Source organism: Phacochoerus africanus, chromosome 6, assembly GCF_016906955.1.
Source record: "Phacochoerus africanus isolate WHEZ1 chromosome 6, ROS_Pafr_v1, whole genome shotgun sequence".
Lineage (NCBI taxonomy): Eukaryota > Metazoa > Chordata > Mammalia > Artiodactyla > Suidae > Phacochoerus > Phacochoerus africanus.
The window spans coordinates 82,988,070-83,060,158 of record NC_062549.1 but is presented as its reverse complement, the minus strand read 5'-3'; the positions used below and the strand labels follow the sequence as shown (position 1 = coordinate 83,060,158).

The 72,089-nt window shown below is 40.4% G+C and overlaps 1 protein-coding gene and 1 long non-coding RNA gene across 3 annotated transcripts; one reads left to right on the top strand and one right to left on the bottom strand.

Annotated features, from left to right (window-relative positions):
• Positions 1 to 25,616: 25,616 nt before the first annotated feature.
• On the bottom strand, positions 25,617 to 31,010 carry LOC125129367 (uncharacterized). The gene is made up of 2 exons (XR_007135465.1): positions 30,798 to 31,010; positions 25,617 to 26,047 (listed from the first exon to the last, which is right to left on the bottom strand). It is a non-coding gene; the product is annotated as an uncharacterized LOC125129367 (long non-coding RNA).
• TIPRL (TOR signaling pathway regulator) lies at positions 30,952 to 66,878 on the top strand. Of its 2 annotated transcripts, XM_047783992.1 has the most exons (7): positions 30,952 to 31,300; positions 40,488 to 40,667; positions 41,347 to 41,446; positions 47,418 to 47,549; positions 60,927 to 61,022; positions 63,428 to 63,490; positions 64,714 to 66,878. In XM_047783992.1, exons 1-7 carry the CDS (start codon positions 31,197 to 31,199, stop codon positions 64,855 to 64,857), a joined length of 819 nt encoding a protein of 272 aa, XP_047639948.1. In that variant the 5' UTR covers positions 30,952 to 31,196; the 3' UTR covers positions 64,858 to 66,878. The 2 variants fall into 2 exon arrangements, with proteins under 2 accessions (XP_047639948.1, XP_047639949.1); XM_047783993.1 differs by lacking the exon at positions 60,927 to 61,022 and having other exon boundaries at positions 31,062 to 31,300.
• The last annotated feature ends 5,211 nt before the right edge of the window (positions 66,879 to 72,089 follow it).

The following is a 72,089-nucleotide window of genomic DNA, read 5'->3' as shown; positions in this document are numbered from 1 at the left end:
CCAACTATCAAGGGAGTCAGGGTGGTGGAGGAGGTAAGGGTCAGCCTCCCAGGCGTACATCCAGACAGTTGCTTGGGAGGTGACAAAGAGATAATAACAAGCACAGGCTGGTATCTCTGATATGTGAAGAGCTGTTAAAAATTTGGAGGCAAAATACCAAAAACTTAATTAAAAATGGGCAAATGATGAATATGGCTCACAGAAAAAGAGAGGGTGAAATGCCCCCCTAAATCTATGAAAAAGTGCTGTTTCACTCCTAATAACTGAAATGCAAATGCAGATTACTCCAGGACCAAGTGTTTACACTCCAAAGATTCGGAGCAACCAATCTTCATATACACTGCTGTTGGCAATGCTGGAAAGACGGTACCAGAATCTGGATTCTTGTTCACAGAGCCGAAGAATGAACTTCCCGAAAACAAAGGCAGCAAGCAAGCAAAGTCTTTACTACAGGAAAGCAAATAGCTTCCAGGACAGCTGGGAGGGGGGAGAAGAGTCTCCCTCTCTATTGTCCTATATGGGTTTTTATCCCTTAAAGATGGAGGATACCAATGTGGGGTCCAGAAAGATGTGGTTTTCTCCCATTGGCCTGGCCCAATTACCTATATCAGTCCTTGTCCAATAGGGGTCTTAGGGGTGGAAATGTCTGTAAGTCTCAAGGTTTCTTTGCCCTTCTCTTCCCATAGACTGAGTCACAGGGTGTTAGAGATTAATGTCCATCTGGGCATAGGTACACTCCCTATAGTAAACAAGGCCTGTGGGGATGTTACTCCCTGGAGCCCTTAAGCCACAAATATTAATCAATAACCACATCAAAGAATTCATCGAAGCCCCTGCTCCTACACTGACTACCTGAGTTAGTAGCCTGCTTCATTGGGAGTGTAAATTGGCACAACCACTTTGCAAAAATGTGAACCATTGTCCACTAAACTTACTTGTGACTTGGCAACGCAGCCCATATATCCAAAACGCAGAATGCTTTGTCCTGTTTTTGTCCTGAACTCCTTTCAGGTTGCATAGCAGGTCAGTGACTGACTACTGTGGCTAATATCTTGATCCTTGGAGAACCGGATTGGGGGCAAAATTCTTTGTTTTATACAACAACACAGGTGAATCTCATGAGCATAATGAAAAGTTTTATTTTTAAAGACCCTAAGAAGCTATATAATTCCATTTATGAAAAGTACAAGAGGTAAAACTAATCTTTGCTTTTATTTATTTACTTTTCTTTTGGGGGCCACACCTGTGGCATATGGAAGTTCCCAGGCTTGGAGTGGAATCGGAGCTACAGCTGCTGGCCTACACCACAGCCGCAGCAACGCAGGATCCGAGCCACGTCTGCAACCTACATGGCAATGCTGGATCCTTAACCCACTGAGCAAGGCCAGGGATCGAACCCACCTCCTCATGGATACTGATCGAGTTCATAACCTGCTGAACCATAAAGAGAACTCCTAACCTCATTATTTATGATTTGGGTTGATGGGTAGGATGCAGTAAGGTATGTAGTGTCTGAAAGCGAGTGTCAAGGGTGGGGTAGCACAGATAACTTTCTGTTTTTTGAACTGGGTGTTTCTTGTAAAGATGTGTTCACTGTGAAAATTTGGTGAGCTGTATACTTGTGGTAAGTGCACTTTCCGTATGTTTATATTTCAACAAATAGTTTTAAAAATGACACCAACACATTGTCACCTATCAGATGGACAAAAATCCAAGAGTTTGGCACCATACTTCATGGGAAGGGAATAGGGAGCTAGGCATTCTCACATGCTGCTGGAGAGAGCGTGGGAGCTCTGCATCCCCCACCCTTACCCTGCCCTATCCACCTCTTCTAGCTGGCTGTTCCTGAGTTGTATCCTTTGTGATAAAGTAGTATCCAATAATAAGAAAGCACTCTCCTGAGTTCTGTGAGTCATTATAGCAAATTATTGAACCTGAGGTGCGGAGGGGTGGGGGTGGGGTGTCATAGGAACCCCTGAATTTTAGTTACTGGACAGAAAAGTGAGTAGCCTGGGCACCTCATTTATAGCTGGCAACTGAAGTGGAGGTAGTCTTGTGGGACCGAGCCCTTAACTGGTGGGATCTGAGCTAACTCCAGGAGTTAGTGTCAGCACTGAGCTGAATTATCGGACACCCAGTCTGGAGTCAGAGAATCAGGGAATTGTTGGTGTTAGAAAAGACACCATGATTATACACATATTTTATGGGAGTTCTCATTGTGGCTCAACAGAAATGAATCTGCTGACTAGTAACCATGAGGTTGCAGGTTCTATCCCTGGCCTCACTTAGTGGGCTAAGGATCCGGTGTTGCCATGAGCCACGGTGTAGATCACAGATGAAGCTCAGATCCTATGTTGCCGTGGCTGTGGCATAGGCTAGCAGCTGTAGCTCCGATTTGATCTCTAGCCTGGGAACCTCCATATACCAAGGGTGCATCCCTACAAAAAAAAAAAGAAAGAAAGAAAAGACACCATGTATTTGGTATTGGGGCAAGGGAACTCTGGATTACATAAACTTTTACTCTTTGATCTGTAATAGTCACACTCAAGGAATCTATCCCAAATATAAAATGTTGCCTTTAGGGAGTTCCCGTAGTGGCTCAGTGGTTAACGAATCTGACTAGGAACCAGGAGGTTGAGGGTTCGATTGCTGGCCTTGCTCAGTGGGTTAAGGATCCAGCATTGCCATGGGCTGTGGTGAAGGTCGCAGATGTGGCTTGGATTCCAAGTTGCTGTGGCTGTGGCGTAGGCCAGCAGCTATAGCTCTGATTGGACCCCTAGCCTGGGAACCTCCATATGCCAAGGGTGTGGCCCTAAAAAGACAAAAGACCAAAAAAATTTTAAAAAATGTTGCCTTTAAAAGGCAGAATTATTTGTTTTTGTTTTTTAATTTTTTGTTATAGTAATTTACATTGTTCTGTCAATTTCAGAGGTAGAGCAGAGTGACCCAGTCTCTCTTACACACACACACACACACACACACACACACACACACACTCTTTTTCTCATATTATCTTCCATCGAGTTCTATTACAAGTGATTGGATATAGTTCCCTGTGCTATACAGCAGGACATCATTGCTTATCCATTCTAAATCTAGTAGTTTGCATCTATTAACCCCAAACTCCTAGCCCATCCCACTCCCTCCCCCTCTCAAAAGGCAGAATTATTTGAAATTAAAGAAAATTGAAAACATCAAAATGTTCCAGATGTCTATTCAAAGGGCATTGATTGGATAAATTATGATTCAGTAGCACAAAAGAATGAAGAAAATCTCTATAAGCCATTATGGCATGGCTGCAAAGATACACTGTGAACCGAAAAAAGCAAGGTGAAGGAGTGTTTATTATTTATTACATGTCATTTTTAGTGTGAGAAACAAAAAGTATGAATATATAGGTATTTGCTTACATTTTTAAATTATTAAAGAATGGAAGAAAGCCCCAAAAGCTAATAAAAAGGTGGTTTCCAATAAAGAAAAGAGATAAACAGGTAAACGAAACAAAGAAAAAAGCAAGATTTCTGAAAATGTGGAGTTCCCGTCATGGCGCAGCAGAAAGGAATCTGACCAGGAACCATGAGGTTGTGGTTCGATCCCTGGCCTTACTCAGCAGGTTAAGGATCCGGCATTGCTGTGAGCTACGTAGGTCAAAGACGTGACTCAGATATGGCCGTTGCTGTGGTTGTGGTGCAGGCCAGCAGTTGTAGCTCTGATTGGATCCCTAGCCTGGGAACCTCCATATGCTTCGGGTGTGGCCCAAAAAAGAAAAAAAAAAAAAAAAGATTTCTGAAAATGCTATGGTTGTGCAATTTTAACTTGAAACTGACTGTATCTTGCAAATGGATAGTTAACTCAGAGAAACTGACCCACAAAAACTGAAGAAAAAATTTCACTTTGGTGGCACAAGATCTTTATTAGTTTTCTATCACTGCATAATAGATTACTGCACATTTAGCAGATAAAAAAATACCTATCTATTATCTCACAGTTTAGGGGGAAGTCCAAGTGAGTTTTAGCTGGGTTCTCTGCTCATGGGCTCATGACATCAAAATCAAGGTGTTGGCTAGGATGGGCTCTTATTAGAGGTTCTGGGAGAGAATCTACTTCCAAGCTCATTCAGATTCGTAGCAGAATTCAGTTCCTTATAGTTTGGGATTGGAGTCCCCATTTCCTTGCTGGCTGTTAACCAAGGGCCACTCTCTGTTCCTAGTCTGCCTGCATCCTTCTCATAGAGTCTCCTCCATCTTGAAGGTCAGTCAAGGCAGGTCAACTTCTCACACACTGAATCTCTCTGGCTTCCCCTTAAGTACCTTTTCAGTCACACATAGCTCATTGCTTTTCGGGGCTCATGGGTTAGGTCACACTGCCAGACTTTTAAAGTGAACTGTGCCATATAGCATAACAATCACAAGCGTGATATCTCATGTTCACAGATTTGGTGATTACTGCAGGACACCTCTTTGAAGCCATCTTCAAATTGTACTGCAATGAAGTAGAGAAAGAGTTTCAAATGAGTTTATATAGTATTTTGGGGAGATGGAGGAGGGAAGGACTGGGAGTTTGGGATTAGCAGAGGCAAATTATTATATATGGTATGGATAAACAACAAGGTCCTACTGTATAGCACAGATAAAACTGCATTCAATATCCTGTGATAAACCATAATGGAGGAGTTCCCATCGTGGCTCAGTGATGAATCATGAGGAACCATGAGGTTGCAGGTTTGATCCCTGGCCTCGCTCAGTGGGTTAAGGATCCAGTGTTGCCGTGAGCTGTGGTGTAGGTCACAGACGCAGCTCGGATCCCACACTGCTGTGGCTCTGGCATAGGCCAGCGGCTACAGCTCTGATTAGACCCCTAGCCTGAGAATGTCCATATGCCGCAGGTGTGGCCCTAGAAAAAGGCAAAAAGAAAACGAAAAACAAAAAACAAAAACATAATGGAAAAGAATATGAAAACAAATATATATATATATTCATTTCATATGTATATTCATATATATATGTCACTGCTGTATAGCAGAGATTCAGAAATTAACATGACATTGTAAATCAACTATATTTCAACAAAATTAAAAAAAAAAAGAGTATAGGAGTTCCCATCATGGCTCAGTGGTTAACGAACCTAACTAGTACCCATGAGGACATGGGTTCAATTCCTGGCCTTGCTCAGTGGGTTAAGGATCCAGCGTTGCCATGAGCTGTGGTGTATGTCACAGATGCGGCTCAGATCTGGGTTTGCTGTGGTTGTGGCATAGGCTGGCAGCTACAGCTCTGATTCGATCCCTAGCCTGAGAGCCTCCATATGCTGCGGGTATGGCCCTAAAAAAGACAAAAGACAAAAAAATTTAAAAAATAAAAATAAATAAAAATAAAAAAGAGTATATATTTTGACTGTACTTCCCTAATTCTAAAGACAAAAAAAACTTATACAAAATTTTAATTTCAGAGTTCCCATTGTGGCGCAGCAGAAAGGAATCTGACTAGGAACCATGAGGTTGCGGGTTCGAAATCCCTGGCCTTGCTCAGTGGGTGAAGGATCTGGAGTTGCCGTGAGCTGTGGTGTAGGTCACACACGTGGCTTTGATCTGGTGTTGCTGTCGCTGTGGCGTAGGCTGGCGGCAACAGCACTGATTAGACCCCTAGTCTGGGAACTTCCATATGCCTCAGGTATGGCCCTCAAAGGACAAAAAGCCAAAAAAAAAAAAATTCATTTCATTCATTCATTTTATGTCAGTGGTAATCTGGTATTGTTGTCTAAGACAATTATACCTATCATGTAGGAAAAAAGCAAATAAGTAATTGTATCTATGTTATGGGACCTGAGATTTTTAGTGATGAAAAAAAGAGATCAAGTAAAAAGTTGAAGAGGTTAAGCAAAAGCCTTCATAGAGTAACTTGAATTGGAAACACAAGTATGAATTCATGATTTTTTCCTCTTAAAAAGACTATTTTCTAACTCTACCCACTCGAAGGCAAAAGAAACAACAACCCCAAAGCAATGAGAACTGTTGCAGCAATGAATACCCCTAGCAACCAGACGTGGTCTTAAAATACCACTTCTCATTAGGAACTAAGGCTCTTTGCAAAAATGGCTTATAATTGTTTTGGACCAGAAATGTATAAAATGTATAACATATTCTTGAAAAGGAAGAAGAAAGAGATTTCAAAGATCAATGAAGTCATTTCAAAAACATACAAGAGTCAATCTAAAGGGAAAATTTGAGCATCAGAAAGAATAATAATTGCAATGGATTAGAACATATCTAATACATAAAATCTTTGAGTTTATTAGTTATTTTAAAAAAATCTATCAGTCACCATAGGTGATTGCTAGGTAACCAATTCATTCCTCTGAAAAATTAATAAATAGAAGGAAAAGGAGTTCCCTTGTGTCACAGCAAGTTGAGAATTCAGTATGTCACTGCAGCTGCTTGGGTTGCTGCTGTGGTGTGGATTTGATCCCTGGCCCGAAGCTTTCACATTCCTCTGGCACAGCCAAAAAAAAAAAAGTTTAATTTTGGAGTTCCCACTGTGGGGCAGTGGGTTAAGAATCTGACTGCTGTTTCTTGGGTCACTGTGAGGTGATGGTTCGATTCATGTTCTGGGCAATGGGTTATAGGATCTGACATTACAGCAACTGTGGCATAGTCATACCTTTGGCTCAGGTTCAATCCCTGGCCCAGGAACTTTCATATGCCATGGGTGCAGCCATAAAAAATAAAATAAAACAAATAAGAAGGACATTCATTCCATCTTTCCTATAAGAATTGCATTTCAATGTAACCCAAGAGTAGATAATGGAAAATTCTTTCTCTTTCTCTCTTTTTCTTTTAAAGGCTGTACCTGTGGCATACGGAAGTTCCTAGGCTCGGGGTTAAACTGGAGCTGCAGCTGCTGGCCTACACCACAGCTCAGGGCAACGCCAGATCCTTAACCCACTGAGCAAGGCCAGGGATCGAACCTGCATGCTCATGGATACTTGTGTTATTAACTCGCCAAGCCACAGCAGGAACTTTGGAAAATTCTTGATAGCAAAATTCCACACTGTAAACCAACTATAATGGAAAAAGCAAAAACCATAAAAAAACCAAACAAACCAGAAAACCCCATACAATAAAAGCAAATAAATGCACAAGAGAAAGAACAGAATTTTATTTTATTTTTTATTTATTAATTTTTTAAAAAGCAATTCTTCCTTTCTCTTTTTTTTTTTTTTTGGTCTTTTCTAGGGCTACTCCTTCAGCATATGGAGGTTCCCAGGCTAGGGGTCTAATTGAAGCTGTAGCCACCGGCCTGTCAGAGCCACAGCAACACAGGATCCAAGCCACGTCTGGGACCTACACCACAGCTCGTGGCAATGCCAGATCCTTAACCTACTGAGTGAGGCCAGGGATCGAACCCTCAACCTCATGGTTCTCAGTCAGATTCGTTAACCACTGAGTCGTGACGGGAACTCCTTCCTTTCCTTTTAGATGCACTCTTGGCATGCAGAACTTCCAGGGCCAGGCATCGAACCCACACCATTACAATTACAATGGCCAGGTCCTTAACCTGCTGAGCTACCAGGGGACTCCCAAGAATAGAATGTTAAAATCACTATTTTTCAACCTTTAATGAAACAATGGTTGTAGGCAACAACCATCAATGGATACTAAATTCATTAGGATAATGGTTGATGGACAACAGATTAATCTTAGTATCACAAAAACTGGAATGCAATAAGAAATGCACAGCACCATCTAGAAAGTATTCTTGCATAAATGTTACAATGGAGGATAGATGCTGAACAGGGAAGAAAAAAGAACAAAAAATTGGCTATGCTAAACTTTAAGCAATAGTTACTGATTTAGCTGACTACCAGCTGAGAAAAAAGACCCAGTGGAACAGGAGACAGTCAGGAATATTAACACTTTTCCACCTACTGTATGATTTCACCCTGAGTAGGCTTCTTGCCAATGTTTATTGTCAGTTTGCTGTGGTGCTAATTTCCAGCTGCCTCTTAGCAATCGGTTTTGGCCAGCAATGGAATGTAAATCCTGAGTACATGGAAAGTATCCTGTGAGATTAAAATGTGAGTCCTGAAAACCAGTACTGCAGGGTGAAGAAAATCACTTTTTTTCCAATGAAAATCTGAACCTGTTGAGAAAGCATAGTTTTTTGTTGTTGTTGTTTTCTTTTTTTTTTCTTGCTTTTTAAGGCTACCCATGTGGCATATGGAAGTTCTCAGGCTAAGGATCAAATAGGAGCTACCGCTGCCAGCCTACACCACAGCCACAGCAATGCTGGATCTGAGCCACATCTGCAACCTACACCACAGCTCACAGCAACACAGGATTCCCCAGCCCACTGAACAAGGCCAGGGATCTAACCTGCATCCTCATGGATACTAGTCAGATTTGTTTCCCCTGTGCCACAATGGGAACTCTGGCATGGACGTATTTTATTCTGCGCACTTAATTTGTTCAGTTTTAGAACTCAAGATTCATAGTGTTGCTAGTATATTAAATGCATACCTTTTGATTCTTATCGTCAATGTCATTCAAGTATATATATATATATATATCAAGTATATCAAGTATATATATATATATATATATATATATCAAGTATATATATATATCTATCTCACCTCATGAATGGCCCTTTGAAGGAGAGATTATGGTGTAAATGGCAGGCCGCAGATTGGGAGTCAAAAGACCTGGGTTCTGATCATGACTCTGACCCCTAGCTTGCTGATAGGCATGACTCCACAGTGAGATGGGGATTAAAAGTTAAGTCGGAAGCTAGCAAGGAAGGAGGCTGAAGAGACCAAGATTTCCAATGCTGATAGTTACAGAGACCTCTAAAGAGGGCTAAAGAAACATCTGCGAGGCTGGTGCTGGAGGACCAGAGATCTTACCTCTGGTCCAGTGGAGGGAGAGGTGGAGATTAAATTTCTCCAGAGGAAAATTTTCCTCAGGAGGAGAGGCAGGAGCTGGGAGAATCCTCCCAAGGTCATGCCAAGAGAGATGATTAAGAGCCAAGCATTGGGAGGCAGTTAAGTTTCCTGCTAACTCTCACATCACAGCCAATTTAATTTTATCTTTGGTTTGTTTCCGCAGATGGGGAAGGAGAGGAATAAAGGCTGTGTCCAATCAGCTGTCTCAATCAAGACAGCTAAGAGTGGGCTTTAGTCAACTGAAACTCACATTTGCTGTTTGGAGCATGTTTTCTTTATTCCATTTTATTTTCCCTTGGTTTGTTTGGGGACAGTTTTTTGAAAATACCCACAAGGATCTGCTGCTGTATAGCACAGGGAACTCTACCCAATGTTCTATGGTAACCTATATGGGAAAAGAATCTGAAAAAAATGAATATATGTATATGTATAACTGAATCACTTTGTTGTACAGCAGAAATGACCACAACATTGTGAATCAATTATACTTCAATAAAACTTTAAAAATGAAAAAAATTGATCAGACAAAAAAGAAAGAAAATAAATAAAAGGGTGGAGTATAAAAATAAGAAAGAATGAAAGAGGAGTTCCCGTCGTGGCTCAGTGGTTAACGAATCCGACTAGGAACCATGAGGTTGTGGGTTCGATCACTGGCCTCACTCAGTGGGTTAAGGATCTGGCGTTTCCATGAGCTGTGGTGTAGGTTGCAGACTCGGCTTGGATCTCACGTTGCTGTGGCTCTGGCGCTGGCCAGCAGCTACAGCTCTGATTTGTCCCCTAGCCTGGGAACCTCCATATGCTGCAGGAGCGGCCCTAAAAGACAAAAAAAAAAAAAAAAAGAAATAAAATACTCTTGAGACTTATTTCTACTAAGAAATTTGTAAAAGAGAAAAGGCGTGTTTCTCTTTCCTCTGGTCGGGGAGCAGAGGACCCCTAGTGGCAAATGTTGGAGCTGCAGTAACCCCCGCCCAAGACCTGGTAGGCCTGGGAGGTGGATCTGGTGAATGCAAATGAGAGAGGGGCCTTAGGAAGGGCTGGGGGAGAGAGAAGCCGGGAGAAAGGGAGAGAAGGACGGAGGGAAGAAAGGAGATTGGAAGAATCGGAGAGGCTGGGAGGGAGAAATTGGGAGTGAGGAAGAGGTTGGAAGGGAGAGATGAAGGGAGGGAGTTATGAGTAGAAAGAGAAGAAAAGAATGAAGAAATGCCAATACGGGCGTGTAAAACGGGATGATAAATTCAATAGTTACTTTTAATAAAAAAATGCTTTTTTTTTTGTCTTTTGTCTTTTTAGGGCTGCACCTGCGGCATATGGAGGTTCCCAGGCTAGAGGTCTAATGGGAGCTGTAACTGCTGGCCTACAGCACAACCACAGCAACGCCAGATCCGAGCCGCTTCTGCGACCTACACCACAGCTCATGGCAACGCCGGATCCTTAACTCACTGAGCGAGGCCAGAGATCGAACCCTCAACCTCATGGTTCCTAGTCGGATTTGTTTCCGCTGCGCCAAGACAGGAACTCCAGTAAATAAATGCTTTTAATAATGTTTTCCACATATGATGGAATAATTTGTTTCTCTACCCAAAAAATAAGAGATTGAAGTATTTTTGATTGATATAAAAGATAGAATTTTAAGAGAAAAATAATAATGCTGAAGAATTGTCCCAATTACTGTTTGAATGATGGCCATATGTCATACATAAGTAATAGACTCCACTTAGCTGAATTAAAATGTTCCATCACAGATGGCAATGTTCTACCATATAATTGTGCTCATGACAAAAATTTATTAGAAGATAAATATTATCAGTGAAAAGGATCCATAATGAGATATACATTTAAGGTTGATTTATTAATATTTTCTTTTTTTTTAGTCCTGTCAGTGTTACTTGTAACTGATTTGATGATAACATGTAAAATTTAAATTTGAGGGAAATCTCCATTCTTTCCTAACCCCTGCTCCTTATTCCTCTCTTGCAGTAAATCCTGCAGTGAGGTGGAGAGACTACTAAATGGACATTTCTGGAGGTGTGGTTGTCCTTAGACTAGCAAGTGAAACTAGGGCCCTGCACTGCCTTACACTGCTAGCGAAAACATACATTTGTATAACAATTTGAAAAGAAATCTGAGAAGTTTCAGTCATGGTTCATTAAGAACCTGACCAGTATCCATGAGGATGCAGCTTCGATCCCTGGCCTCACTCAGTGAGTTAAGGATCTGGCGTTGCCACAGGCAGTGGTACAGAATGGCAGCTGCAGCTCTGATTCAACTTCTAGCCTGGGAATTCCCATATGCTGCAGGTGTGGTCCTAAAAAAAAAAAAAAAAAAAAAGAAAAGAAAAGCAATCTGGCAATATTTATTAAATTACAACAGCTATATGTCCTTTGACCTGGAAATCCTACTCCTGGGAATCTAGCCCATAGAAATAAAAGCAGCAGTGCAGAAGACTACATATATGCAAGAAAGTTTATTACACCATTGTCTGTTATGGTAAAGAGTATAATGCCCATCCATAGAGGAAAGGCTGAATAAGCTGTAACATAGTCCTATTATGGATTGTATTATTAAACAAGGAAGCTTTAAAGTGATATCAACCAATCTGGAAGGACCTTCATAATATATACTGTTTAAAAATAAAGCGATAAATAAAAATGCATATTTGGAGTATAGAAGTGTATAAAACTATTATTGTGAGAAGTATGTAAAATAATCAATGGCCAATCCCCCAATACCTGTACTATTACAATTGTATGACTATGGATAAATGTATGGGAAATACACACCAGGCTGCAATTTTTTTTTTGTCTTTTTCTAGGGCCACACCCGTGGCATATAGAGGTTCCCAGGCTAAGGGTCTAATAGGAGCTACTACAGCTGCCAGCCTACCCCACAGCCACAGTAACACTAGATCCGAGACATGTCTGCGACCTACACCACAGCTCACTGCAATGCCAGATCCTTAACCCACTGAGCATGGCCCGGGATCAAACCCACAACCTCATGGTTCCTAGTCGGATTCACTAACCACTGAGCCATGACGGGAACTCCTGCAATTGTTCTTGTTTGTTGAGAGAGGTAGGCATAGGAAGAGGGCAAGAGTGTTATGGGGGGAAAAATAACAAGATGATAGAAATACATGTTTGTATATATGAAATAAAATATATAAAGTTGATATATATACATATAATGTATAAAGTATATATAAATTTATAGTATATAAAGTATATTGAAGCAATGAGACTGTAGCAATATAATGGCAATTGAAAATGTAGACTATAAAATTCTATTTATGATAATATGGTACCTATGTAAAAATTAAGTATACAAATTCAATGTTCTAGAAGGTGACAAAGATATGAAGTTTAATCTGATTTTTTATAAGACCGAGAGTAAGTTTCTTTTTGGATTTGTTTTTTAATAGAGAGTCTGTAATTATGCAGGTTTTCTTCTTTTTAAAGAGAAAGAAAAAACAACAGCAACAACAACCCTCTGCTCTACACTCTGAAGAGGAAGAATTGCTGCACTTAGACATTCTTGAGTTTTGATTCTATCACTTAGAAGCCCTGTGGTTTCATTTATGATTTTAAGATATTTGACTTCTCTAAGCTCTGGTTTCTTCAGCTATGAAATGGGGATCATAATTGCACCTAATTCATTGTAAAGGGCTTGGCATCATCTCTGCCATGCAGCCAACTTTTTTAAAATGTTAGCTATCTGTGGTAGGTTAATTTATTGAGATAGCAATTTGCATTTTCTTTTTCTTTTTACTGCTATGGAATAGTCCAAAAGAAAACGCTATCTGTGCTGTGCTGTCAGTATTCTTGCTCCCCTGTTCCAAAAGGGCAGCTGAGGTTTTTTGCTCCTAGTTATAAGGGAGATTTGCATTGTTTGGTGGGAGAGGGGTTAGGAGAGGGTAGGTGGGAAACAGGCATAAACCGAGACATTCACTGAGAGTTCTCCAAACTAAGAAGGGTACTGAAAAGTGGGGGAAACTTGAGTAGCAGAGATCCCCTTCTCCACCTCCCTCCTTCCTGTTCACCCCAACCCTCCTGAGGCCTGGGGGGAGAGCATTATCTCAGAAGAATGGAAACAGCCAGGAGGCTGAGCACAGACAGCAGAGCTTCTGGAATTCTGCAGGCTGGGGCTTGGGCATCTCAGGGTGAGCATGGGGGCCAAGACCAGAGAGGCCTCCTCGGGCATTTTCTCGCCTAAGATCTAGATCCTTAGACCTTTTGTGTTATCCTAAGGATGTGGTGGATGGTAAAGGGTGAGGAGTCCCTATTCTCTGTGGAAAGGGTCTGAGTTGGATTTAATTTGATTTAAAGAAAATACACAGTCTATATCAATACTTATTTTTATTCTTATTTTATCTGCTATATTTCTCTATAATACTGGGGATGTGAGTTATTTAACTTATTCTCAGCTTCCTCATCCACAGAATGGGCAATAATACATAACTCATGGAGTCGTCTGCGAGAATGAATGGGAGTGGGTCTCTGACAGTGTCCATAATCACTGACCCTTTTTATTGCCCCTTTTCTCCTTCTCTTGGGGATTCCTAGCTCTTGGCCTCTGGATATGATCCTTCAGTGTTTGGGGTAATTTTTTCTTCCATTGCTATTTGAATCCTGCTTTGTTCTTCAAGTACTAATGCAGGCACTGTCCATTTACACCGTCCCTGACCACTAGGCAGCCTTCCTTTCTTTGAACTTCCCAGGCATTTATCTTGCTCACAACCAGGGACCCATTCTTTACTTGCTTTGTCACCTGAGCTGGCTTCAGAGTTACTCATAGACTTCTAGGAGGACAAAGAGCTAAACTCACTGAGGGATTTCAAGAACTCTATATCTGGGGTCAAGGAATAGTTCCCAGTATCCTTCCACATTTGCTTCACAATCAAGAAAACAGAGCTGTCTGTTTGAACATTTCAACCATTACAATAACTGATATTTGCATAGCAATTAACGGTTTATGAAGGGCCAATCACATTTGTGAGCAAGCTAGGGGAAGTGATGTTATACTATCATCATTATTATTACTATTATGTTACAGGAAAAAAGTTCAAAAACATCTAAAGCTGTTATCAAATAGCTAGGACAAAGCAGATCCAGGAAACTAACAAGTCTATTGATTCTAAATACTGGGTTCTTTATGTAACACGAGTCTTCATGAATGCCAGTCAGGTTCGTTAACTGCTGAGCCACGATGGGAACTCCCTAAACTAAGTTATGTTTATGCAGAAATCAATTAGTTCCAGCTCTGTTAGTAAAAGATAATCATTTCCCTGTTGATGTAATAAGAAAGCCCAGTGGAATCTGAGTGTCTTTACTGGCCCAGCAACTTAAGTCAGCTAATATATTTCTCTGAAACCCTCTGAGTATTTGCAACAGCTAGCTTTTATTTCTCTTTTATGAATGAGTTGGTCTTATTTCCAAGTTATGCCACAGTGAGAGTGGGCAAAGTTTCTTTTTAAAAATAAATTTGGGGGGAGTTCCTGTTGTGGCTCAGCGGAAATGAATCCAACTAGTATCCATGAGGATGTGGGTTCGATCCCTGGCCTTGCTCAGTGAGTTAAGGATCTGAGTGTTGCTGTGAGCTGTGGGGTAGGCTGCAGATGTGGCTCGGATCTGGCATTGCCGTGGCTATTGTGGAGGCCAGCGGCTGCAGCGCTGATGCAACCCCTAGCCTGTGAACTTCCATATGCTGCAGGGGGGGCCCTAAAAAGAAAAAGCCAAAAACAATAATTGAGGAGTTCCTGATGTGGTGCAAGGGGATCAGCAGTGTCTCTGGGAGCACTGGGCTGCAGGTTTTATCCCCAGCCAGGCACTGTGTTAAGGGATCCGGCATTGTCACAGGTGCGGCATAGGTTGAAACTGCGGCTTAGTTCCTGGCCCATGAACTCCATATGCCAAAAGAGAAAAAAAATTAAAAATAATAAATAAATTTGGGAGTTTTCTTGTGGCTCAGTGGGTTGAGGATCCAGCATGGTCACTGCTGTGGTGCAGGTTCGATCCCTGGCCTGGGAACTTCCACATGGAAGGCCGATAGATAGATAGATAGATAAGGATGTAATCATCTCTGCTCTTCTCTCAGCACCTCAGATCCTCTGAGTCGTCTGCATCCTCTCTTGCTCACCCCTTACTCTGCTGAAATATTTATAGTCGCATCACTAGCATGCCCTGCTCTTCCTTTTTAAGTTCCCCAAATTCTGGCATCTCTTGTCCTATTCCTTCTTTGCTGCAGAACCTGGCCTCCCTTATACATCTTATGTGAATATTGTGGGGATGAAGAATTGTGGATAGAGGAACTCAAGCAAATGTTGAAACTAACTTCTTGTTTCCACTGAGCTCTTTGTCAGGAACAGAGGCTCCCCTGAGTTATTTGAGGCTCTGAGGGACTTGATGCAATGCTACATAGGAGACTCAGGAAAGCTCTCTCTCGGCTCAGGGACTAAGTGCTCCCCTCCTTTCTCCACGACAGAGCCTCTATCTTGAGTGATGGAGCCCTCTTTTCTCCCTCTACGCCTGATGCTTTGATGCAGCTCCCTGTTTGGCATAAAACCTTTCTGTGGATGGGGTTCTGCCTTCCTCTCACTGCTGTGGTCCTTAGGTCTGTGGCTGGATCTTCAGCCTGAATTGCCCCTTCCTCTCCTCATGGTGTTTGCCCCCTCTGAACAGTGGAATCTCTACTTATTTACTGTCAGATTTCTCCGCAGGGGGCCTACCTGTCTTCTGCCCATCAACTTTCTCTCCATCCCAATTGCTGTCTTGTTTCTGTAGATCCATCCAATCCCCTCTCTGGCCTTTCTTCCCATTGACCAAATCCTAGATCATCTGTCCATTTCCTTGAGAGTTTTGTTGAATGATAATCCCAGAACAGACTGGCTCTAAGGATATAAACATGAGGAAGACAAAGGTCTCTGCCCCTGAAGAGCTCAAAATTGAGGAGTTTTGACAATAGCTTCTACTTAATGGATAAATTAATGGAGAATTTGGAGTTATTTAGAACTGGGATAAATAAGCCTAGGAAGGCAACAAATGGACCTAGGATATCAAAGTGACATGGGTTTTGTAAAGACAGTCCTGTACAGCTATGGTTTGGTTCAGTATGGTTCTTTTGGAAGGTAGAATCATATCACTAAGATACAAAAGCAGTTATTTTATTACTCATCCTTCTGGTTGTGACACACAGGAAATTAGACAGAGTATTTTCAGCTCTGGGTTATATTATGTATTTATGTAGACTCAGCCCAGTTCTCCCATATGTGAATTACAGGTCTTTATCTGCACATAGGGTTTACCATGGAGATTCTGCAAGAAAGACTGAGTTCTAAACTGGCTTTTCCTGACACTTGGAAAACTCAGGGATCCCATTCCTCCCATCAGAGTTTGCTCAGGGAAAATAAACCCAATTTTAAAAGGCCTTCTGAATTATTTTATTAGAAATATGGTTTCATTGTTGAGATCTTAGAATAATTGGATTGTCAGAAATCTCCCTTTTGGAATTCCCGTCGTGGCTCAGTGGTTAACGAATTCGACTAGGAACCATGAGGTTGCGGGTTCGGTCCCTGCCCTTGTTCAGTGGGTTAACGATCCGGCGTTGCCGTGAGCTGTGGTGTAGGTTGCAGATGTGGCTCCGATCCGCGTTGCTGTGGCTCTGGCATAGGCCAGTGGCTACAGCTCCGATTCAACCCCTAGCCTGGGAACCTCCATATGCCGCGGGAGCGGCCCAAGAAATAGCAAAAAGACAAAAAAAAATTATCTAACCTAGTGAGATTAACTACTTAACTACTTATCTATAGCCAAAACAAACAAACAAAAAGACCTGAATGGTTTTTGAATAAGAATAAGGTATATTGATAACTAATTATTAGAGAGATTCAAATCAAAACTACAATGAGGCATCACCTCACACAAGTCAGAATGGTTATCATCAAAAAGCCTACAAATAATAAATGCTGGAGGAGTTCCTGCTGTGGTGCAGTGGGTTAAGGGTCTGGCATTGACACAGCTGTGGTGCAGGTCACAGCTGTGGCTCAGATTCAGTCCCTGGCCAGGGAATTTCCAATGCCACAGGTGCCACTGAAAAAGAAAAAGAAAAGCAAAAATGATGGAGAAGGTGTGGAGAAAAGGAACTCTCCTACACTGTTAGTGGGAATATAAGTTGACACAGTCACTATGGAGGACAGTATGGAGGTTCCTTAAAAACCTAAAAATAGGAGTACCCTTTGTGGCTCAGCAGTAATGAACCCGACTAGTATCCATGAGGACACAGGTTCGATCCCTTGCCTAGCTCAGTGGGTTAAGGATCCGGTGTTGCCATGAGCTGTGGTGTATGTCGCAGATGTGGCTCGGATACCGCATTGCTATGGCTATGGTATAGGCTGGCAGCTGTAGCTCCGATTAGACCCCTAGCCTGGGAACTTCCGTAAGCCACAGGTGTGGTCCTAAAAAAGCAAAAACAAAACAAAACAACCCAAAAAACAAATAAACAAAAAAACCCCAAAAACTAAAAATAGAATTGCCATGTCCATCCCACTCCTGGGCATATATTTGGAGAAAACTATAATTTGAAAAGATACATGCACCCCAATGTTTATAGCAGCACTATTTAAAATAACCAAGAAATGGAAGGAACCTAAATGTTTATTGACAGATGAATGGATACAGAAGATATGCAATGTGTACACAGACACACACACACACACAAAATGGTATACTACTCAGACATAAAAAAGAATGAGATAATGCCATTTGCAGCAACACAGATGGACCTAGAGATTATCGTACTAAGTGAAGCAAGCCTGAAAGAGAAAGACAATACAATATGCTATCACTTCTATGTGGAATCTAAAGCATGAGAGAAATGAACTTAATTATGAGACAGAAACAGACTCACAGACATAGGAAACAACTTAGGGTTACCAAAGTGGAAAGGGATTAGGGGAGGGATAAATTGGGAGTTTGGGACCAACAAATAGAAACTACTATGTACAAAATAAACAATAAGATCCTACTGTATAGCACAAGGATATATACTATATATCCTGTGATAAATCATTCCTATGAAAAGAATATATATATGTATATATATAACTGAATCACTGTGCTATATACCAGAAACTACTGCAATATTGTACATCAACTATACTTCAATTTTTTAAAAAAGGATAACATGTTGATATGGTCTAGCCTCCCAAACTACCTGTAGTTCACCTAGGACACCCACACTGTTCCTTCTTCTTGTCTTCTTTGTCAGGGAATCATGGCCTTTTTTGGTCTTTAACATGAGAATCCTACACCCATTTCCCCAGGTCAGTAGCTCCTTTCTCTGTATACCCATGGCACATCATATGTGTGTCTACTGGCATTAGAGAACTATTTATGTGTCTGTCTTCTATGTGTAGAAGTAAGTTCCTAAGGGCAAGTACTTTTATTTATCTTTGCTTCCTCAGGACCTAGCACAGCACCTGCGTTGTTGTTGGCTCTCAACAGATGCTTATTAATGAATGAATAAATCCAGTCACAGGCCTAAATTAAAAAAAAAATTCTTGACCCATGCAAAAAAACATTGAAGAGATTTGTTAAAATATAAATTCATAGCAACATGGATGGACCTAGAGATTATCATACTAAGTAAAATAAGTCAGAGAAGACAAATACCATATGACATCACTTATATGTGAATCTAAAATATGATACATGGGAATTCACTTTGTGGCGAAGCAGAAGCAAATCTGACTAGTATCCATGAGGATGTGGGTTTGACCCCTGGCCTTGCTCAGTGGGTTGGGGATCTGGTGTTGCTGTGAACTGTGGTGTAGGTTGCAGACATGGCTCAGATCCCATGTTGCTGTGGCTGTGGCATAGGTTGGTTGGCAGCTGTAGCTCTGATTCCACCCCTAGCCTGGGAACTTTCATATGCTGCGGGTGTGGCCCTAAAAAGCAAAATAAAATAAAAATAAAATAAAATAAGGTAAAATAAAATAAAATGATACACATGAACTTACAAAACAGAAACAGACTCATAGACATGGAAAAGAAAGTTATGGTTACCAAAGGGGAAGAGAGGGAGGAGGGATAAATTAGGAGGTCAGAATTAGCAAGTTACTATATGTAATATAGATAAACAACAAAGTCCTATTGTATAGCACAGGGAACTATATTTGGTATCTTATAATAAACCATAATGGAAAAGAGTATGAAAAAGAGTATATATACAGAATTTTGCTGTATACCAGAAACTAACACAGCATTGTATATTCAATAAATAAATAAATAAATAAAAGGGAATCAAATTATTTATTAGTTTTTTTAAAGTGATTTGAAAAGGCATTTATCTCAAAATTGAAGGTTGCATGCATCTGCTATTTTTAGAGCACCATAAATTATATCTAAAAATATGTAAGTTGGAGTTCCCGTAGTGGCGCAGTGGTTAACGAATCCGACTAGGAACCATGAGGTTGTGGGTTTGGTCCCTGCCCTTGCTCAGTGGGTTAACGATCTGGCGTTGCCGTGAGCTGTGGTGTAGTTTGCAGACGCGGCTCGGATCCCGCGTTGCTGTGGCTCTGGTGTAGGCTGGTGGCTACAGCTCCGATTAGACCCCTAGCCTGGGAACCTCCATATGCCGCGGGAGCGGCCCAAGAAATAGCAAAAAAAAAAAAAAAAATATATATATATATATATATATATATGTTCATAATTAAACTGGAGGGACATGAAAATCACTAGTACCCTTGTTTAAATTCTTTTATGAGGTGGTTTTGCTAGTTACTTAATGAATACTGAGATTACGGGGCGCAGGAAAAGTGAGTTTTAACTGGTGAGGTTAAGAAGAAAGATTTGCAGAGCAGAGCCCAGCAGACTTGAATGAGGTTCTGCAATGATCAGAACTGTATCAAGAAGCCAGGGAAAGTTGTAATGAACTCACTGCTCATAGGGTGTTGATGTAATAGTAAAAATAGAGAAAAAGATGTGATGAGGCCAGAGACAACGTTTGCTTAAAAATATGCTACTAATAGTTCACATTAGCTTCCTTGGTTTATTTATTCAACAAGCATCCATTCAAGGCTTATCCTGTGCCAGACACTGCACTAGAAATTGCGCAGTCATGGCCTCTCCCACATAAGGGCTTATAGCAGTGGTTCGCTCTTTCTTTCTCTCTTTCTCTCTCTTCCTTCCTTCCTTCCCTCCTTTCAGCCACATCCATGGCATGGCAGGGAAGTTCCCCAGCCAGAGATCTAATCTTGGCTGCAGCTGCAACCAAGGCCACAGCTTCAGCAATGCTGGATCCTTAACCCACTGTGCCACAGTGGGAACTCCTAGCAGTGGTTCTTTTTTTTTTTCTTTTTTAACTTTTTAGGGATACACCTGCAGCATATGGAAGTTCCAAGGCTAGGGGTTGACTTGGTGCTGCAGCTGCTATCCTATGCCAAAGCCACAGCAATGCAGGATCCTAGTGAGTCTGTGATCTATACCACAGCTCATTGCAAGCCAGATCCTTAAATCACTGAGCAAGGCCAGGGATTGAACTGATATCCTCATGGATACTAGTTGGGTTCAAAACCCATTCAGCCACAACAGGAACTCCCTAGCAGTGGTTCTTGATGTGTGTTCCTAGACCTGCAACATCATTACCACCTAGGAACTTATTAGAAATACAAATTAAGAAGTTCCCTCGTGGCACAGTGGGTTTAGGATTTGGCCTTGCCAAAGCAGTGGCACAGGCTGCAGCTTCAGCTTGGGTTCAGTCCTTGGCCAGGGAACTTCTGCATGCCTCGGGTGCATGCAAAAAAGAAAAAAGTAAAAGAAATGCAAATTATCAGACCCTATTCCCTGGGCCCAGTGATTCAGAAACTCTGAGAATGAGGTCTCCCAGTCTGTTATAATAAACCCTCCAAGTAATTCTGTTGCACACTAACATTTGAAAACCACAGGCTTATACTGCATTGAGAGAAACAGATAAACAAGCAGTTACCATACAATGAGGTAAGAGCTTTGATGATACTAAATAGAGGGTATGAGAGCACCAGAGAGGCATCTCATTCTGACTGGGGACGTGGGGAGGGAATAGTGAGGGAAGTCTTTCTCAAAGACAGAACATCAGGGCTTGATTCTAAAGGAATGAATGAATGAGCGAGACAGAGTGGGATGAGGGGCATTCTCAGCCCAGGAAGGAGACTGTACAAATGATCAAAGGTGAGAAAGAGAGAGAGAGGATGGGAATGGAGGGGAGGGAGGGGGTAGGAGAGAAGGGAAGGGGTGGGAAAGGTAAAAAGAACGGATCATAACATCATATTGAAGAAACTGAGCTAGCACAATATGGTGGGATTCTAGAGCTAAGGATTGTCTTCTGAGTCTGGAGAGGTAAGTGAAGGTCAGAACATCAATTCTTTGGACCATGTATTTACTTTAAGAGCACTAAAAGGTTATAAGCAAAAACAAAGAACAGCAACAACAAAAACCCCAACATGATCACAGCTGCATTTTAGAAATTCACTCTGGTTGCAAGGTGGAAGAGAGACAGGAGGAAGGCAAGAATGGAGAGAGAAGTTAGGAGCTGCAGTAGTAATCCAGCAGGGAAATAATGATGGCCTGAAGCAATGTTGTGATGGGATGGAGGGAGGGGTCAGACTCCAGAGATATTAAGCAGGTAGAGTCAACAGACCAGCACTGCAGCCTAACCAAGGCTCACCAGGATACTGGCCTGAGTGACTGAAGGGATAGAACTGGTCAACCAGCACTTCTGTAATTTTCTCACAATCTTTATTTTATTTATTTATTTTTGCTTTCTAGGGCTGCACCTGCAGCATATGTAAGTTTCCAGACTAGGGGTCCAATTGGAGGTACAGCTGCAAGCTTATGCCACAGTCACAGCAATGTGGAGATACAAGCTGCATCCGCAACCTATACCATAGCTTACAGCAATGCCGGATCTCAGACCCACTGAGTGAGGCCAGGGATCGAACCCACATCCTCCTCAACACCAGTTGGATTTGTTTCCACCACACCACAATGGGAACTCCTTTTTAAAAAAAAAAAAAAAATTCTCACCATCTTTAAAAAAGACCTTGCATTAAAGTTTTTTTAGGGTACCACCATAGAAAACTGTACGGAGGTACCTTTGAATACTAAATATAAAACTACCATATGGGAGTTTGCATCGTGGCACAATGGAAACAAATCTGACTAGGAACCATGAGGTTTTAGGTCCAATCCCTGGCCTCGCTCAGTGGGTTAAGGATCTGGTGTTGCTGTGGCTCTGGTGTAGGCTGACAGCTACAGCTCTGATTAGATCCCTAGCCTGGGAACCTCCATATGCTGCAGGTGCGGCCCTAAAAAAACCAAAACCAAAACCAAAACCAAAAAAACACTACTATCTGATTCAGCAATCCCATTCCTGGGCACATATCCAGACAAAACTTTCATTGGAAAAGATACAGGCACCCCTATGTTCACTGCAGCACTGTTCACAATAGCCATGGAAGACATGGAAACAATCTAAATGTCCATCGACAGATGAATGGATTAAGAAGATGTCATACATATATACAATAGTATACTACTCAGCCTTAAAAAAGAACAAAATAATGCCATTTGCAGCAACATGGATGGAACTAGAAACTCTCATACAAAAAGACAAATACCATATGATATCACTTATATCTGGAATCTAATATAAGGCACAAATGAAAATTTCCACAGAAAAGAAAATCATGGACTTGGAGAATAGACTTGTGGTTGCTAAGGGGGAGGGAGAGGGGTGGTTGGGGAGCTTTGGGTTAATAGATACAAACTATTGCCTTTGGAATGGATTAGCAATGAGATCCTGCTGTGTAGCACTGGGAACTCTATCAAATCACTTGTGATACAACATGATGGAGAATAATGTGAAAAAAAGACTGTATATATATGTATAACTGGGTTACTTTGCCATACAGCAGAAGTTGATAGAACACTGTAAGTCATCTATAACAAGCCTTTTTTAGGAATTCCCATGGTGGCGCAGCAGAAACGAATCCAACTAGGAACCATGAGATTGCGGATTCAATCCCTGGCCTCTCTCAGTGGCTTGAGGATCTGGCATTGCCATGGGCTGTGGTGTAGGTTGCAGATGCAGCTTGGATCTAGTGTTGCCATGGCTGTGGCATAGGCTGGTGGCTACAGCTCCGATGAGACCCCTAGCCTGGGAACCTCCACATGCCACAGGTGCGGCCCTAAAAAGATAAAAAGACAAATAAATAAAGATTTTTTTTCGAAAAGTCTTTTCCAAAAAAGACTTTTAGAAAAGTCTATATTTGCTGCCCCTTTATTTTCTGGAGTCCCCAAATGAATGCCTACTTATACTAAAACAATACCAATCTCTATAAAATGAACACAGTTAGCAGTAATACCTATAACAATGATATTGTGCCACTGTTTCCCTTTATAAATTGTTCCAAAATAGGACGATTTACCTATGTTCCATCAGCTCTTTTGCCACTGTTGTATGCCATCCACTTACATCTATGCTCACAATGTGTACATGATTATATACACACAGAAAATCACTACAATCTTTATGTAATTAAAACTTTAGTGCCCAAAAAATCACACTGAAGACAACAACAACAAAATCAATACGAACATTGCTACTGATTCCCGAGATGATTTCCACCATAAGTTTGTAGAGTGCTTTGGGAGAACAAACTACAGTGGAGCTAGCGACCACTGTTAGGATGGCCATATGGTGACTCCTGTTGCCCGGTGCCCAGCAGCCCTGCATGCAGGTGAAAAGACACATAAATCCTCATAAATTCAAAGAAATGCCTCAGAAGCCTAAGTAGGAGAGTTCATTCTCATGTCGATTTCTCATAATTCAAATGGGTGTACACTGGGTTCAGTTTCTGATATCAAGGACCTCTCTGCTCTCTGTTCTCAGGGCCCCTCCTGCCATCTCACACTTCTGCTGCCCCTACTCACCTTTCCTTTCTTCTCCTTGGCCTCCTTTAGAATGGAACAGTTGGTTCCAACTGCCACCTCTTCTATTTAGTTTTGATATAAACACAGTTCCCTTAGGAAATTTTTCAGAATTTCAGTTTAGACAATTAGTTAAACAGGGAGCCCAAGAGTGGATTTTTTTGACACAGGAAGTGAACAACATATAAAATGAGAAGGGTAGTCAGAGTTAAAGCATTCCAAGGTCCTTATGTTATTTAAGAGGAAGACAGTAATACGGATGAATAGATTTTGTTAACTATGCATGCTAAAAATTTTAGGGGAATGATTAAAGAGGAACAGAATATATAACTTTAATCCTTGGCTTAGTGCACTGTAAGCCAGAAAACTAGGGAGTTTCTAGAGTGGCCTGTTATAAGTATCTCTGGCTTCTTAAAGCTGCTAGGCTGAAACAGCAGAAGATGAGCATCAGTGACAATCCTGCAGGTGGCTAACTTTTAACATAGGTTCAGTTTGCTGGTATACAGGTTGCCTATGAGACTTTAGGACATTTATTAGACCAGGAGTGGGAAATTTTGAGTTGTGGTAGTAAGATTTGGAAAAACACAAACATCCCCATCCTACAATCCCTAGCCCCTCTTCCTCTCTCTGATGACATGGTCCTATTTTGCTTGGAAACTCTAAGATTGCCTCATGTGAGGCAGCTAATTTGCAAAAGGGTTCCAGTTCTTTCTGTGCCCCACACCTACCACTTAGAGCCTTAACTACATATACTCTCGGCACACCCAGAGGACAAGTTGCAAAGTCAAATCCAGAAATCATAAACAGCAAGAAGACTGCAATATTTTGCTAATTTATATTGGCAAAATCCCAGGAACCAAGTGTGGGAATAAAATCTGAGGATGGTGATCCAGTGAGGGAGGAATGTAGTGCTGGCGTGAACAGCTGGAACTTGTGAAACCTGAATTCAACCATGACCGCTGATGACAGAACTAGAGATACAGATTTTTGTTGGTTTAATGTAGAAGTACAGCAAAGATATAGGGTGATAAGAATGTTGGAGTGAATTTCCCACATGTAACCTGCTCATCCACCTTCTAATTATGCCTGCTAGGAGGACAAAAGGACATGTTCTTTATCAAGAAATAACACTGATGAAAAGGAGACCATCATCCTTGCAAAGTGCTTTGATGGCTGACCTCTGTAGTTCAGGGATGGAGGTGGGAGATGTTCCATTGGAACAGACTCCTTGATTTCTATAGGGATGCAGGGATGTCCAAGATGGCAAAAGCCAAAAAAAGGAGCACATAATTGGTCAGAGGCAACGTGAATATGGTAACAACAAGAGGCAGCAAGGACAAAGTACTCATCAGAATGAACCGACCTACACAGATCTTGGGGAGGGGCAATTGATGACGGGTCCCTAGGTCAGAAATAGATGGACAGATCATTTTGGTTCTACTTGATCATTATTACCAACACAACACTGAATATAGCTTTTAAAACAGCTTGGATTGTGTCACCATGGCAGCCATAGCCCTCCCCTAATTTTCAGACTTGAATTGGTTCACAGATCCTGAACCCCCCAGAAGGAATGGAAGCTGGGTATCCTTGTGGATGGGCAATTTGGCCAAATTATTAGCAGGTCAATCTTTCTGCATGCTATTCTACAGTGCAATAAGAAATCGTTCTAAGAAGAGATACTTTAATCAAATTACAATTGATGTGGTATACACACTTGAACACTATTGATTCTCTTTAATAACCATGATTGTTCACTCAGAAGTGCCCCCAAATCAAACAGGTATTAGCATTCCCTGCCAATGTGCATTGTATGAAATTTTACATGTGGGTGAACAAAGGGAGTTCAAACAGACCTGAAACTTCCTTTTCACTGGCTCTTCAGAAAATCTACTTTTCCTCTCTCTTTTCAATATGGCCATGTGTTTTCTCTTGGTGGCTGCTGTACTTTGTCATCACAAAATACACAGATCAGTTGACCAGTATTTCTGATTACGGCTTTGTAATCTCCAGGCCACAGACTGGATACTTCTCCCCTTTCATTCAGTCAGTCACCTGGTCCTCTCCCATATCTGTCCTCTCTCAACTCTTCTGCTACTGCCTTCAATTAAGCCATTGGTCCACAAAGCTTCTGGATCACCTGCCATTAATACCTGTAAAAAAAACAGAGCATGCATCCTAATATATGTTTATAAATAAAATTGATGTGAATAAATGATTTGTTATGTACAGTATGAAACACATACAGAAATAGACCCCCAAATGATGAGATAATTATAAATATTTTCTTCCTCCACTCCAGTGGATCTAGTGTTTGTATCTTTTTTTTTTTTTTTTGGTCTTTTTGCCATTTTTTGGGCTGCTCCCATGGCACATGGAGGTTCCCAAGCTAGGGGTCTAATCGGAGCTGTAGCTGCAGGCCTATGCCAGAGCCATAGCAACGCGGGATCCAAGCCGTGTCTGTGACCTACACCATAGCTCACAGCAACGCCGGATCCTTAACCCACTGAGCAAGGCCAGGGATCGAACCCGCAACCTCATGGTTCCTAGTCAGATTTGTTAACCACTGCACCACGACGGGAACTCTTTTTTTTTGTTTTGGTCTTTTTGCCTGTATCTTTTTTTGCTGTTTTTTTTTGTTTTTGCTTTTTAGGGCCATACTTGCAGCGTATGGAGGTTCCCAGGCTAGGGGTCAAATCGGAGCTGCAGCTGCTGGCCTACCACAGCCGCAGCAACAATGGATCCTTAACCCGCTGAGCAAGGCCAGGGATCAAACCTGCAACCTCATTGTTCCTAGTTGGATTTGTTTCTGCTGTGCCATGATGGGAACTCCTGTCTGTATCTCGTTTTGAAGATACAAGTGTAGGCCACCAAGATGGCTCATCTAGGCAGTGGCCCCTACTTACCCACTGGAAGAAATCCTAAATTCTTTAGTAGAGCACTGAGTTCTTTCACGATTTGGCCCATGCCTACCTCATCTCCTGTACCCTCCCAGTAAAAGTTTACGTTCCAGGTGTCCTGAAATATTTTTTGCTCCTAATACATTCCATGCTGTTCCATGGTCCCATGCCTATGCACCTGCTGTTCCTTGTCCATGAAGTGGACTTGTCCTCTCCTGGTAAAACCATTTATATTCTCTTTAAAATCTTGCTCTGGCATTGGGTCCTTTATAAATCATTTCTGGCCTACACAGAGAGAATTAATTACTCTTTCCTTCTGTACCATGGCCAGTACACACACCATTTTATTGCTCAGATGTCATATGGTATTGTATTTACTTCTTTTCTTATACTCGAGCACAACTAATCTTATACTTGAAACTATAGAGAATGTCCTGTGTATCTATAGATCCTTTCCCAGTGGCACAGATGAACAAAGTTGCTTGAGGCTGAGGAATGTCATAGCTTATTTATATTTTTCATTGTTATTTCTTTCTCCAAGCACTATGTTTCAGACCTAATAAATATAAATATTCATTGAATAAATAAGCAGAAAGATAAATAGATGGATAGGTAGATATGTAATTAAATGGATGAATGAGAAAGACAAAAGGGAAGGCATGAAAGTTGTTTTAAACAACAATGGGAACAGGCGTTCCCACTGTGGCTCAGCGGTAATGAATCCAACTAGTATCCATGAGGATATGGGTTCAATCCCTGGCCTTGCTCAGTGGGTTAAGGATACAGTGTTGCCGTGAGCTGTGGTGTAGGTCATGGATGCGGCTGGGATCCTGTGTTGCTGGGTTGTGGCCGGCAGCTGCAGCTCCAGTTTGACCCCAAGCCTGGGAACTTCCATAGGCTGCAAATGCAGCCCTAACAAGCAAAAAATAAAAAATAAGAAGAACAGTCATGAGGAAGAGGGAGTATGCTTCATGATACTCCAGAGGGCAAAACCAACTTCATATAATATAAATAACAAGGAAATAGGTTTTACCTCAATCTAAGCTCTAATCATTGGAGCTTCATAAATGGCACAGGCTAGAGATAGTAAGCTTCTGCTTAACAAAGACTTTTTTTTTTTAAGAGCTATACATTCATTTGATAAGGTTGCCAAGAAGAGATATGGTAGGTCTCCCTTTTTTTTTTTTTTTTTTTTGGTCTTGTCTTTGCTATTTCTTGGGCTGCTCCTGCGGCATATGGAGGTTCCCAGGCTAGGGGTTGAATCGGAGCTGTAGCCACTGGCCTACACCAGAGCCACAGCAATGCGGGATCCGAGCTGCGTCTGCAACCTACACCACAGCTCACGGCAACTCCGGATTGTTAACCCACTGAGCAAGGACAGGGACCGAACCCGCAACCTCATGGTTCCTAGTCAGATTCGTTAACCACTGCGCCACGACGGGAACTCCTAGGTCTTATATCTATATTGTGGAGCCTCTACCTGCTTTCCTGAACTCTTCCCAGCTGCTTCCATTCCAGCCCCTCTGGCCTTCTTGTTCTTCCTAAAATGTGACAAGCCCACTGCCTCCTTGGGGCCTGAATACCTGATGCCTGGAATGTTCTTCCTCCAGATTTTCTCATGGATCTTTCTCCTCATCAACAGGTCTCTGCTTGAGTGTTACCTTCACAAATCAGGCTCTTCTCGTTACTCCATTTACACAGTCTGCTCCTCACCCCCAAACACACACACAATCTTTACACTTAATTTGCTTAATGTTCTACACAGAATTTATCCATGTCTGAAATTATAAATTTTGTGTTTGCTTATTACCTTCTCTATTATGGTGTAAGCTTCAAGATGAAAAAGATCTTGCCTTTTTTGGTTCAGTGCTGTGTCCTTATACCTAATGGTTTTTGGCACCGTAATAGCTGCCAAAAATTAAAGCACTTGCAGAATGAGTATATTTCTGTAAAAACCAGTTGGTTGTTCTCAGAACTGAATCTTGACAAACTTGTAGATGGTTTGATTTGGTGGCTCTAAAATCCTCTGTCAATTTGATTGAAATGCATATCCCTCTCCCTACAATGAATCTGCTTTATAAAGCAGATATGTTGTTGCATGGTGGTTCTTGACTGGGCATTGGAAATATGCCATTGATGCCTAAATATCTCTCTTCTAATGTGTGAATGCTTGAAATTATACTTTTAAAGATTCATTTTCTTGTATCTTCAAAGAATTTTAGTCTTAAAGTCCTCTAATAAACTGTTGAATGGGAGGCCATAGAAATACTGCTTTAATTGTTAAATTTAAAATTTAAATAAAAATACCGTTCTAATAGGAATTCTTCATCATATCTTGTCTAGAGAAATTTTGGAAGGGGGCAAATGTTTTGGAAGGGTAGGTGGGAAAGCACTGACTCATTCTGAACAGAGTGGCCTAAAACTTCTCTATCAAGCCCAGCTGATAGAAAATGATATAATGAAACCATTTACACTAAGATGTAAATGACCGATTAGCCAAATAAGTAGCCTGTTGCTCTATCTAGAAGCAATTGAAATTTTAGATGAAACTGGGCAGATGGATAACATACATTTTTAAGCACAGGGAGTCCTGCCTTTATCACTGAAATCATGTTTTGGGATTCCATTGTCAATCTCTGTTACAAGAAAGGGTGTGAGTGCTGTTTCGTAATAATAAAACAAATGCCTGGCCAACAGCAGATGCTCAAATTTTGACATTCATTTGGATGAATGAATAAACAGAGGTAACTGGAATGAGTGAAGTTAAATTAAATCAACATGTTGGCTAAGAAGAAGGAGTGATTAAATCCAGCTCCAGAGTTCAGAAAAAGCCTTTTGGAGGAGATGTATCATTCCAAGGCAGATCATCCCAGGCTAGGGAAAGGGATGGGGGCTGGAGAATCTATAGTTTTAAAAGGTGCCAGGTTGACTCTGAAATGGGACAGGTCTGAGTATGACAGTTTCAAGTAGATAGAACAGCAAGAGTAAGGACCCAAAGGTTGGGCTGAGTGCTGGTGAGTAGGGCTGAGAGAGAGTTGTTGAAAATGGGGCCAGAAAGAAAGATTTGGGAGAAGTTCCCATTGTGGCAAAGCGGAAACGAATCCAACTAGTATCCTTGAGGATTCAGGTTTGATCCCTGGCCTTGCTCCAGGGGTTAAGGATCAGGCATTGCTGTGAGCTATGGTGTAGGCAGCAGATGATGCTCAGATCCAGCATTGCTATGGCTGTGGTGCAGGCTGGTAGGTGTAGGTTGGATTTGACCCCTAGCCTGGGAACCTCCACATTCCTTGGGCACAGACCTAAAAAGCCAAAAAAAAAAAAAAAAAGATTTGATAGACACCCTAAGAGCAAGGGATTTTTTTTCTTCTAATTTATTTTGGCCCTGCTGGCATGTGGGAGTTCCCAGGCCAGGAAAGCATACTATTTTAGGCAGCTGAAGCCAAAATCATTAGTTAAGTGGTTTGCCAAGGATGCATAAAACATCATTGCAAAAGATGATTTAGCACGGGTCTAAAGTGCTGTTTCCACTATACCAGATGCTTAGGTGATAGCTAGACCAGGAAAGTCCTGAAATGTCTGAACGATGAATTCTTTTTTTAGGGCCACACCCACGGCATACGGAGAGTCCCAGGGGTCGAATAGGAGCTATAGCTGCCGGCCTATGCCACAGTCACCGCAACGCCAGATCCCTTAACATACTGACTGAGCGAGGCCAGGGATTGAACCCGCAACCTCATGGGTCCTAGTCGGATTAGTTTCCACTGCGCCACGACGGGAACTCCTGAATGAGGAAATTTTTGATAGGAGTCTTAATCGATAGCAGCTAGATGTCCAATTCTGGGTCACGTAGCTCTTGATGTTGACCTAAGCTCCTAGACTCTAAGTGATTTTAAAATTTTGGCCTCAATGGGAAAATGTAGGGCATTTCCTCTCTACCCTAATTCACCAACACGCGAGGTAACTCGCTGCTTTGCAAAGTTGGCTAGGATCACGTTCAACTCACCTTTTCCACCGTGGAGCTTCCATTAAACATGCCCTAGACGACGTCATTGCAGGAGCTCAGGGAGCGGTGCACCCCGACCACACCTCCTGAGTCGAGGCCCCTCCCCTCAGCATTTTCTCACCGCCTTTTTCCCGGTGCGTCTTGACGTAAGACGTAGGTCACGCAACCTTGGCAACTGCTCCCGGAAGCAAAAAGCCGAGGGGCGGAGAAGAAGGTGGAAAGTTGGGCCTGCGTCCGGGTCGGCCGGCAGGGGGCGGGGCCGGGCATGGTAACGGCTGGGAAGCCGAGGGGGCTGGGCCGGAGCGAGGCGGAGGGAGCGGTGTCCGCTACCGCTGTCGCTGCCGCTGCCACCGCTGCTCCAACCTGTTCTGCGTAGCCCACGCGGGCTCCATCGCAGCCATGATGATCCACGGCTTCCAGAGCAGCCACCAGGACTTCTCCTTCGGGCCCTGGAAGCTGACGGCATCCAAGACCCACATCATGAAGTCAGCGGATGTAGAGAAGTGAGGCTCCAGGGCTGAGATCCGGGCGCGGGCTGGGGAGCTGGGCCTGCGCGGGAGGCAAGGGCGAGCTCCCCGCAGCCCCAGCCCTCCTCTGGGGCGGAGGCTTGGACGGGACCTTTGAATGGCAACACCAGGAAATATTGCTATCACTGCCTTCTGTCCTTCGATTCAGGTTTCAGGCGCTGCCTTCGTGAAACTGTCATTCCGCTTGGGTTTGAGCAGAGCATGACTGTTCCAGTGGACTTTCCCCTCCCATGGTTCTCTACCTGCCCCAGCCTGCGCCACCTTTAGACTATTTCTGGGTGGCTGTGACCTCTTTTCTTGGGGTTTAATAACGGAGATGATATATATGCTTGATTTTTAGCTTGTCAGGTGCTGTGCCAGGCACTTAAGATACAGAAGACAATCCCGACCTCGAGGAACTCAGTCTTGTGAGAATGACAGTTATAATACAGTGTGAATTGATAGAAGTGTATATACAGGGTTATTCGAGATTATTTAGGGAAACAAGGCATGCGGGAAATTGGGATGCCTGCACTGAATCTTGATAAAGTCGGTGGGATTGGGTGAGGGTGGGAGGCATGTGTAAAGGTGGAGGGCCAGGGAAAGTGACAGCTGTGCCGCGTTTGTGATGCCTGAGCTCGACAGAATTTGGGGGTGACAGGAGACACGTGTAAAGCTGGGAGGTCAGAGAGAGTGGGAGCCTTAAAGCACTGTTTCTGTGTGATTGCAGCATGAGGGATTGGAGGGGGACTGCTGTTGTGAGAAGCCAGAGGCAAGCAGGTCCTTGGGCGGTAAAGATCACTGAGAGAACTTTTATGCCGGGCTAAGGAGTTTTGATTTGGGGGCGGGGGCCTATGCTCGGGACATGTGGAAGTTCCCTGGCCAGGGATGGAATCCACACCACAGCAGCAACCCAATCCCCTGTAGTGACAGCAGCTGGATCCTTAACCTGCTGCACCACAAGAGAATTTAAGTAGTTTTGAGTTTTATCTGACTACCACTGGGGGTCTTTTTTTTTTTTTAAGTGTTTGGTCTCACCTGTGGCACATGGAAGTTCCATGGCCAGGGATTGCACCAGAGCTGTTGTATAGGTAGGCCACAGGGAAAGTCCATGGGTGTCATTTTATAGAAAGGAGCGACATTATCAGATGTACACCCTGAAAGAATTCTCTGGAGCTGATGCAGAGGATGGATTGGAAGGATGCAGGCCTGGGTAAGGAGACAGTTGGAAGGGGAGAGAAGAGAGATTTTAGAAGATTAAGTCCCTGAATTTGATGGCTGCTTGATAGGAGGAGGAAGGAAAAAGGAAGAATCTGTACGTTGGCAAGATTTCTGGCTTGCTGTTGCAGGGAAAGCATTGCTAATGGACAAGGTGAGAAACACAGGAGGAGGAGCAGAATGGAGGCATGTTTTGGATAGAAGGTGATATTAGTTTGTTGAAATGAGTGTCTTAGGCATTTATCTTGGAGCTTAAAAAAAGATGACTTGTCCATGATTTAGCTTTGGGAATCATCAGCTTATAGTTGATATACCTGAATACCTGGGAGTGAATTAAAATCATTTGGAAGTCATCCAGAAGAAAAGGAAAAGGTTATGAGATGGAACCCTAGGGAGCACAGGCATTTTAAGATTTAGGTAGAAGAAAGTGACCAGGGAAGAGAGGAGAGTCATGAAAGGATATTTAACTTCCTAATTAAAAAAAAAAAGGAAACATTCTTGCAGAGTCACTAAGAAAAATTAAGAAAATACAGAAAAGAAAGGAAAAAGAAATCCCTTCATCCCACCACAGTTACTCTGAGTTTTTCGCTCCATGTAACTTTCTCTATTACATATTGTACCACATATTTGTAATTGTGCTATGTATGAACTAGTCAGCTTCAAATTGTGGTTACCCATGTAATTTTCAGACTATTTAAGAGGTACTAGATGGATGGAGAATTTTGTTTTGTTTTGTTTGTTTTTAGGGCTGTACCCTAGGCATGTGGAAGTTTCCAGGCTAGGGGTCCAATTGGAACTGCAGCTGCTGGCCTATAGCAACGCCAGATCCAAGCTCCATCTGTCACTTTCACCGCAGCTCTCTGAAACATCGGATCCTTAACCCACTGAGCGAGGCCAGGGATTGAACCCACATCCTCATGGATACTAGTTGGATTCTTTGTTTTGCAGGGCTGCACCAGCGGCATATGAAAGTTCCCAGGTTAGGGTTCAAACTGGAGCTGTAGCTGCTGGCCTATGCCACAACCACAGCAATGCCAGTTCCAAGCCTCATCCACAACCTACACCACCGCCCCACAGCAACGCTGTATCCTTAACCCACTAAGTTAGGCCAGGGATAGAACCCTCATCCTTACGGATATTAGTCGATTCTTTTTTTTTTTTTTTTTTAATTTTCCCACTGTACAGCAAGGGGGTCAGGTTATCCTTACATGTATACATTACAATTACATTTTTCCCCCAGCCTTTCTTCTGTTGCAATATTAGTCGATTCTTAACCTGGTGAGCCACAATGGGAACTCCATGGAGAGTTTTAAGAGAATCAAATTCCAGATCTTGGGAATTCCATCATGGTGCAGTGGGAATGAGTCCTACTAGGAACCATGAGGTTGTGGGTTCAATCCCTGCCTCGCTCAGTGGGTTAAGGATCCAGCATTGCCTTGAGCTGTGGTGTAGGTCACAGACTTGGCTTGGATTCCGCATTGCTGTGGCTGTGGTATAGGCTGGCAGCTGTAGCTCCGATTGGACTCCTAGCCTGGGAACCTCCCTTTGCTGCAGGTGTGGCCCTAAAAAGCCAAAAAAAAAAAAAAAAAAGAAAGAAAGAAAGAAATTCCAGATCTTTAACCTCTTTGTTTATTTCTAAAACCAATCTGCTTGAATATGTTGAGTATACTTAGTAGTTCTTCCTTGTGACAAAACAAAGGCTTTTCTGCTCCCATCTTACATTTTTCTGTGATGCCTGCCCTAGGGCAAAACCTCTTGGGTGCTAAACAAATGAATTGGGGGATTTTTTTTTTTTTTTGCAAGCAAGCAAAATCTTTATTACAGGAAAGCAAATAGCTCCCAGGGCTGCTGGGAGGGGGGAGAAAAGCCCCACCCCCATTGTCCTATGGGGTATTTTATCCTTTAAAGATGTGGGGGGTCCAAAAAGATGTGGTTTTCTCCTATTGGCCTTGCTCGATTACATTTATCAGTCCTTGTCCAACAGAGGTGTTAGGGGTAGAAATGTCCCATTAATTTTATTTATTTTATTTTTTTGTCTTTTTGCCATTTCTTGGGCTGCTCCCTCGGCATATGGAGGTTCCCAGGCTAGGGGTCTAATCGGAGCTGTTGACACCAGCCTATGCCAGAGCCACAGCAACGTGGGATCCTAGCTGCGTCTTCGACCTACACCACAGCTCACGGCAACGCCGGATCTTTAACCCACTGAGCAAGGGCAGGGATTGAACCCGCAACCTCATGGTTCCTAGTCGGATTCGTTAACCACTGCGCCACCACTGGAACTCCAGAAATGTCCCATTTAATTTTTTATGGTTTCTTTGCCCTTTTCTTCTACTGAGTCACAGAGGATTAGGGATTAATGACCATCTGGGCATAGGTACACTCCCTATAGAAAACAAGGCCTGTGGGGATGTTACTCCCTGGAGCCCTTAAGCCACAAATGTTAATCAATAGCCATATCAAAGCCCCTGCTCCTACACTGACTGCCTGAGTTAGTGTTCTGCCTCAATTTCCCCTTCTAGAGTTGGAGACTAACTGGGGGTAGGGATGGGGTGGGGAAAGAAGGAGCAATGACCGCTCTGACTGCTTCCTGCTGAACGGGGGTGTCATTAGGGGAAAGCAGTTAGCTCTCCCCTCGTGGGACGGTCGAGTGGGCTTTTACGCATTACATTGGGTACCCCTTCTATCACCATTTGAAGGTTGATAGCTTCTAATCAGGATGTAATGAAGTGAGAAATATAATTAATTATGATTGAGGAAACTTTATTGACCTAAGGCATCTTAATCCTATAGTGGCTTCTTGTCTTCCTTGCCTTGTAAATGGTCCCACCTATTTGTTAAGAGTGAAGCTTGACCTTAGAAATAGGGTTAAGACATTCTATGTTTGACTTGTGTTTAAGATACTCTGAATCTAGGACATTTGCAGAAGTCCAGGTTAGTGGCAGTGATTAGTAACTGGAATGTTTTGTAGGACTACCAGATTTTTACAGATTTGTTGGGGAAAATCTGCAGAATCACATCTTATATTAGTTCATATTTGGTATGCATTATCTAGTAAAGTAGTTAAAAACTTATTTCATCTGATCTTTTTAAGGAATATTTATTCTATTAAGAATACTTAGTCTTGGAGTTCCTATCATGGCTCAGTGGTTAAGGAATCTGACTAGGAACCATGAGGTTGCAGGTTCGATTCCTGGCCTTGCTTAGTGGGTTAAGGATCTGGCGTTGCCGTGAGCTGTGGTGTAGGTCACAGACGCTGCTCAGATCCCACATTGCTGTGGCTCTGGTGTAGGCCAGTGGCTACAACTCCGATTAAACCCCTAGCCTGGGAACCTCCATATGCCTTGGGTGTGGCCCTAGAAAAGACAAAAAAAAAAAAAAGAATACTTAATCTTTTAAGTATTTAATTATCTTTTTAAAAAATTTTGTTTTATTGTGGTAAGAACACTTAATTCAAAATCTACCCTCCTAAGAAATGTGTAAGTGTACAGCACATTGTTATTGGCTGTAGTTGTGCAGCAGATCTCTAGAGGTTGACTGAAACTTTATGCCTGTTGATTAGTAACTCATTTCCCTCTTCCCTCTTAGCAGCCTCCATTAAGCTTCGATTCTATAAACTTGACATTTTAGATACCTCATATAAGTGGAATTGTATTATCTGTCTTTCTGTGACAGGTTTATTTTACTTAACATAATGTCCTCAAGGTTCATCCGTGTTGTCACATATTGCAGAATTTTCTTCTTTTTAAAAGCTGCATAGTATTTCATTGTATGTATAAACAACTTTTTGTTGTTGTTGTTTCGCCTATGGCATGTGGAAGTTCCTGGGCCAGGGGTTGAATCCATGCCACAGGAGTGACCCAAGCCAATGCAGTGACAACCCCAAATCCTTAATCCACTGTACCACAGAAGATCTCCAAAACCATGCTTTCTTTATCCATTCGTCTATGGACATTTGCATGGGAATGTTGATCTCTCTAGTACTTAATATTTTCTATTTTCTAATAACAAAATAATAAATTTTTCTTAAATTTGTTATTAAATATCATCTTAAAGATGTGCAACGTAAAATGTTAGTTAGATCACTGATATGTGCACACGGAGTTCCCATCGTGGCACAGTGGTTAACGAATCTGACTAAGAGCCATGAGGTTTCGGGTTCAGTCCCTGGCCTCGCTCAGTGGGTTAAGGATCTGGCTTTGCTGTGAGTTCTGGTGTAGGTCGCAGATGCGGCTTGGATCTCTGATTTGACCCCTAGCCTGGGAATCTCCATATGCCATGGGTGAAGCCCTAAAAAGCAAAAAAAAAAAAAAAAAACCTCAAAAAACTGATATGCACATACAGTGTCTGATTTTTTTCCTTACTATTGTATCATAAGCATTTTCCTACATTATTCTCCCTTTAAATAGTTTTAATGATTCCATATATTTCATCATATGGCTATACTATAGTTTATATAACCATTTATTTCCTTATAACTAGAATATTTCTTTTTCACTATTAAAAATAAGATGATTGTATTAATGTGTATAGTTGTTTTTTTCTGTATTAAGGATCGTTTCTTTCCTTTTTTTTTTTTCTTCCCCTTTTTCATACTCACTGCACAGGGAAGTTCCCAGGCTAGGGGTTGAATCAGAGCTATAACTGCTGGCCTCAGGGCTGCCAGATCAGAGCCTCGTCTGTGACCTACACCACAGCTCATGGCAACGCCCAATCCTTTAACCCAGTGAGTGAGGCCAGAGATGGAACCTGCATCCTCATGGATACTAGTTGGTTTCATTACTGCTGAGCCACAATGGAAACTCCTGAGGATTGTTTCTTTATTACAGATTTCCCAAAACTGGTGTTTTGAGTCAAAGAATTTAAATTTGATTAAAGTCTTGGTACTTTTTGTCTTAATTTTTGCCCCTGGGTAGAATGTAGATTGATAAAATCCTTCTGAAAATCCATGTAAGTGAGAAGTTTACTGGCAAAGGTGGTTTTGTCTTTGGTCTTTTGTCTTTTTAGGGCCTCACCTGCCATATATGGAGGTTCCCAGGCTAGGGGTCAAATTGGAGCTATAGCTGCCAGCTCATGCCACAGCCATAGCAACACCAGATCTGAGCCATGTCTGTGACCTACACCACAGCTTATGGCAAAACTGGATCCTTAACCCACTGAGCAAGGCCAGGGATCAAACCCACATCCTCATGAATATTAGTCGGATTCCTTAATAACCACTGAGCCACAACAGGAACTCCAAAAACGTGTTTTCCTACAGGAAACAGGATCTTTAATTGCTGTCTTTTCTTCATAGCTATCTATAATTAGTGTAATTGTTGTGTAAGAACAAAAAGTTCACTACAGATAGGAAGCTTATAGAAACATGGGACTAAGTCATTTCCTGGGCAGTCATAATGGAATTAGAACCATCTTTATTTTTGAAAGTGGTGGGGCTTTGATGATTCAGGAATGAAATAGATGTTTCTAATAAGAATCAATTTTTTTCCCATTTATAGCTTAAGTATTTAAATTTGTTTATGTGGGACTTTTTATTTTTTGTTTTTAATATATATACAAGACTTGATTGGTATGTCTGGTTGGAAATAGATTTAAAGCAACTGGAAACAGTAATTATAGTCTTGGGAAATGCATAGATCCTTTGTTAGCTTTATGTAAGAATATTTTCTTTAATATAGTATTATTTTACCTTACCCAGCAAGTATAGCTATGTTGCTCTTCAGAAGCCCAGAAGTCTTAAAAAGAAAAAAGAAAAGAAAGCTTTCTTACCTGCTAAAGTAGCTAACACAGAACACTTTTATTAAAATACTGTGCTTTCTTCAGGGTCCCTTAGAACTTCACTCAAAGTGTATTTAAACTTTTGACTTTTTCTAATTATAACCATATTGGAAATGTAAGGAAGGAAAAAGTTCTCTAGTCTCTTCCCCCTAATAAGTGAATTGCTGTTATTTTTCAGGTTCTCTTTTTATTTATTATACAGTTTTAAGAAGTGTGATTGTTTGCTTTTCTAGCCTATTATAAGTTAGAAACCAAATAAAAGGGGATGAGGGTTCTTTGGGGGTAGATACCTATATTTTAGAGCAGCTAGAGGTATATACACTCAAATGAACTTGAGGACATTGTCTTATAAGATTGTTAAATACAGAAATCTCTGATCATTAAGAAAAGGTAAAATAACATTATATATTTTCTGTTTAAGAACATAGAGAAGTCTTTAATACCTTTTGAAAAATTTCCAAAATCAATAAAGTAAAAAAAAAAATTGGTACATAACTGGAAAAATCACTTCCATGGAATTTCTGTGTTAGTTTTGCTTTCAGGTTTATAAGGAACAGACCCTCTCCCAACCCCCAGTTGCCTCAGGTGATAAAAATCTAATAGGACATGAGAAAATAATTAAATACAGGAATTAGCTCAGAAAATGAACAGCAATTCTTGTGGCCTGAACAACTATAAAAGTCTCTTCTCTTCTTGTTACCCTTATTTCTCAGTCTCTGCTTTGCTCTGTCTGCTTCTCTTGCTGTTACTTAAAAACTTTTCACCCTCCCTTTCTCTCTGCCTCATGGCTCTGTGTCATGCCCCATCTCTTGGTCTGCGCTGTGTTTAACTGTCATTCGGACTTATGAAAAGATCAGAGTACATTTAATTGGTCATTATTCAATTCAGCATGAATGTATTGGGCAGCGTTCTCAGGCTAAAATTCAGGGATTCCTGCCAGCCCATAGATACTTGCCTTTGGTTGAAAAGCTGAACTTTCATTCCTAAATTGAAAGTCCTGGTTGTGACTGAGGTGATAGAGTTATATGGCATGGTAACATATACATCGAACTACTTTAATCAGTAGCCACTTGAAAATCTCTATAACAGGGGTTACAAATTCACCATTCTAAAGAGCCAGTGTAGCTGGTGAACCAGAGATCCCATGCCCCACTTAAAGGAGGGCAGCCTCTACTCTGCTCCAGTCAGTTGGTGGCATGTGGCAGGCAATACAGGTTCTGTGTTGCCGGGTCTTTTTTTTTTTCTTTAAAGAGAAACCAGAAATCCAGATTTCTCAAAAATCTCTCAATTTTTATTAGCAGCTTAATGATTTTGGTAATTATTTCAAATGTTAGAAAAATAAGTTGTGTAGGCTGATTAAAGCACATCTAAGGGTTAATAATTTGTGATCCTGGCTTTATGTCTAATATAACTTTCTTCTGTAATGAGGCTAGTTAGATGAGGTCCAAGTATTTATTTATTTAGTCTTTTTGTCTTTTCTAGGGCCACACCCATGGCATATGGAGGTTCCCAGGCTAGGGGTCTAATTGGAGCTGTAGCCACCGGCCTACACCAGAGCCACAGCAACGTGGGATCCGAGCTGCGTCTGTGACCTACACCACAGCTCATGGCAACGCCGGATCCTTAACCCACTGAGAGGGGCCAGGGATCGAACCCACAGCCTCGTGGTTCTTCATGGTCAGATTCATTAACCACTGCCCCACAACGGGAACTCTAGTCCAAGTATTTATAAAACCATGTGGATAATAGAAAGACACCTGGTGTTACCACCTCTGTGATTTGAGCTAGCTGCCTAAACTCTCTGAACGTTTCTTAACTCCAGGGTAGTTTTGAGGCTCAAATTCAACTCTCAGATATGATCTCTGATCATCCTACCTAAAAGAGTGCCCCCCTATTACCTTGATTTAATTTTTGTTTATCACTTATTACTAGCTGATATTATATTATGTATTTATTTGGATATTTGTTTATTATCTATCTTATTTAGCCCACTACGTAGTACAGTGCTAAAAAGATATACATAGAGAGAATGGGTGATGAAAGCATTTATAGACTTTACAAATATATCATTTTATTAAATCATATATTATTTAACTCATTTAGAAATAGGAGGTATTCTGTGGGGAATCAAAAAGAAACAAAAGTGACAAGAGTGATATAAATAATCTTGCTGACTTATGGTTTTGCATAGGTTAGCTGATGAATTGCATATGCCATCTCTCCCTGAAATGATGTTTGGAGACAATGTTTTAAGAATCCAGCATGGCTCTGGCTTTGGGATTGAATTCAATGCTACAGATGCATTAAGATGTGTGAACAACTACCAAGGAATGCTTAAAGTAGCCTGTGCTGAAGAGTGGCAGGAAAGCAGGTGAGAATCTGGGCAGTTATGGGTTAAACAAAAGCAAAAAGTGTTGAAAAAATATTCAGTTGTGACGTGTGTTTTATTAGAATGAAGGGCTAGTATTACTATTAAACTTGATAGTTGAATCATTCTAGTGTTCATTTTTCTCATCCATAAAATGGAGGTTAATTGCCCCATTCTTGAATACTTCTTGAGTTAAATTGAATTACAGTTGAGCTGAGCTATGTAGGGTTTACTTTTTTGAGCTTTCAGTATTCTTTAGAGGCATTACACTGCACTTTAAGTTCCTGTTTTTGAAGAAAAATGTTTACGTATGATTTGTGCTGAAAATTTGAGGAGCACTGAAATTGAGAAAAATGTATTTTCTTTTATAATCAAATTATAAAAATTTTCTTTTATAATCAAATTATAAAATATTTTATTTTCTTTTATAATCAAATTATGAAAGATTCAGGCAATGTACGGGCTAATCTGAGAGACTGCATTAGTACATGACAAATAACAGTAAATGTTAAGAAAAACTAAGAAAGATCTTACGTTGGTAAATTATGTCTGTGAAGTAAGTATATATATGTATTTAGTAGGATATTTTATTTGTAGAATGAAACTTGGTGTGTGATATATGAATATAGTTCATCTGTATTATTCATCACTGAATCTGATCCTTCTCATTTTGGTGTTTGAGGACGGAGGGTGAACACTCCAAGGAGGTTATTAAACCATATGATTGGACCTATACAACAGATTATAAGGGAACATTACTTGGAGAATCACTTAAGTTAAAGGTAAATCTTATTTTTTGTTTTTATGGTCATTGATTGTCTTGAATTGTTTCAGAATTAGAACTTTCTAGTCATGGGTTATTTTTTTACTGCTGCTTTCATCCTACTTACTTTCTATTGTGGGAGGCTTCAGAGCCTAATGTGAAGGAATTTTGCTTATTGATTGTCAGCATAAAATTTTAAAAAGGCCATGGTGGAACAGTTTTTATTAAAAATGTGGTTGGTAGCAGTGGCAGACTGCCTTAATGTTATCTTTATAAAGAAACAATAAAATGTATATCTGTCTTTGTCTTTTTTTTTTTTTTTTTTTTGTCTTTGCTATTTCTTTGGGCCGCTCCAGCGGCATATGGAGGTTCCCAGGCTAGGGGTCGAATTGGAGCTGTAGCCACTGGCCTACGCCAGAGCCACAGCAACGCAGGATCCGAGCCGCGTCTGCAACCTACACCACAGCTCACGGCAACGCTGGATCGTTAACCCACTGAGCAAGGGCAGGGACCGAACCCGCAACCTCATGGTTCCCAGTCGCATTCGTTAGCCACTGCGCCACGACGGGAACTCCTGTCTTTGTCTTTTTAGGGCTGCACTTGCAGCATAAGAAGCAATAAAGTGTATATCTGTCCTTGGTGTAATGTATTAGGTGATTTAGAAAAAACTTGCTATTGCTAGCTAATAGCTTACAGTTTTACAGATGAATAGCTATATGGGCAAATAGGACTTTGGGTTATACAACTTAAGTTTTTATTCTGCCTGTACTATGTGTGAACCTAGTATGGCTTTAGGCAAGTTATTTAATCTTTCTGATTCTGTTTTATCAGTAAATTGGATAAGCAGAAATATCTACCTCATGGCAGAGTTTGGAGCAATTAATTAATTTCTCATTAATTGTAATTAATTACAGGGTAGCTGTGTAAGCCCTGCTTAACAAGAGATTCACTTCATGGTAAATTAGGAAGGTAGAATCGGTAGGTCTTATATTGGGAGTTTAGCTGCATAGAGCCCTGGATACAGCAGTGAACAATCCCCCAGTCCAGTGGGGGAGGAAGGTTATTTCAATCTGTTGATACTTCATAGATTAATATTCTTTTTACTCCAGACTGTAAAACGTTGCAAGGTGTACAGGCCATTTGATATTTCATTGCAAGGAGTGAAGAAACAAGCTCTTATTTTAACCCTATGCAATAATAATCATGACTTAACTTTGAGGGCTTACTTTCAAAAGCCTCCTGGAGGCTATGAAGTAGGATTAGTTGTAACCAAGGAGCAAGATCCAGGGCAGCAGAGGTGGGGAGTGTGAGAGTAGTAGGAGGTGAAAAGCGTGTGCTCAGTACTGTGTATTGGCACTTCAGCCTGTCATGTAATTTATTCTAAGTATTGCTGACAAATGTCAGCATGACCAACCATTCACTAGTGGTAAGGAGCTCAGGCTTTGGCAGACCTGAGTTCAAATCCCAGCACCATTATTTGATAGCTTGGAAAAGTAGTTTAATCTTTGCTAAGTCTTGTTTCTCACTTTGGTAAACTAGGGATGATATCAGTTGTGAGGTAGTTAATTAAGATTACATATACTAAGTGTTTATAGTACAATGTCTGTTAACACAATATTCTCCAAAAATGGCAGCTTTATTATTATGATATCACATCTCAAATGTCAAGGGAACTAAGTTAATATTATTGAAATGCCAAGAATAAAAGTACGTATATTATCTAGACAGTATTTACTCTTGCTTTATGGTCTAAATAGAGTTGATGAATGTGTTCCTTTATTGCCTTAAACAATAGGGTGACTATTTTCCAGGCAAATTGTTAGGACTTTGTTGCTTAATTCTTAAAATAACCTTGTAGAATAGACATTATTATCCTCATTTTGTAGATGAAGAAATGGGTTCATGATTCTAAAGTATTGGAGTTCCCTTGTGGTACAGCAGATTAAGGATTCTGCATTGTCACTGCAGTGGTTCGGGTCACTGCTATGGCATGGTTTCAGTCCCTGGCCTGGGAACTTCACATGCTGTGAGAGCAGCCCAAAGAAAAAAAGTATTTATCTCTTAGTAACATAATGCCAATACTATAGTTTACTGTTTTTTTTTGTTGTTGTTGTTGTTTTTTTTTTTTTGGTCTTTTTTTTTTGCTATTTCTTTGGGCCGCTTCCGCGGCATATGGAGGTTCCCAGGCTAGGGGTCGAATTGGAGCTGTAGCCACCGGCCTACGCCAGAGCCACAGCAACGCAGGATCCGAGCCACGTCTGCAACCTACACCACAGCTCACGGCAATGCCGGATCATTAACCTACTGAGCAAGGGCAGGGATCGAACCCGCAACCTCATGGTTCCTAGTCGGATTCATTAACCACTGCGCCACGACGGGAACTCCTATAGTTTATTGTTAAGCACATTTATTATATGGAAGATCACTTTCATAGGAACATTAAAAAAATTTTTTTAAAGTATGGTTGATTTATAGTGTTAATGCCAATTTCTGCTGTACCGTAAAGTGACTCAGTTATACATATAATACATTTTTTTTTTTTCCTTTTCTAGGGCCACTTCCAGCGGCATATGTAGGTTCCCAGGCTAGGGGTCGAATTGGAGCTGTAGCTGCCGGCCTACACCAGAGCCACAGCAACGCGGGATCCGAGCCGCATCTGTGACCTACACCAAAGCTCACGACAATGCCAGATCCTTAACCCACTAAGCAAGGCCAGGGATCGAACCCACAACCTCATGGTTCCTAGTCAGATTTGTTAACCACTGCGCCACGATGGGAACTCCAACATATAATACATTTTTTTAATATTCTTTTGCATAATGATCTATCCCAGGAGATTGCATATAGTTCCCTGTGTTATACAGTAGGACCTCATTGCTTATCCATTCTAAATGTAATAGTTTGCATCCATTAACCCAAATTCTCAGTCTATCCCACTCCCTCTCTCTCCCCCTTGGCAACCACAAATCTGTTCTCTCACAGGAACAGTGTTTACATTTAACTTTTTTTTTTTTGTCTTTTTAGGGCTGCACCCGAGGTGGCATGTGGAGGTTTCCAGGCTAGGGATCCAACCGGAGCTATAGCCTCCTGCCTGCACCAGAGCCACAGCAATGTGGGATCCAAGCCCTGTCTGTGACCTACACCACAGCTCACAGACCCTGAGTGAGGCCAGGGATCAAACCTGTGTCCTCATGGATTCTAGTCAGGTTTCTTAACCACTGAGCCATGGTGGGAACTCCACATTTAACTTTTTTTTTAATACCTGAGAATTTTTTGACCTGTAATATTACTTGGGATTTTAAATTATTTAATCCTTCAGCTCTTCCTCAAAGCACTATTCAGAAGCCCTAGTGTGTATAAAAAATTAGGCCTGTGAAGCAGAAGGCACTTTTTATGTACAGTAAGAATATCAAAGAATGATGCATTAGAATGAGGCCTTTCCTTTGCCCTTAATTTCTTGCTTTTTAGTTATTGGGGGCTGCTGGCATGTATGGAGTGTGTATGTGGGCCTATTTAATGTTTTCTCACTCTTTAGGTTGTTTAACCTATTACTGTAGTTGTAGCAGGGTGTAAGGGGCAAGAGCCCGTCACAGAGTTGTACTGACCTAGCTAGATTCATATCCAGCCTTGTCATTTATTGTCTGGGCTATACCAAAGGCACATATCTAAGATTATGATATGAGGATGTTACGAGGAAAGAGGTCAAATGCCTAAAATGTACCTGGCCTATAATAACCTATCAATATTTGGCCATTTTCTTCTTTCCTATTAAGTAAGTAAATTAAATCTGTAGGAAAATAGAAGTAGGAGATTGCCTCTTCTATTGGTACTGTCTTTTAGGAATAAAGCATGCTCAGTGTCCATGTATTTAAAAAAGCTTTTTTTTTTTTCTTTTTCAAAGCTCATTGGAACATTTGCCCAATTCATTCAGTATGATTCACTATCTTGAGCTTTCTTTTTCCTTTTTTCCTTTTTTTTTCACTGCAGTATAAAACCTAGGGAGGAGGTAAGTTTAGATGCGGAAGAGAGAAGGTTGAGAAATACAAAGTTTTAAACATATATATCCCTGTAAATGAAAATTATGTATATAAATAAGTTAAATATAACAAATTTCCCTAATCCATGTGTTATCTAATTATTATTATTATTATTATTTAAAAATTTTTTGGTTGCCCACAGCATGTGGAGGTGCCTGGGCCAGAGATTGAGCCTGCACCACAGCAGTGCCAACGCCAGATCCTTAATCCGCTGAGCCACCAGGGACCACCTAAATTATTTCTTACCTTTTTCTTTCTGACATTTTATAAGAACAAGTAGATAGCAAAACTAATGGGAGTTCCCATTGCGGCTCAGTGGTTAGCAAACCCAGTTGGTATCCATGAGGACAAGGGTTCGATCCCTGCCCTCACTCAGTGGTTTAAGGATCTGGCATTGGGCTATGGTATAGGTTGCAGATGCAGTTTGGATCTGGCGTTGCTGTGGCAGCTATAGTCCCAATTCAACTCCTAGCCTGGGAACTTCCATTTGCTGTAGGTGCGGCTCTAAAAAGAAAAAAAACAAAAAAAACAAAAAGACTGATGGATTCGTGTTCACCAGTCACTTACTGAAAGGCATATATGAAACATTAGTGAAGTAACCACTTACTAGTCAGAAAATTCATGTAATGGTTAATTTTTTGGAAGTCAGGTATATCTATAAGGAGGATTTTTCGAATGTGTTCCTTTGAACTGAAACTAAATAAAAAGTAAGGGATCTAGATGTTGTGTTCATTTAATACCAACTGAAGTTTTATGTTCTTAGGCAGTCCTAGAGGCACTAACATTGGTCTTAAATAGGTCACAAACATGCAAGTGTATTGCTATATGTGTATATTGGAGTAAATTGCAGAGGGCTAAAATGCTATCTGTAGGTGAACATGTAAGAACTATGGACATTTTTTTCACCTCTTGGGAATCATTTACAACTGCTAGTTTCTTTCATAGCAACCTTTCCCCCTACATCACTTAATACTTCCTTAGATCACTTTCCCATAAAATCTGTGTAATCTGTTGAACATCCATTATCATATTCATCTATTTCTTGTCCAGTTTTCTCAAACTACTTTCCATATCTTAATTCTATCCTTGAGTCAAACAAATGACCTAATCAAGCTACTAATTAAAGTAAAATAATAGCTACCATTTACTGAATACTTATGGTTTAATGAGATTTGCTGTGTTTATTTATGATACAACTACATCAAAGAGTAGAAAAGCAGAATATTTTGTAGAGAAATTGGATGCGGTAAAGAATAGTATTACAACTCATACATTCATGCTGCTGTTAGGAGACACTTGGACTTTATGAGTATTGATGTGATCCACCTTGAGATTTTTGGTGCTTTTGTTGTGTTATATATGTTTGTGTCTGGGGGCTGCAGAATACTACATTGAAAAAATTGCCACTATCCTCTAAAGCCACTATCCTCTAAAGCCCACTATCCTCTAAAATTGCCACTATCCTCTAATGCTAGGAGTTTCCCTCAGAATTTCTCTGAAACACTTGTTTGTAGGTTGGGGATCTCAAATATGTAACATCATTCTAATGGGAAAATTTTTTTTTAAGTTCCAAGTGAATGGCTTGAAAGTAGACTTTTACAGCTCAAAATTGCTTCGAACTTCTATGATAGTAGTTCATCACACTAATTTTCAGATGGTTAAATTTCTCATAGTCACAATAGAGCACTTGATCTTAATGTGTTCTATTTAATGATTTTAATATGAAAGATGATGAATTTTACTCTGTATTTTGTGAAGGTGTAATATCAGCCATCCTAGCTTTTTCAGGGACAAGGTATATATCTCATCTTTCCTGTCTGCTGGTGACACCCAAATTTAGAACTGTGTGCTCTGGCTATGCAGAAAAGACAGGTAGGAAAACTGTTTTCCTGTGTTTCTAGCGTCTTAATTTTTTTTTTTTTTTGGTGCCCCTCCTTAACCTTTTTGTTTTAGGTTGTACCTACAACAGATCATATAGATACAGAGAAATTGAAAGCCAGAGAGCAGATTAAGTTTTTTGAAGAAGTTCTTCTGTTTGAGGATGAACTTCATGATCATGGAGTTTCAAGCCTGAGTGTGAAAATTGTGAGTATTGCGAATTTGTTTAAAATTAACTTCTTTCTTCCTTTCTTGCTGTTGGTCAGAAATACAAGACTGACTTCAAATTACACTGTCTTAACATGATGTGTAAAGTTTCGCTTGGGTCTGGAATACATCTTATTAATAATATCCATAATAAAATTTACAACGTCTTAGTATTATTGTTAAGACTTTAGCAAAGAATTTTTTTTTTGTAGACCTGTCTGGCTACTTTGTGGTTTGTTTATTATTTAATTTAAATGAAAACTGTTCCTTGATTTTCACTTTCTGAATTAAAAATGATATTGAAGGGATCTACAGAGAGCACAGTGGATGTCATTTTAAAGAGTGACCCATGTGTCCTAATTTCAGTGCACCTATTTATACTACAATTTAGTCTCCAGCATGGGGGTGGAAAACAAATGACAAGCGTTAATTCACTTCTTTTTTTTTTTTTTAATTTTTTTATGGGAGATTTTCTTTTCTTTTTTTTAATAACAGTTTTATTTTTTATTTTTTTTTGTCTTTTTGCTATTTCTTGGACCGCTCCCGAGGCATACGGAGGTTCCCAGGCTAGGGGTCCGATTGGAGCTGTAGCTGCCAGCCTACGCCAGAGCCACAGCAACGTGGGATCCGAGCCGTGTCTGCGACCTACACCACAGCTCACGGCAACGCCGGATTGTTAACCCACTGAGCAAGGGCAGGGGCCGAACCCGCAACCTCATGGTTCCTAGCCGGATTCGTTAACCACTGCGCCACGACGGGAACTCCTTGTATTCTTTTCTATCAGCAGAGGACAAACTACTTCCATTAACAGTATTATTGGTGGAACATGTTTTAAAAGAATAATAGACTCCTAGCAGTTATTCATACTGTGAGGTTATAATTGGATTTCCAACACTTTCCAGAAAAACTTTGACTGAAACTTTTATTAAATGCCTTATCCTTAACACCTAGCTAAAGAAGGTGATAACCTTCTCTGTAAGGCCTTCCACAGCTCCCCTAGGCAGAGTCAGGTATCCCTTTACCATACTCCTGTAAGTACTTTTTTCACCCCTCAGTTGTAGCACTTACCATAAGGACTGACAAAGTCAAGGACCCTGGAATCAAACATTGTTCTTAGAGAATAATGATTATGGATATTGTGATTTTAATAGTAATAATGATAAAAAGAATGAAAACAGTAAGTCAAAAGCAGCAATAAATTTGTTTTAAAGGAGTTCCCGTCATGGAGCAGCAGAAACGAATCCGACTAGGAACCATGAGGTTGCAGGTTCGATTCCTGGCCTTGCTCAGCAGGTTAAGGATCTGGGGTTGCACAGCTCAGATCCAGCGTTGCTGTGGCTGTGGCTGTGGCTGTGGCTGTGGTGTAGGCGGGTAGCTGTAGCTTCGATTGACCCCTAGCCTGAACCTCCATATGCCATGGGGTGCAGCCCTAAAAAAACAAAACAAACAAACAAAAAAAAATTGTTTTAAAGCCAAGGTTCTCTGTAGAATTGTGGCACTTTGGAATTGTAAGGAATTTTTAGACAGTCATTAGTAAGTCTAGCCTCTGTTTTATAACTGAGGCTCAAAAAGTTAGTTTATCTAAGGTTGTAACACTAATTAGCGACAAAGTTTTCTTTAGATGGTTAGATGGTTAGATATACCATCTAACATATATCATTATTCTAGCATTGTTCACCTGTAACTTAGCCACAGTTTATCTTCTGTGACTTGAATTTGTTCATTCTCCAACTCATTCAGTCACGTACCTTTCCACTTGTCTCTCCGCCTACGGAATTGACTATGTTGAATGTTTATTATGAGTTTGCATATCTGGATGTGCATTTGTATCCAAGTGGGTAGGTATTCTGTGATGTATATAAATGGATAGGTGTGTAGGGAGCACATGTGGCTTTGAAGTTGAAGGAGGTGGAGAGGGTATGGGCATAAATGCATTATGTGTGTACCAGAGTAAATAGTAAGTCTCAAACTGAAGAGTCATCTTAAAGTGTTCTTTCTTCTTACCTAGTGTAACTTTTTAAAAGATATGTGATAGGAGTTCCCGTCGTGGCGCAGTGGTTAACGAATCCGACTAGGAACCATGAGGTTGCGGGTTCGGTCCCTGCCCTTCCTCGGTGGGTTAACGATCTGGCGTTGTCGTGAGCTGTGGTGTAGGTCGCAGACGCGGCTCGGATCCCGCGTTGCGGTGGCTCTGGCGTAGGCCGGTGGCTACAGCTCCAATCGGACCCCTAGCCTGTGAACCTCCATATGCCGCGAGAGCGGCCCAAGAAATAGCAACAACAACAAAGACAAAAGACAAAAAAAAAAAAAGATATGTGATAAAATTGGGTGGTGATGATTGTTGTACAACTATAAATGTAATAAAATTCATTGAGTTAAAAAAAGATATGTGATAGGGATCCATTTTAAGAATGCCTGGAAGGATTCCATTAGGCTAGTAAATTTCCTTTGTTTCTAAGATTATAAGAGTTATTGCTGTAAATAAAATAAATGCCATAATTTCTGGCTTAGAGGTAATGGGGTATGGACAAATAAAATTCTCTTCTATAGAAGCAAAGACTAACCTGGTAAATAGGGAGGTAGATGAGAAACCAGGAATGTAGTGCTTGGGAAGTGAAAGGAGTAGAACTTTCAAGGAGGATGTCATGGAGGTCAGTATTGTGCTGAAAAGAGATCTTATGAGCTTAGAATGGAATGGTGTCCCGTAGACTAAAAAAGTTGTTCATTGGTTTTGGCAATTAGGATATCATTATTCACTTTGGCAGGGTCAATATAAGTTACATGGTTAGGGGGTAAAGGAAAGATGTGTAGGTGGAGACAAAGTGTAGATGTAAACCAAACTTTCCTAAAACTTAGTGGTATAGGAGGAGAAACAGATGTGGCTAAGAGAGAACTTGAGGTTGAAAGAGGGGTTGTATGTGTGTGTTTGTAGTATTTTTGAATATGAGGAAGACTTTAGCATGTTTAGATACTCACAGGAAGGTGTAAAAGGGATAAAAATAGATAAGGGGTAAAAATGGATAGAGTGGGGTTTCCTGGGATGAGTATGGGAGGAAGAGGATGGATTTGAAGCTTTGCTATATGTGAGACTGATTGGAAAAACTCCTTTCTTCAGTGTTTCTCCTTACTCTCACAGTACAACACTTCTGACACCTGATGTGTAAGTTTCTCCCCAAACAATGCAGTTCTGCAACAGAATTGCTGTTGGCCCCAGTTGGATGCCCTGCAATTTAACCCAGTTCTGACGTTATCTACCTGGAAATGGCATCAGATTACACAGGTTAAGGGCGAAGTCCCATGGGTCCACCCTCCTTCCTTTCGATGTCAGTCACAGGTAATAGTAGGTCCCTAGGTTATCCACAGCCTCTGTTCTACTTGGCTACAAATTAGAGGTTCCCATGATGTTCTCTGCCTTAGATTTGACTGTTTGCTAGAACAGCTCATAGAACTCAGGGAAACATTTATGTTTACGAGTTAACTAAAGGATTTTTGTTGAAGGATACAGATGAAGATACACAGGGTAAAGTCTGGAAAGGTCCTAAGCCTAGCAGCTTCTGTCCCTGTGGAGCTGAGGTTTGTTATTCTTCCCAGTATGTGGGTGTGTCACCAGCCTGGAAGCTCTCTGAATCCAATGCTATTGGGATTTTATGGAGGCTTCTTCACATAGGCATGATCCATTACTAATTCCATTTCCAGCCTCTCTCTCTTCCCCAGAGAATGGAGGTGGGTCTGGAAATTTCAAGCTTGTAATCATGGCTTGGTCTTTCTGGGGGCCAGCTCCTATCTAGGAGCCTAACCAGAGTTGCCTCATTAGAATAAAAAGCTTGCTTCTAGTCCTCATCGCTTAGGAATTTACAAGGGTTTCAGAAATCCTGTGTCAGGAGTCAGGAGCAGAGACTAGTATATAATTTTCTATTATCTCACAGACACTGTGCTAAATAATTATCTATATTAGTTCATTTAATCCTCATGAAAATCCTACACATTGAATACTTTCATATCCTTATTTTCATAGTTATTATTAGTAACTTGCCATAGACCACTCATACAGTTTGTCTGGATCAGTTTGTCTTTCTGCCCTTGTTCATAATCTTCTAGGATCTAGATTCACATATGGAAGGATTAACCTTAAGTCAGGAGAGAGATGCTCCTTGCATAGGTAAGAGGAAGAGGGGAACATGACGTACATAAGTCTGCCTCTACGCCAGCGATTTTTTTAATCAGAACACCAGCGAAGTTTTATGAGAATACCGAGGCACATTAGAGATTTAGTTGTCGCAGATTATTTTTAGTTAGGTAAAGCTTTATGAGGAACTTCTTTTAAAAAGGCTTGAATTTTTAAGGACTGTCTTGTGTATTTTCTTAATGCTCTGAATTTGATTTGGGGATGTGGATATATAGATATCTCATTTTCAAAACGTTGTTTGAATCATCTAGGGTAATGGCAGTAGTGCTCACTGCTTTTGTTTGATATTTTAAAACTTGGCTGGAAAACTGCTAAAAAGTTCTTGTTTTACAATTGCAAAACTAGTTGCTTATAAGTGTTAGTAAGTTTATTTAACTGTTTCAGATTTTGAAGTATGTTCTCCACCTTAAAATTTTGTTTTTTGTTTTTGTCTTTTATCTTTTTAGGGCCGCACTCACGGTGTATGGAGGTTCCCAGGCTAGGGGTCTAATTGGAGCTATTGCTCCTGGCCTACGCCAGAGCCACAACAACACCAGATCCAAGCTGCATCTGCAACCTACACCACAGCTCACGGCAACGCCGGATCGTTAACCCACTGAGCAAGGCCAGGGATCAAACCTGCAACCTCATGGTTCCTAGTGGATTCATTTCCACTGCGCCATGACAGGAACTCCAAAATTTTGGTTTTATTTTAAAAAAAAACCAAACACATAATTTCCTTGTGGTACACTTCTCCAGTGAGAAAGAGTGGATTTAGAGCTCCGTGTGCCACAAAGCTTGGGCTGTTTTGGATTTGCTTAATTGAGTTTATTAATGAGTTTGATAACTTTGTGTGAGTGGCATTACCTATACCTAATTAGAAGTTTGTTTCAGAAATTAATTTTCCTCCTAGGAGTTCCCGTCGTGGCGCAGTGGTTAACGAATCCGACTAGGAACCATGAGGTTGCAGGTTCGATCCCTGCCCTTGCTCAGTGGGTTAAGGATCCGGCGTTGCCGTGAGCTGTGGTGTAGGTCACAGACGTGGCTCGGATCCCGCGCTGCTGTGGCTCTGGCATAGGCCAGTGGCTACAGCTCTGATTAAACCCCTAGCCTGGGAACCTCCACATGCCGCAGGAGCGGCCCAAGAAATGGCAAAAAGACAAAAATAAAATAAAATAAAGAAAAAAGAAATTAATTTTCCTCATGTATTTCTAAATTAGCTTCTCTCAGCATTGTTTGTTTTTAGGTTAGGATTTTGTGTCTTAACCTACTATTGTTGTTAGGGCTTAGTGTTCATAGGATTATGCTCTAACAGAGATCTAAAGAGAAGCTACTTTTGTGCTAATGTTAATTTTTAACTTTCAAAGAAAATTAATTTCATATCTACCAAAATACTGGTGGCACTGTGATGTTCTATAATGGCTTTTATAGTTAATAGTTAATTCCATTCTGAGTAGAGTCAGGAGTGAATATTGTCTGCCTTCTACTCCTGTGTTTTACTGGGCAGGTAGGGATATATCTCTGTATACAAAGAATTCTACAGTGCCCTGTGCAGAGGTAGCTTTTGTTGGACATGTGGTCTCAAAGAATTGTCATATTTTATAGACATAGAGCCCAAGAGACTGTTTCTTTTCTTTTCTTTTTTTTCAGGGCTGCATCTGTGCCATATGGAAGTTCCCAGGCAAGGGATCAAATCAGAATTGCAGCTGCCAGCTTATGCCACAGCCACAGCAATGCAGGATCTGAGCTGCGTCTGCAGCCTATATACCACAGCTCATGGCAACGCTAGATCCTTAACCCACTGAGCTGGGCCAGGGCTCAAACCCACGTCCTCATGGATATTACTTGGGTTCATAATGTGCTGAGTGACAATGGGAACTCCTGGGATTTTCTTTCCATCACCTCTTTTTGTAGATGAAAGAGGAAGAGCCTTCGGGTAGTTCAGTGACATGCTCTAAGTTGGTGGTTCTCAACCTTACCAGACCTGTAGCTCCCTTTTTTTTTTTTTTAACCAAATATTTTCAATTCTCCCTCCCTTTTATTATCCTGCAAGGAATTCATAGATAATATAAGCCATCTTCCTTTATAATAAATCAGCATAATGTCCTAATTATAAAATTAATTATAATTATAAAAGGGAAATTTAAAAATTGATTTAGAATAAATGATAGGTATTTCAATATGTAAATGCATCATATGACTGCATAAGTAGTCAGGTACTTAACTTGCATATTGAATCACTGTGAATGTGACATCTACAAGTGTAGGCTGACAGAGATGCCAGGTATCAGTCAGTGACTCACATCACCTGATCAAGACTGCCATTAGTGATGTAATTTTTCAAAATGGTGAACAAGGCTTAGTGAAATGTCAGATAAAACACAGATAAAACAGTTTAATCTTACCTTGATTTACATGGTAATTACCTTCTTGGAAACTGAGTGGATTTTGTATTTATATGTAAAATGGAGTTAGGCTCAAAGATAAGAAATCAGTTTTTTCACCCACAGAAAAGTCAGGTGAGATATTTGGAAGTTTTGTGGGGTGCAGAATTGGACTTTGTGGCATAGGATCATCTTGGGCATTACAGAATGTCTAATGTCTCTGGTCTTTAACTGCTGAATATTAGTATTGGTTGCTCGTCATTGTGACAGTGAAAAATACCCTCCTCACAAATTTCCAAATGTCCCCTTGTAGAGAACTACTGCCTCAATATATACAGTTGAATTATTGAATTGAGGTTAGAGCTTGTGTCCTTAGTCTTAATCTCGCCATTGTGCCATGTTGAAATGATACTTCTACTTGATTCATGTATTGTGCGCAGTATGACTGTTAATAACTCATTTTGAAATTTGAAGAAATGTTGCAAATAATTCTTTCTAATAATTACAAATAGCGCTCTGTCAGTTAGTGATGTGCTTCTCAATTTCATTGTTATAAAAGTCTTGCTTTTAAGTTTGCTGCAGAATAAATACAGTTTGACTCAGAGCCTTTTCTCCACCAAAGAGCTTCTAGCCTCTATTTCCTTCAGCCAGTAGGTAATGAGCATCTGCTGTGTTCTAGTGACTCTTATAGGCAGTAGGAACACAGTGATGAGCACAGCAGATATTCCCACTGTCTTAAAGCCTACAGTCAAGTAGAGAGGAGACAAACTTTAAGCAAGTAAAAACATAAATGAATATAGTTGCAGATCTGTTCATTTGTAGAGGAGAACTATGAGAGAGAATATAAGAGAAATCCTTCTGCTTATGGAACAGTAGAAAAGGCCTCTCTATGGAAGTGACATTTATGCTGAGACCTGAAGGACAGGCAAGCCTTACTTAGCCAGAACAACTTCAGGTCAGGGACAAAGTGTTGAAAGGTCCTTGGACAGGAGAGCTTGTTCTGTGGCTGGTGACACTCCAGGCAGTAATGCTACTTTTGTTACTGGGTTCCTGTTATTTCTTCTTTTTTCATTGATGTTGCTCTGTGCTTATCTAGAATTACAGGCAATTACATTGCTGAATGTATCTTACTATTTCATGCCTCAGAATTTTTTTTTTTTTTTTCTACAGCCTATTTCCTCTTTCTGGAATTTTCCTTCCCACCCTAGCTTTTCTGATTATGGTCAGCTCAAGCATTGCCTTCTCTGAATTTCTTCAGCAGACTTAGCTTCTTCTTTCTTTGCATCCTTATTAAACCTTGTATGTACCTCTGCTATAGCAGCTACCAACCACCTCATTTTATCTGCTGACTCTTTCTCTCTTTGATAAACTTCTTGGGAATTGAGACTGTATTTCATTTATATAAATTTAAGACCTACTGTGAGAACTTGTTGCTTACTAAATTACAATTACTAAATAGCATTTATTTTAGTAATTGTTCAATCATTTTTAAACTAATATTTTATTAAAAAACTTTTAAACATATTCAAAAGGAGACACAATGCCCTTTTTTATTAACATTTTTCACTGAATATATTTGATGTATAATATTACATAAATTATAAGTGTACAATATAGTGATTCACAGTTTTTAAAGATTATACTCCATTTGTAGCTATTATAAAATATTGGCTTTATTTGCCATGTTGTACAGTATATCCTTGCAACTTATTTTATACCTAATAGCTTGTACCTCTAATTCCCACCCCATGTTGTTTCTTTCTCCTTTCCTGCCCCCACTGGTGTCCACTAGTTTTTTTCTCAACACCTGTGAGTCTGCTCCTTTTTTGTTGTATTCACTAGTTTGTTGTATGGTTTAGATTCCACATATAAGCATAAGTGATATATAAGTGATATCTATGGAATTCGTTTTTCTCTGATTTATTTTACTTAGCATAATACCCTCAAGATATATCTATGTTGTCATAAATGGCAAGATTTCTTTCTTTCTCTCTCTTTTGGCTAAGTAGTGTTCCTTTGTATAAGTATACCCTATCTTCTTTATCCAGGCATCTGTTGATGGCCACTTAGGTTGTTTCCATGTCTGGGCTATTATATATATGAAATCATGTCATCTGCAAATAGTGACAGTTTTACTCCTGCCTTTCCAGTTTGGGTGCTTTTCATTTTTTTTCCTTCCCTAATTGTTCTGGCTAGGACTTCCAATACTCGGTTGAATAGAAGTGGCAAGAGTTAGGATCCTTGTCTTTTTCCTGATCTTAAAGGGACAGTTTCAGTTTTTCACCATCAAGCATGATGTTAGCTGTCAATATGTCATATATGGCCTTTCTTATGTTGAGGTACATCCCTTCTGTATCCACTCACTGTTTTGAGAGTTTTTTTTTTTTTTATCATAAATGGGTGCTAAATCTTGTCACATACTTTTTCTGCATTTATTGAATGATATGCTTTTTACCCTTCTTTTTGTTAATGTGGTGTATCCTATTGATCAATTTACATATGCTGAACCATACTTGCATCATTGAAATAAATCCTGCTTGATCATGGTATACAATCCTTTTATTGTATTGTTGAATTATTTTTGCTAATATTTTAAGGATTTTTAAAATTTATGTTTGTCATAAATATTGGCCTGTAATTTTGTTTTTTTATAGTTTCTTTGTCTGGTTTTGGTATTAGTGTAATTAATGATGGCTATGAAAAATGAATTAGAAAGTTCTCCCTTCCCTTCAATTTTTTGGAATAGTTTGAGAAGGATTGTTTTTAAATCTGCTTTGAATGTTTGGTAGAATTCACCTATGAAGTTGTCTGGTGGTCCTGGGCCTTTTGCTTTTTGGGGGACTTTTTAAAAATTTTTTTGTCTTTTGTCTTTTTAGGGCAGCACCTGCGGCATATGGAGGTTCCCAGGCTAGGGGTCTAATTGAAGCTGTAGCCGCTGGCCTACACCACAGCTCACAGTAACGCCAGATCCTTAACCCACTGAGCAAGCCCAGGGATTGAACCTGCAACCTCATGGTTCCTAGTCGGATTTGTTAACCACCGAGCCATGACGGGAACTCCTTGGGGTCTTTTTGATTTCAATTTTTTTATTTCAATCTCTGACTAGTGATTGGTCTATTCATTTTCTATTTCTTCATGATTCAGTCTTGGATGGTTATGTGATTCGAAAGATTTGCCTGATTCTTTTAGGTTGTCCAATTTTTTGGTTGTATAGCTGTTCATAATAAATACTCTGTTTTAATATTTTGTATTTCTGTGGTATCCATTGTTATTTTTCCTTTTTCATTTCTGATTTTTTTTTTTTTAATCAGGGCCTTCTTGTTTTCTTAGTAAGTCTAGCTGTGGTTTGTCAATTTTGTTTATCTTTTCAAAGAACTAGCTCTTGGTTTCATCAATCTTTTCTATTGTATTTTTAGTTTCTATTTTATTTATTTCCACTTTGCTCTTCCTTCCTTCTACTAACTTTGGGTTTTCTTCTTCTTTTTCTAGTTCCTTGAGGTGTAAGGTTAGATTGTTGGGATTTTTTCTTATTTCTTGAGGTAGACATGTATTTCTATAAATTGCCTCTTAATACTGCTTTGCTGTGTCCCATAGATTTCAGTTATGTCATATTTTCATTTTCATTTATCTTCAGGTAATTTTTTTTTTTTTTACTTCCTGGACTTGAAATAGCAATCTCTTTCCCATGTTAGGAAAGTTTTTGTCTGTTATCTCTTCAGATATTTTCTCTGTCCCTTTTTCTCTCTCTTTTCCTATTCTAGGAGTTTTCTTGGTGCGGTGGGTTAAGGATCCAGCATTGTCACTGCAGCATCTTGGGCCACTGCTGTGGTGCAAGTTTGATCCCTGGCCTTGGGACTTTCATAGGCCATAGGCACAGCCAAAAAATAAAATAAAATAAAAACCTATTCTGACAAAGAGTTGTAGTTTTCTGGTTCTGTCTATTTATTACCTTCCTCAAAGTTTCGTGTATTTTTGCTGTTTTGTTTCTGGTAAAAGAGCTCCTTTCAACATCTCTTATATGAGAAATCTAGTGTTGATGAACTCCCTCATCATTTGTTTGTCTCTTTTCCTATCTGAATGATAACTTTGCTGGATGGAGTATTCTTGGGTGATAATTTTTGTCTTTCAGTATTTTGTGAATGTCATTCTACTCCCTACTGGCCTATCAGGTTTCTGCTGAGAAATCTGCCAATAGCCTAATGGGGGTTCCTTTTAATTACTATCCTCTTTTTCCATGGCTGTATGTAGAGTTTTTCTTTGTCACTGACTTTCATCAATTTTAATATTATGTCTTGGAGAAGGTTTTTTGCATTGAGATGCTTAGGTGTTCTCTTAGCTTCGTGGACTTTATATGTCCAGTTCCTTCCCCAGGTTTGGGAAGTTCTCTGATCTTATTTCTTTAAATAATCACTCTGCTCCCTTCTTCCTCTCTTCTTTTTAAGATGCCTAATTATCCTAATGCTGCTCTTCTGAAAGAGTTGCATAGCTCTTGTAGAATTTTCTCTCTTTTTTAAAATATCTTATCTCTCTTTCCTCTTCTACTTATATCATTTCTAGATTTCTACCTTTGAGCTCACTAATCCTCTCTTCCATTCTTCTCTATTTCCAGTGTTTTCTTTTTCTTTAGGGCCTCACCCGTGGTGTATGGAAGTTCCCAGGCTAGGGGTTGAGTCTGAGCTATATCTGCCAGACTATGCTACAACCACATCAGTGTGGGATCTGAGCTGAGTCTGCAGCCTATAGCGCAGCTCACTGCAATGCTGGATCCTTAATCCACTGAGCGAGGCCAGGGATCGAACCTGCATCCTCATGGATACTAGTTGGATTTGTTACTGCTGAGCCACAACAGGAAGTCCAATTTCCAGTGTCTTCTAATGCATTCTTTATCTTGTTTATTGAGTTCTTCAGCTCCAGAACATCTGTTTGGTTCTTTAGAGTTTCAATCTCTTTGATAAAGTATTCCTTCTGTTCATTAATTTTGTTCATGAGCTCATTAAACTACCTGAGTTTTCTTGTATCTTTTTGAATTTCTTCATGATAGATACCTTGAATTCTTTTTTTTTAAATTACTCAAATGAATTGATCACATCTGTAGTTGTATAATGATCATAACAATCTGATTTCACAGGATTTCCATTCCATAGCCCAAGCACATCCCCCCACCCCCCAAACTTCTTTGTTCTGCAAAGAAGTTCAGTCTGTCCTTTTTTCAGATTCCACATGTCAGTGAAAGTATTTGATGTTGGTGTCTCATTGTATGGCTGACTTCACTTAGCATGATAGTTTCTAGGTCCAGGTACCTTGAATTCTTTATCAGTTAGACTGAAGTATTCTGTGACTTTAAGTTTGGTTTTTTGAGAATTGTCATTTCCTTTTGTGGTATAGTATTATTGTGATTCTTTATGGTGCTTGAAGTAAGTATTTATTTGTTCCTCTGCTGGTGCATTTGAATTAGAATTGAGAGTGCTTTCTTTTGTTTTCTGGTAGGTGGCACTGTAACACAAGTTTTTGGCTTTTTTTACTTGAGCTGCCTCTGGTTATATTTGAGAGTTGGCACATTTCGGCCTACACTGTCTCTGTAAAAGGTGTGGCTTTGTGCCTTCATTGTTACTTCTCGTGCCTCTGGGGTAGTTGCTGCTTTGCTTCTGCTGGAGCTGCTGTGTCATGGAGATGGCAGGCTCTTTCTTGTGTCTGGGATCCCCTGAGACACAGGCTCTGCTATAGAAGGAGGAAAATTAGGGCGAGTGAGGTTGTGCAAGCACCTCTGCCATGTTTTGTGTTGTAAGGGTCTTGGGTTCTGCACAGGACAGGGCTGTGGGTGCCTCAGCAGCTGAAGGGACAGGGTCCCAGGCCCCATTGTCACTGCTTTCCAGTTACCTGTGGCCACAGGTGTTCCCACAGTCAGAAGACCAAAGTCATGTGTGCTGCTTCCCCTGCTGCTACTTGATTTTTTGAAGCCACGGGATCAGCTGCCACAGTTATAGGGCTGGGATTACAGGCACAAGTCCACTATGCCCTTGGTTCTGCCTCCTTTATGTGTCCTAGGACCGCCTTTAATGTACGGATGTGTGGAATTTTCCAGTGGAGAAGTGTATCTTTGTTTAATTGTAGATGTTTTGCTAGTTGTAGAATGAAGGGGAGAGACAAAGGTAGCTTTTCACTCCACCATGTTTGATATCACTCCCATAGGTATATTCTTTTGAAAGACCTAAAGATCCCATACCCCATATAACCCCTCCCTCCCTGCCACCAGGACCCGCTCTCCACTAACTCCGACTTTCTTTAGGGTAATACTTGGAAAACAGAAATGTGTAGATGTGATAAAGATCAAAGATGTTAAGAACATGTTGTAATGATCTCATAAACCAGACTTTGGCAGTATGCAGTAGTACTTAATTAGTTGCACTGAATTAGAGCATACCATTAAAGGCCTCCTGTCTTTATATAAAGTGAATAAAAGATGAGTAGCAACAAAGAACTAGGTTATTCTTTCATTTTGATGTTACTGATGATGAATTTAGTACTTTTTTTTTACAGTGAACATTATAATTTTCACATTACTTAGGTGCATCTTAAATCTTTTTAACCTCATTATCTTTTGACCTAGAAAAATATTTTTCTATTGTAGGAAATGGAAACTGGTATGTTACATAATATAAGTAAGGTTTTGAGCCTTAGTTGGAGCTAGGACACAGAACCTCTGGTTCAGAGATTTTTATATAATGCTCATTTAGCCTTCCTCTGATGCCTTAAAAATTTTACTCTTTTAGCAAAGTAATAAAATATTTAATTTTCATTAAAACATTGATGTACTTTTTTTTCCCCCAGAGAGTCATGCCGTCAAGCTTCTTCTTACTGTTGCGGTTTTTCTTGAGAATTGATGGGGTACTTATTAGAATGAATGATACAAGACTTTACCATGAGGTATCTATTCTCACTTAATGAATATACTGACTGATGTTTGTCAATTTTCTTTACCCTTTCAAAGAGCCAGCTCTTGGTTTTATTGATTTTTTTCCATTTTTTGAATCTCTATTTTATTGATTCCTTCTCTGATCTTTATGATTCCTACCTTCTGCTGATTTTAGGTTTTGTTTGTTCTTCTTTGAATATACTAATTGGTATTAGGCTTGTTTATGTTTTTACATTGTCAGTCTGAGTTTAAAATTCAGTAATGCTTCATATTATATGACTATCCATTTTTTTTTCCTCTCTTTTTTATGGTCACACCTGTGGCATATGGTAGTTCCTGGGCTAGGGGTCATAGTGGAGCTGCAGCTTCAGGCCTATGCCATCTGCAACCTATACCACAGCTTGTGGCAACGCTGGATCCTTAACCCACTGAGTGAAGCCAGGGATTAAACCCACATCCTCAAGGATACTGTATCAGGTTCTTAACCTGCTCAGCCACAGTGGGAACTCCATGACTATCCTTTTAACCTTTAAGATTGGGTGTTTCACATGTTGACTGCATGGCTATCAAAACATTACATTCTTTTTCTTTTTTTTTTTTTTAACTCTCCAAAACCTTTATTAGTAACTTCTGGAAATTTCTCTGACCACATGCTGTGTCATACTCATCCATGTACTTAGTCTTTTACCTGACTGGTCTTTTTTTTCTTTTTTTAATAATTTTTATTTTTTCCACCATAACTAGTTTACAGTGTTCAGTCAATTTTCTACAATATAGCAAGGTGATCCAGTGACACATACATATATACATTCTTTTTCTCACATTATCATGCTCTATCATAAGTGACTAGATATCGTTCCCAGTGCTATACAGCAGGATCTTATTGCTTATCCACTCCAAATGCAATAGTTTACATCTATTTATCCCCAATCCTCAGTCCATCCCACTCCCTCCCCCTATTGTTGTGGAAATTTTAGATTACCTTTAATGCCTTAACCTTTAAATCATTCTTTCTTTGGGTCTTTTCTAGAGCCGTGCCTGCGGCACATGGAGGTTCCCAGGCTAGGGATCGAACCAGAGCTGGATCCACTGGCCTACGCCATAGTCATAGCAACACCAGATCCGAGCTGCGTCTGCCACCTACACCACAGTTCATAGCAATGCGGGATCCTTAACACACTGAGCAAGGCCAGGGATCGAACCCGAAACCTCATGGTTCCTAGTCGAAAACATTACATTCTTTTCTAAAAGCTCTAGTAGCTGAAAATGTTTTCTAAAAGACATTCCCCAGTAAAGGGGGGTGGGGAGTGGGGTGGTTTCTGGTGCTTTTTTAAAAACCTCATGTGTATTTAATGTTTAAGAAAACTATCCCTTAACTCTTAGCTTTGTTTGTAGTATGTATTATTTATATAATGTCCCAATATTAGAAATACCAATCACATGGCTTCCAAAAATTTGTATTATACAGTTATTTTGATCGTTCTTTTAATATCTGAAAGCTCTGTGCTCCATTTCAAGGAACTGTTAATATACAAGGTGTTTTGTGTAGAGATTTCTAAATGTTAAGGATGGTATTACCATTCCTTAAGGAAGCTGTGATTGCTGCTGACTTTTTTTTTTTTACAATGAGCATTAATCTGTTTTTCTTGATATAAAAGATTGACACCTCAAGGGAGCATAATCTTGTGATTTTCCTTTTATTAAATAATATTTTACCAAAAAAGTGTAATAAATTGCTTTCTAAAAACCTCACTTTAGGGAAGTTCCCTGGTGGTACACCAGGTTAAGGATCCAGTATTGTCACTCCTGTGGCTCAGGTTCAATCCTTGGCCCAGGAACTTTTGATTGCTGAGGGTGCATCCAAAAAAAAACCCAAGCAAACAAAAAAACCCCAAAGCTTCACTTTCAAAAGTCTTAAAAGGGGAAATTGAAGTACACAAAAAGTGATTGTAAATAAGCAATTTGACAAGAGTTGTATAGAAATAGGAAAGAATAAAATTTGTTTAAACTTTTTTTGGGGGGGGACATAAGAGTAGCCACAGTTATGTAAACAGATGATAATATAGCTTAAGGAAAAGATATATTTCCAAATTTGAAGCAGTATTATGATCTCTTGTATATCTCATTTACAAACATACACATTTTCCTTCAAAGTGAGGCCTTTGCTTGTGTTTTTCGTAGATGATAATTATTAAATATGTTTACCTATGTGTATCTGATATTACTGTGACTTACAGAGGTTGGAATTAATTCAGAATTCTTGGTAAGAATAAGTCATCTCACTATAGAGTTGGATGTTCTCATCAGGTTTAATACTTTCACAATCTGTTCTAAATATAGGCAGTTCTGTTTAATAGAAAGGTTTTTTTAAATCAGTGTAAGTAAATTTATTGCAATTTTTTATTTTTAAACATAGGCCGACAAGACCTACATGTTACGAGAATATACATCACGGGAGAGCAAAATTTCTAATTTAATGGTACAGTATTTAAATATTGGTTTTTAGAAGTTTAAAATTCATATTTTAAGTATGGTATTCCTCCATGCCTCACCCATCCACAAAATCTACATCCCTAAATCCACTCATTCACCTAATTGGGCTCCTCTATAGGATAAATCCCACTGCAGTATATTTTTTCTAGAACTTAACTACAGATAGCGTTGATAGGTACCTTAGCCATCATCCAGTCCAATTTCCACATTTTATTCTGGAAGACCTGAGATTCAGCGGTGTGACTTACCCCAAGTCACATAACTGGTTGGTGATGAGCTGCAATTGGCTGTTCTTTCCACTTACCATCCTGTCACTCTATAATTTCTTTCTATCCAGTTTCCTTTTTTTCTTCCTAAAATGTGGTGATTCTGCACCATGACTTGTTTTGAGGGGGCACAGTTTTCCTTTTTTTTTTTCCCTTCCCTGCGACTTGTAAAAAGGGCATCTAAAAGTCTGTAGGATTCTATAGTGAGTTGCTTAAGAAGTGATACCTTCCTGCAAACTTGATTTTTATTTATTTTTTTATTTTTTTGCCTTTTTGCCTTTTCTAGGGCCACTCTTGTGGCATATGGATGATCCCAGGCTAGGGGTTGAATTGAAGCTATAGCCGCCAGCCTATGCCACAGCCACAGCAATGCCAGATCCGAGCCGTGTCTGCAACCTACACCACAGCTCATGGCAATGCCGGATCGTTAACCCACTGAGCAAGGGCAGGGACCGAACCCGCAACCTCATGGTTCCTAGTTGGATTCGTTAACCACTGCGCTGCAACGGGAACTCCCAAACCTGATTTTTTTAAAAAATTCACCCTTAGTGCTTATTTCTGTCTATGTATAGAATATATATCGGTTGGAAAAGTTACTGAGAGTCTGTTGTAGATCATGTGTTGGCCTCTTAACTGAAGGCTAGTGCTTTCGAAGTATAAAAATAACAGGGACAGGGTATTGGATTAGGGTGTGTTAAATTCTTAGGACACTTATGGGAGCATTATAAATGACATATCCCTATGATCTTTGAGGAAACCATCTAGTAACAGAGCTGAATAAGCCAATAACAAAAGGTACCTGTTATTAAGAACACCTAATGATGCTCTGTATATACATATATTGTACCTCACTTTAAAATTGGTGTGCTTTAAGAATGCATGAACCAAAGCATATCAGTGCAGTTAACTTAATATATGCTAATGTGATTTATGTATTTCCTAGCATGTTTCACCTTCCCTCTTCACGGAACCTAATGAAATATCACAGTATTTACCGATAAAGGAGGCGGTTTGTGAGAAGCTAATATTTCCAGAAAGAATTGATGCTAACCCTTCAGACTCAAAAGAATGTACACCTATGGAATAGAATGTGTTACAACATATACTCACCCGTGGAATCTGACTGGAGACCTTGGGGCTATTTGGAGGAGGGTATTTTTATTATGAGATTTAATTGCCTTGTCTATGTGCAAATTTTCTGTAGCCTTAAAGGAAAAAAAATAAAAGATTGTTACAGGCAGGTTCCACTCAACTGCCATTTGTACTCTCTATCTTCAAATTCATATGCCAGGTTTATATTTTCTGGAGTTTAATTCGGATTTCTAAATTGTTACAAAATGGGGTCTCACCAGTAGGAGGTGATGTGTATTTGTCTCAGGAACAGTGGACACGACTTGTATCCATCATGAAATGCTGTCTCCTACCATGAGGAGGTTAATTTAAATCACTGAATGATGACCTTGTAACTTTCATAGGATTCCTAATCATGCATGTTGATGTACTGGTTCTTTACCTTGGGCTTTTTGGTGTTTATTCGCACTTGTGGAGAGTCATGATTTGCCTCCTAGAAAACTGACCTCAAATGGTTTATACCCCAAAATTAAAAAAAAAAAGTTACCCCTCTAAATTTAAATTAGCTTTTAAATTTTAAAGACTGTTTCAGACAATGAACCATGTAACCTAGGTTTTCAGAGAACTTAAGGTGTTATGTCCTTGGAAACACCTGAACATGGTTTGCCATTGACAAGTCAGATGTCGGCTGTTTCTCCTCCATCTTTAGGTGCTTTTTCTTAAGTGTGGTTCTATTTGTACTGACACTTTTTACTTCCATCTTCCATGCACCCTCAGAGTGAATAAATCCATGGGATATTGAATTTGGTATTGGTCCTAAAAAGTTTGAAATGTTAATATGTTTTTTAAGCAGCAATTATATCAACCCCTAAAGCAACCAGATTAATTTTCTGCTTAAAATAGTTGAAGGGTAGCTGTGGAGGAGGAGGGAGCTTATTTTAAAATATAAAAACCAGTTTTTCTTTTTTAAGATTCATGTTTTTAATATTATAGGATCCAGTAAAATGTACTTAATTAATACAAGACCTAGGTAGTACAGAAAGTACACAAAAGTACATTTAAAATCCATTTGGTTATTTTGATGGTGACCATTTATACACTTTATATTCTTTTCTGCCTTTCTAAATGGTCTCTATAATGTAGGAAGTGGTTATAAAGCACCAAGTAAGAAATTACTTTAAATGGATTTTTAAAAATATTTTACTTGCAGGTCAGGGGAAAAAATTATCCCCTTTATCTTGTTTGAAATAACTATTGTACATATTTACGCTTGATACGTAAATCATTAAAGAAAAATATTTAATTAATAAGTAAGTATTAGCAAAGCTCTTCAGGTATTAGCCTGAAGAAGAATTTTAGTGAAACAAATACAACTGGATATTCATCATTGCTCAGACTCTGCTGTGTTGTGTGTGTTGGTTTTTTTTTTTTAAGCTAATTTTATTAGCTAAATTTGGTCACAAATGATTTTGGTATTTGATTGCCTTCTGCTGCATCACCTGCAAGGTATAGAAAATCAGGATTTGTTGGATTTAAGAAAATACATGGCATGTTCACTGTATATTAAATATACCTATATTTAATGTTTTCTCTTAGGACAGAAAAGTGTACATATTGTATTCTGCTTCCTGTTCATTTTATTTGCCATGCAGATTTGAAAAGAACAGACTCTCTAATCTAGGTACAGATTATGAGAAATGAAAAATTTGTAAGAATGTTCATTAGTTGAATTAGTTGAGGTTTCTGGGCAACATTTTATTATATACATATTATTAGCTTGATTCAGATGTCTTAGGTCTTGAGTCAGCTTTAGATTACTTATTTTGAGAATCCATTGTTAAAAATTGTAGATTGGCCTTTTCATAGAGGGTGGGAAGTGGATAAGATGAGTGTACTTCTGAAAATTTCATTAGTTTATCTCTGTGGAGAATACCAAGAAAACTTGTATTTGCCCATTGCTAAATAAGACATATACCATTTTATATTTATTTGGTCCAAGTGTCTTTTTGTAAGAGGAGAATAAACAGTAAATCATTACTGACCTGTGTTTTGCTATTTCATTTAATTCAGGTTTTTCTTAAAGCTTAATTAAAAAATGGTTTGGTATACCTTCTTGTTTGTGCTTTCTGTTTTGAACTTGGTCAGCTTATAACCAGATTCTCCAGACTATAAATGAAAATCCAACAGTCCAGAATACGAATTTCCAGTTTAGCTATCATATTCTTATTCTTCTTCTCCCTCTGTCCCATAGTACAAAATAAGTACTTCTATGGATGTTTTAATTAGCCATTGTTTTGTTTGTTTGTTTTGGGCTACACCTGCAGCATATGGAAATTCCTGGGCCAGGAATGGAACTTGGAGCCACTGCAGTGATAACACTGGATCCTTAACTTGGTGGACCACAAGAGAACTCCTAGCCATTGTTTTATGTATGATAGGTTAATGCTGTTTTGGAAAATATAAATGCTTGTGTTATGTATCATTCTTTTTAGTTTTAGTTACTATGCATCCAATATAAAAGGTGCAAGGTATAAGAGATTACAATGATGAAAAGATATTCAATCTGCCCTCCATATCTGAGGGTTCTGCATCTGCAGATTCAACAAACTGGATCAAAAATATTGAAAAAAAAAATTCCAAAAAGCAAAACTTGAATTTGCTGTGTGCCTGGCAACTATTTAAAATAGAATTTACTTTGTATTTACAGATATCTACATAGCTTTGCATTGTATTAGGTATTATAAGTAACCAAGAGATGATTTAGTGTATAGGAAGATACGTGTAGGTTATATGCAAATATACTTTTATATAAGGGACTTGAGCATCCTTGGATTTTGACGGGGGTGGAGGCAGGAATCAAATCTTCTGTGGATTCTGAGAGATGACTCCACTTTTTGTCTTCGTGGAGTTAAAGTCTAATGGAGGAGGCAAAGTAAAAATAATTACAAATTTTAGTGATTGCAATGATGGAAACAATACTGACAAGAACAAAATCACCCTTAGTAGAGGTAGAGTTCTGCTTGGAAGAGGATGTGGAAAGCCTCAAGAGAATGTTACGCCTAACTTAACCAGGGGGAAACACTGGGTCATGTACACAATTACAGCTTTTCTTGAGATATAATTTCTTCAGATAACTGAGGTTGCAAAGCCAACTGAATCCCAGAGAGTGATAGGCCCTCCAATGAAGCATGGAATATATAAACTGTTTCATCTTAGAGCATGAGAAAAAGAGGTGGCCACTGTACAAGCAGGTAAGAAAAAAGCCAACTAAAATTTTAACAAATTTTGAAAGGCTCAGTATGGGCTAATGTGTCAGTTTGGAATAGCTGAGTCTTACATAAGGGGACTTCATATACTCTGAGTTTCTTTCCCAAGGGCCTACACCAGTGTTCACAAGAAACACTGGGCAGAGCAGGGGACCAGAAAGTCCCTGTCTGGTTCAGGCATTCAGGGGATAACTGGCTGCTGAAGGATAGGTATGAAGCCCTCCCCATTTCCTCCAGACCCTTCTTTTGAAGGATGCCAAAGATTTATGCTGTTGGGGGAAGAGTAGCAAATCATAGCCACCCCAGGGCACCAGTAAAATCCAGTATTTCTGAGAGAGGAATAAAACTCATCTAATTCTGGGAGGAGGAGTAGGAAATGTCCTGTCTTCAGGACATGGACAAAAAACCATAACTGCTGGAGAAGGAGTACAAACAAATAACTTTTGACCTTGGAGGAACAGAAAACCTGGGCCCAGAATACTGAATGGGTAACAAAAAAAATCTGTTACCCTTGCGGAATGGGCATGAAATTCACACAGCAGTAGAAGGCACATTGTTTCCAAGTGCACCTAGAACATCAAGATGAGAATATTCTAGACAGTAAGCCAACAAATGTTCAACACTTGAAATCATATGAAATACGTCCTCAGACCATGAGAATTAAGCTAGTAAAACCAGTAACAGAAAGATATCTGGGAAATAACCAAGTAATCTCTGATGAGAGAAAGAAGTAAATGGAGACAAATACCATGTTTATCAAATGAAAGATAAAGGTGTTAATATGCTAATTCTTCCCAGATTGGTCCACAGAGTCAATGAAATCCCATTCAAAATCCTAGCAGGCTTTTTCACTATACATTTAAAAGACAATTCTAAAATGTGTATGAAGTCCAAAGAATCTAGAATAGCCAAAACAATTTTGAAAAAGCATATAGTTGGCTCAAAGTGCCTGATTTCTTACCCTAGAGCTAAAGTAATCAAGACTATGAGAATTGTTTTAGGATAGACATATAGATCAATGGAACAGAATAGTAAATCAAGGAATAGACCTAACGACCTACCTTTGAAGTAAGAGTTTTAACCAGGAAAACACCCCCGCCCGCCCCAGCTGAGGAGGCAGCTATGTGCTGGACAGCAGCTTTGCTCACCTCTTCACCCCTTTTGATCCTGAAGCTCCTGAGAAACAACGGATGATAAATGTTGCCTTTGTGGGACAAGCCCAATCAGACATCCATAAAAAAATTACAGAAATTAGAAGGATTTGCAGGAAACGAACACCACAGAATTACTAGAAATAGCCAACAAAGTTTTCATTAACTGTGACCAGGTGGCCCGCTGCAATGCAGAAAAGAGAATGAAACAAAAAGCTGCGCTTCTGGCGGCAGCCCTTTTGAAACCGGTACCTCCAGAGGGACCAGTCCAGAAGTTAAGGGGACAAGGCCAGGAAAAAGGAGCCGCCTTGGACACAATCAATGTGCCTACTGTAAAGAGAAGGAACACTGGAAAAATGAATGCCCCAACCGTCCTGGGAGAAAGGCCAAAATGGCACCCCCGCCTAGCCGAGCCATCCAGCGTGAATCTAATTGGCTTAGCTGAAGCAGAATCTGACCCAGCTCTCTCCAAATAGGCCCCCGAGGGCTTAAGGTCAGAATTCAAGTAGGGGGCCATCCATAGAATTTATGGTAGGTACAGGTGCTGAACATTCGGTGGTCAGGCAATCCATGGCTCCCCTCTTGGGGAGAGAAACAACCATCATCCAGGCCACAGGTTCCCAAACCCTCAGGCCCTTTTGTGGTCCCTGATGGTGCTGGTTAGGAGGCCAGGAGGTAGTGCATGAATTTCTTTACCTGCCTGACTGCCCAGTTCCCTTGATGGGAAGAGACCTGCTGGCCAAGGTGGGGGCTCAAATATCCTTCTCTGCCGACCAATCAGCTCAACTCTAATTAACAGAACCACCCTCTCCTTTAATCATGGCTCTGCCTGTACTCTTCTCCTTCAGAAGAGGGGATCATTCCCCCAGAATTAGATACTGAGTACACATTGGTTTGGGCTGAAAGAAACCCTCTGGGACTAGCAAGGCGCCATGCTCCTATCTTGATTGATCTGATACCTGGAGCTCAACTGATAAAGCTGTGACAGTACTTGATTCCCAGAGAAGCTCGACTGGGAATCCAGGCTCACCAGACAGGCTACTTGAGCACAGACTTTTGATGAAGTGTTGGTTGCCCTGGAACACCCCCTTATTGCCTGTGAAGAAACTGGGGACACAAGACTATTGCCTGGCTTAGGACCTGAGGGCCATAAATGAGGCAACAGTCACATTGCACCCATCCGTGACCAATATGTATACTCTGCTGGGGCTGATCCCCACCACTACTGAGCAGTTCATTTTCTTGGACTTAAAAGATGCCTTCTCCTGCCTCCGACTGGCACCTGCTAGTCAGTCCTTGTTTGCCTTTGAATGGGAAAATCCACACACTGGGACAAAGGAGCAGCTCACTTGGACAAGATTCCCACAAGGATTCAAGAACTCTCCTGCTCTTTTCAGTGGTGCCCTGGCTGATGACCTGGCTGAATTTTCTGGACGAAAACTAGACTGGATCTTGCTGCAGTATGTTGATGACCTCTTGCTGGCCAGCACCACATAGGCTCAATGCCTGGAAGGAACAAAAGTTCTTCTCTCCCTACTAATGGAGGCTGGGTATTGGGTATCAAAGAAAAAGGTACATATCTCTAAGAAACAAGCCAAGTACCTGGGCTTTAATATCACGTGGGGCCAAAGAATGCTGGGGACTGAAAGAAAACATGTAGTTAGTTCCATTGCAGTCCGTACCACCTGCTGGAAGGCACATGAGTTCCTAGGGGCAGCGGGATTCTGCAGGATATGGATCTCTGGATTTTCAGACTTGGCCAGACCTCTGTATGAGGCCCTAAAAGGAGGAGAAAAGGCTCCCTTTGAATGGGGACCAAGCCAGGAGATAGCATTTCAGGCAATCAAGACCAAACTCACCATGGCTCCAGCCTTAGGACTTCCCAATGTAACTGGAGAATTTAACATCTTTGTTCATGAGAAAAATGGAATGGCCCTGGGAATCCTAACCCAAGAATTCAGACCTTGGCAGAGGCCAGTGGCATATCTGTCTAAGCAAATTGACTCAGTTGCAGCCGGATGGCCTCCCTGTCTCTGAGCGCTGGCAGCTACCACATTGTCGGTAAGAGAGGCTGACAGGTTGACTCTGGGACAGAACCTCACTGTTAAAGTCCCTCATTCAGTTGTAACCCTGATGGACAATTGGGGCCACCACTGGCTCACGCATGCACTGATGACTCAATACCAAGGGTTACTATGTGAAAATCCACGGGTAAAGCTAGAAGTTGTACAAACCCTGAACCCAGCCACCTTCCTACCAGATGAAAAGCAGCCCCCAGACCATAACTGCTTAGAAGTACTAGACGAAGTGTTTTCCAGCAGGCCTGGCTTAACTGACAGTCCACTCCAAAATCCAGACCTGGTTCTGTATACTTATGTCAGTAGCTTCATGGAAGATGGGAAAAGGATGGCAGGATATGGTGTGGTATCTCAGAAGTGATGGAAGCAGAAGCGCATCCTCAAATTTGGTCAGAACAGAGAGCAGAATTATGGGCACTAATCAGAGCACTAGAGCTGAGCCCAGACCAGCAAGTTAATATCTATACTGAATCACAATATGCCTTTGCAACTCTACATGTCCATGGAGTCTTATATAAGGAGAGAGGACTCCTTCCTGCTGAAGGAAAAGTGATCACAAACAAGGCTGAAATCTTAAAGCTCCTAGAAGCAGTATGGGAGCCTAAAGAAGTAGCAGTTATCCACTGCAAAGGCTACCAAAAGGGAGGCGACCTGGTGGCAAAAAAGGAAATGGCAGTGCTGATGCAGCAGCTAGACAAGCAGCCCAGGGGCAACCGCCAGACAAACCCAAGTGCCGACTGTCCTCAAGTACTC

What these genes read in the sequence shown, in the direction of transcription:
- TIPRL (XM_047783992.1), top strand. Translation starts at nt 31,197, where the DNA reads ATGATGATCCACGGCTTCCAGAGCAGCCACCAGGACTTCTCCTTCGGG. An exon ending in AAGTCAGCGGATGTAGAGAA is followed by an intron (nt 31,301 to 40,487) that starts GTGAGGCTCCAG and finishes GGTTTTGCATAG; the next exon opens with GTTAGCTGATGAATTGCATA. An exon ending in GAAGAGTGGCAGGAAAGCAG is followed by an intron (nt 40,668 to 41,346) that starts GTGAGAATCTGG and finishes TTGGTGTTTGAG; the next exon opens with GACGGAGGGTGAACACTCCA.